The sequence below is a fragment of the Panthera onca genome, chromosome A2, assembly GCF_046562875.1.
Source record: "Panthera onca isolate mPanOnc1 chromosome A2, mPanOnc1 haplotype 2, whole genome shotgun sequence".
Classification (NCBI taxonomy): Eukaryota; Metazoa; Chordata; class Mammalia; order Carnivora; family Felidae; genus Panthera; species Panthera onca.
Genome location: NC_138340.1, coordinates 111,661,453 through 111,733,541, shown reverse-complemented (window position 1 = coordinate 111,733,541; position 72,089 = coordinate 111,661,453). Strand labels below are relative to the sequence as shown.

The following is a 72,089-nucleotide window of genomic DNA, read 5'->3' as shown; positions in this document are numbered from 1 at the left end:
TAGGCTTGGAAAGAGACACAGGTCACATTGTCATACTGTACCGATCAGAAAAGTCACCAAGCTCACTTAGATTCCAGAAGTGGGGATAAGACCCTAAACCTCAATGAAAAAAAAAGCTCAAGTAATTTGTGACGACTTTTAATCTATGATACTAAACTCTTGGCTTGAAATAAGGCCTTAACTTTATTATTATTATTGTTATTATTATTATTATTATTTCAAAATTAATCTTAAAAATCTTAAAATTGATTTCAAAGAATTTTAAGTTCCTAAATGTCTAAAAGGAGAAAAAGTATTTAAATTCAATATGTTTAATCATTGTTCATAGGAAGAAAGTGACTTATATTGTATCAGATATTTAAGTGTGAATTAGCCTAAAACTAGTACAAAACGTTGACCAGTAGTTCAAGTGTACATATTCATGTTAGCCACTAGTCTGAAAATTTGATGGATGGTGTTATTTGGGGATTATAACCTCGATTCAGTTCAGAAGAATTGGCAAAGATGCCAAGATTCAAGATTAGAGGGAAGAAAATGGCAATTCTTTCATAGTACTTAAAATTATTTGGAAAAGTCAGAATTTATGATAGACTGCATAGCAAATAATATGCTCCTTTTGAATGACTTTATAATGATAGCAACAATTTTCATACACTTCCATGGGAGAATTTTTCTTTCCATAAGTATTTTTTAATGACTATTTAAACAATACTTGATATTCACACAGAATTTAAACCACACTATAATGGCTTGATTCACTTCATTAGTAAGTCTGTGGGAAAATCAGTGCCCCTTAATTTGGGACTAAAAGGTTTCTTCCTCTGGCCTTTAATTTAAATTCCCAGGGAGAAGCATAGGATGTGAGTCTTTAAAGTTACATATATGAAGTTAGATTATCTCAAATCCAGTTTTAACAGCACTGTTTTATGCTAAATAAAATTTATGATCCAATCCACAAGAGAAGGTATGCAAAGACTGTTCGCAACGATAAGGAATAGGAGATCTGTGAGTCCACCACTGGGAAGAGGACAGATAAAGTGTACATATGCCTATTATAAACCACTGTCTGGCAACAGGGGAAATATTGAATAGGCATTTAAAAAGTAACATAGATCTTAAAATGTAATGCTAAATAGAAGAAAATAAGAAAATTAGACATATATAATGATACAATTTATGTAAGCTAAAAATCCCCACAACAATACACATAATTTTTAAAAGAATAAATAAAAACAGTAGGATGTTCTCAAACAGGGTGAGAACATAGGATGGAAATTGAAGATAAAATGGGGTAAATGATTTTTTTAAACAGAGGAAATTTTCCCTGACCAATGACATGATTTGCTACAAAGTGAGAAGTTATGCTTGATTTAGACCTTGTCACCAAATAAGCAAATTATGAACCAATTACTATCATCTATTTTTAGGTTTAAATGACTAGATATTATAGATTCTATTCTGCAGATTGATAAATACAACTACTTATTGGTTAAATGTCATATCGGACAAAGGAAACTATTATAACATCATTACACATAAAAGTCAGCCATATCAAAATAATTTTTAATATCGAACCAAAAGGGAACTTGCTAAAATCTCCCAAGATCTATTCACACTTTTCTAGCCCATGTTAACAGTCTCTGTTAACATGCATATTTTAAGGTTGGCCTATGTCCAAACAACTGCTTTAGGAGATTGATCATAAAGGCATATTAATTCCAAGAGGATTCTGGGAGTATAGTGGAATAGGAAGCACCAGGAACCTGTGTCCCCACCTAGACTACAATAGCACTAGCAAAATATGTCTGATGCAACTATTTTGGGACCCTAGAGACCAGGAGGGTTTGCAATCTACAAAAAGGCTTAGAAGGTCAACTGTGGTTAATTTTGGTCAATTTCAGCTCTTGGCACAATAACAGGAACCTGGTGCCTATTCCCCAGCCACATAACAGGCACCCATGCAGGCATTCCAGGAACAGCTAATACACAGTTTCCAAAAACCACAGTGGGTAAAAAGGCCCCTGTCTTCCAAATATCAGGGATCTGTGCTCTGATTGCTGACTGCGGCTTCTAATCACAAAGATGTAGACAAAGAGGCAGGTGGCCATTTTTGCTGTACCACCCCCCTGTTGCAAGCCCTTGCCCTATAAAACTCTTAGAAGAAAACACAGGGGAAAAACTTCACAGCATTGGATTTGGCAATGATTTCTTGAATATGACACCAAAGGTACAGGCAACAAAATAAAAAACAGAAAATTAGACTTCATGAAAATTTAAAAATTATGTACATTTAAAGACACTATCAGCAGATTACAAAAGAAGCCCACAGAATGGGATATAATATTTGCAAACCATATATCTGATAATTTATTAATATCCAGAATATATAGATAACTCCCAAAACTCAACAACAACAAAAACCCAATTTGGAAACAGGCAAAGAACTTGAATAGACATTTCTCTAAAGAAAATACACAAAGAACTATAAGACATGAAAAGATGATTAACATCGCTAATCATTAGGGAAATACAAATGAAAATTACAATGAGATACTACCACCTCATACACTTTAGCATAGGTACTATTAAAAACAAACAAAAAAAAACTCAAAAAAATAACAAGTGTTGACAAGGATGTAGAGAAACTGGTCTTGTGCACTGTTGGTGAAAATGTATAGCTGCTGTGGAAAACAGTATGATGGTTCCTCAAAAAGTTTAAAATAGAATTACTATATGATCTAGTAATTCCACTTCCAAGTATATACCAAAAAGAATACAAAGCAAGGTCTTTAAGAGATATGTGTACATCCATGTTCATAGCAGCATTAGTTACAGTAGCTTAAACATGAAAGCAACTCAGGTACTCATCAATGGATGAATAGAGAAAATATAATATATAAATACAATGGAATATTATTTAGACTCAAACAGGAAGGAGATTCTGACATGCTACAACATGGATGAACCTTGAGAACACTGTACTAAGTGAAATATGCCAGTTACAAAAGACAAATATTTTATTCTTCCAATTAAGTGAAGTACTCAGAATAGTCAAAAATCATAGAGACACAAAGTAGAATGGAGGCTGCCATGCGCTGAGGGAAGGGAGATTAAAGAGTTATTGTTTAATGGGTATAGTGTTTCAGTTTTACAAGACGAGACAAGTTCTAAAGCTGGATGGTGGTGATAGTTGCACAATATGAATGTATTTAATACCGTTAAACTGTACAGTTAAAATGGGTGAGATGGTAAATTTTATGTGAGGTATATTTTACCTCTAAAAAAAGGGAGAAAAGGGAAGGAAGGGGTAAGGAAGGCTCATAGCAATCGAGGATCTATTACAACTCAGAAATACAGCTAAACACTCATCAATTCCTTGATTAAAGCCAGATCAGTTGCCTGAGAGTGATTTACCATGGCTATTGGCTTTGCCTTCTGGCCTGTGTTTAGAGCTGAATAACTTTCTCTGTCTGCTTCATGTCTATGAAAGATAGAAGACCCAGAGATCTCTTATCATCATAAGATGACTCTCTGCTTGTTATGTTCAAGTTAGTATATTTTCTTTAAAAGCCAGGTGGGTTTCTTGCTTATCAAATTATAATCCATACCACCCTGCATATGAATGAAGTAAAGCTGACTCAACAAGGAAAGGAAAAACTTATTTATGACGTTAGACAGTTGTGAGAATTTATGTTAAAATTCAAACTTCATAATATAGTCAACAATAATGCTTTTATATATTTTTCTAGCATGGATTTATACGCAGAACATTTTAATTGTTTTTGATAGCATTATGTAAATTGGCTGTAAATGTCTAAGAAATTTTGAATAACATTTGTTGATATTGATAAATTCAGAGTTAATTTTAAATTTTATAATTCTTGAATTCAATATTATCACAAGAGTTAGAGAATTTAATTAACTTAAACACAAGTTTAAATCTGATGTTCTTCCAGGGCGTCTTGGTAGCTCAGTCAGTTAAGCATTCAATTCTTGATTTCAGCTCAGGTTATGATCTCATGGTTCATGGATCAAGCCCTGACAGTGCAGAGCCTGCTTGGGATTCTCTCTCTCCCTCTCTCTCTCTCTCTCTCTCTGCCCCTTCCCCAGTCATGTTCTTTCCCTTTCAGAATAAACATTTTTTTAAAACTGATGTTTTTCCCTTAAGTTCATATCAATTTCTCTAAAAAATATGAATCAGTTTTGTCAAAATGAATGTAAATGCTAAAGGAAAATGATTTGTGGTTCTTAATTACATTTTTTGAAAACTTTTAAGTATATTTCAAACAATTTGGGTATATAAATCTTCTTTTTCAATTGTAAGTTTTATGAAATTTAAATATAGATCAAGTATACCCAATGAAAATTTAGTGTCCAATTTGAGATGTGCTGTAAGTACAAAATATACTTTGGATTTTAAATAGTACTAAAAGATTGGAACATATCTCATTAATAATGCTTATTTTAATTAACTGTTAAAATGATATTATTTTGACATACTGCATTAAATACAATATATTATTAAAATTAATTTCACGCATTTTATATATGGTTATGTGTCAATTATCAATTTATTGCCTCTGAGCTCAAAATTCACTCTCCAGTACTTGTTCTTAACAATGGATGGGATTCTTTTTTTTTTTTTTTAACGTTTTATTTTATTTTTTAAAAGATAGACAGGGACAGAGCATGAGCAAGGGAGGGGCAGAGAGGGAGTCACAAAATCCAAAGCAGGCTCCAACACTCTGAGCTGTCAGCAAAGAGCCTGATGCAGGGCTCGAACCCACAAAAGCGAGATCATGACCTGAGTCAAAGTTGGATACTCAACCAACTGAGCCACCCAGGCACCCTGCAAGGGACTGAATTCTTAAAGCATTTGGCCTTTACAGTCCACATACTTTCAAACTTTGTCTGAGGGTGTTAGATGCTGCGGGATGAAGAGGACTCCTCTACTTGATTCCGAATGCTGAGCTCTTGGTTTTTATCTTGCTCTTGCTGCACAGTCATCAGTAGTATGGATATTTAGGATATCTGGTGGTACTCTGCCCTAGCCAAATTTCTAGAGAACACAATCCCTCAGCAACCTCAACTTTGGACTAATGCCCCCTTTCCAAGATTATCCTTCCTTGAGTACTCTTCCTCAGGTCTAGGGTATCTTCTACAGTTTTCCTTATATCTTCATAGTTACTCTTCTTTCTCAGTAATTCTTCATATTAAACTATATGTGATTTATGTCTCTTGATTAGACTCAAATTGTTATAGGGTACAGGTACAGAAAATTTGTAATAACCTATGTGGCTTGCATTGTGTTTATTTCAGGTAGTGTTGCTGTCAAGCATTTAATTAGAGAAGGCAGAGAGATGGGAAGAAGCAGAAAGTGTTGAAAACAGTAATTTAAAATTTTTAATTATAGGAGTGCCTGGGTGGCTCAGTCAGTTAAGCATCCAACTTCAGCTCAGGTCATGATCTCACAGTTCATGGGTTCAAGATCCATGGGTGGGCTGACAGCTCAGAGCCTGGAACCTGCTTTGGATTCTGTGTCTCCCTCTCTCTATGCCTCTTCCTCTATCATGCTCTATTTCTCTGTCTCTGTCTCTGTCTCTCTCTCTCTCTCAAAAATAAACATTTTTTAATTAAAAATTTTAATTATATTTAAATAAAATTAAGAACTGAAAAATCATTTCAGACTTCAAGAGACAAATGAACTGTTTCAACTGAAACTTCAAAATGATATGGAAATAAGACTCTACCTATTAAGATTCAAAGATTTTGATGGAGAAAGTCTGGAAGTCTTACCTGAGAGGTCACGGTATTTATTCCACTGAAAGGTAGTTTAAGCCACACCTCAACTGAAGAAAATAGAGAAGATGCAGAAATGATTTTTTTAAAAAAAGGTAAATCTTTATACAAAATAGCTATGTTTGGAAAAGGTCAATGCAATATCAAAAATGACAGTTTGTACAATTAAGCCATGATCAAAATATGAATATCTGAAAAAAATAGTCTGTTTACTCCTTACAAACTACTAGTCCAAGCCTCAATTAGCGTAAGTGAGCACAAATTAAACCATAAAATAAAACCACATCTTAACCTTATAATGTGAATTGAGATGAGCAACAAACATTCAGATATAAACAATCCACTTAGAAATGTATGATACTCCTTAGAAAAAGGACTAATCGTTATTGTCTATTCAGAATGGCCCCACCAAATCATTTAAAGTTAGGTGAATCTCATTGATTAAGAAGACAATAACTAATACTGTCTATATGAGCAATGTTATAATCATATTGATTTCATGTTTATGGGAGACATATTTAATACTACTCCTTGGTCCAAAAATTCTAATTAATTTTTCTCTATGTGGTCTAAAAATGCATTTGGATATTTTAACATAATAACTAAATGTCTTCCTAACATGAGATATAGACCATCATATTAATCAATAACAACAGTCAGCAAAAGAAGGGAGGGGAATTTTACAGCAATGTAAATTCCAGTGCACTCTAACTATAATTTCAGTCATGCAAGGGCCAGAATATTAAGCCATCAAAAAAATAATCCATGAGAAAACTGCTGATTCCATGTTTTCTTGTACTGAGTATAGCCCTAAAAATATGTTTCAGAAAGTTTGTTTAGTATTATATAACTACTGGGGTTATGTGGTTTTCATATTTTGTAGTCTATTTACCAAAACCATTGGTCCTACATTTAATTGCTCATCACACAGAAAGGCTTCCTAAGCTTCCAATAATAGAATCGCACTAAATTTCATCAAAGTTTAAGATGAGAATTGCATCAGGTTACATAGAGATGATAAATATAATCAAGACATTTTTACAAGCATGCTCAGTACATGCGATCCATTAAAAAATACTAATTTAAAATTATGATATGAAGGCCTTGTCCAGAGTTACCAAAATCAATTAAAGCAATTACAAATTCGACTTCACAATACTCTACCCACCTTAAATGTTATATACATAATCTGAACAACAGGGTACAGAGCAATCTCACTGAATTGCTGGCGGCACAAAACCAGGAGACTGATTTCAAGAAATGCGTAACTGGACACCATGGGCTAGAATCCTAAGCCGATAAAACAACTTTTAAGGTTTTGGGAATTCCCAGTTTACACCTCAAGAACCCATATCTATTCCCAAGCCACTGGCACCCACATTCTTCACACCCACTGGTTTGTGACTCTCACTTTTTTTGGTGTGTACCACTCAGTCTGCTGAGTAATCGCACCTCTCATCAACTCTGGAAAGCTAAAAAGGAGCTCAAGGGAAGTTCTATTAGGGATACTCTATTTTGTGTATATGTGTGGGTTTTTGTTTTGGGGTTTTTGTTTGTTTGGTTTTGGGGTGTTTTTGGTAAAAGCAACCTTATTAAAGTGTAACTGATATATAGTAAATGTCACCTATTTAAACACAAGTTGGTAAGTTTTCACATGGGTATACGTCTGTAAAATTACCACTGCAATCAAAATAATAAGCATATCCATCACCACCAAGTTTCATGTCCTTTTCTAAGTCCTCCCTCCCAACCATATACCCTCATTCACTGGCCAACACTGATTTGCTTGCAGTTATTATAGGTCAGTTCACATTTTCTAAAAATTTACATAAGTGGAATCATAACATGTACTCTCTTCTGTCTTCACTAACTCAGCATAATTATTTTAAGATCCATCTGTGTTGTAGTATGTATCAATAATGCATCCCTTTTTATTACTGAGTAGTATTCCAATTGTTTAGATATACCATTGTTTGTTTACCCATTTATCTGTTGATGTGGACTGTTCCCAGTTTGAGGCTATTAAAGTAAAGCTGTTATGAATATTCATGTGCAATACCTATGCTTTCATTTCTCTTGGATAAATACCTAAGACTGAATAGTTGGACCATATGGTAAGTGTATGTTTAAATTTCTAAGAAACTGCTAAATTGTCTTACAAAGTAGTCATATCATTTTACATTACAACTAGCAGAATATAAGAGTTCTAGTTTCTCCAAACTTTAGTCTTTTTAATTTATCCTTTCTGATAGGTATACAGTGGTATCTTATTGTGGTTTTAATTTGTATTTATTGACTAATAACGTTGAACCTCTTTTTTTGTGCTTCTCATCATGAATATATTTGCTTCATTAAAGTGTCCAAAATTTTCCCTAGTTTTTTGTGTAGCTTGTTTTCTTATAACTGAGTTCTTTAAGTATTTTTAATATATTCTAAATATACTTCCTATGTATTCAAATATACAAATTTGTAAATAGTTTCTCCTAGCTTGTGGCTGGTCTTTTCTGTCTCTTAAGAATATCACTTGAAAATCAAAAGTTTTAATTTTGATGAAGTTCAAGTCATCAATTTAGTATTTTTATGAATCATGTTTTTGGAGTCAAATCTCAGAAATTTTTGCCTAACTCAAGATCACAAGGATTTTCTCCTGTTTTTTTCTGAAGTCTTGTAGTTTTAGGCTTTACATAAGCCCAAGATCCATTTTGAAAATTTGATTTATCTCAATATACAAAAAATGAAATTTATTGATGTGGTATCACTGAAGAAATACATGTAGATAGTTAGGTGGCCAAAGTTACAATCATAAGTTTTGTGATAGAGATTTTTAGGATTGTTTGAAAATCCTACCACCTGAGATGTTTTATTTTGTCTATTTTTTTTCTGTTTTAAGCAGCAGAGTAAATTCAGTTCCTATTTTTCCACCTTGCCCAAAGGTCCTCTATTCTTTTTTTTTTTTCATGTTTATTTATTTTGAGACAGAGGGAGAGGGAGAAAGAGAGAGAGAGAGAGAGAGAGAGAGAGAGAACGAACACATGCAGAAGGGGCAGGGAAAGGGAGAAAGAGAATCCCAAGCAGGCCCCATGCTCAGCATGGAGCCCAATGTGGGGTTTGATCCCACAACCATGAGATTATGATCTGAGTCAAAATCAAAAGTTGGACACTCAGCCAACTGAGCCTCCCAGGTGCCCCTCTGTTATTTATTTTTTAAAAGCACTAACTATACAATCTCTGTAATTACTTCCTACCTGGAGAAATGGAAGCAAAACAAAACAAAACAAAAAACCAGAAGGATGTGGTACCAAGGGTGTGGAGAAAATACCAGGCCAAAGGAGTTGGAGAATAACCATGTCCTATCACAGGAATTCAAAGAGGCCAAAAATGTGTAGAATAAAGTAAAAAGGTAAGAGATGAGTCTAGAGAGGATGAGAGAAATGAGATTACTGAAGACCTTCTAAGGCATATAATGGATTTCTAATTATATCCTAAGAATAACTGAAGTCACTGAGAGGCTGTAAACAGGATAGTTGTGATTAGATTTGCAATTTTTAAAGAGTTACTTTTAGTGACAGAGTAAAAAAAAAAAAACAAAAACATTATAGTGGGGTAAGATATTCAGAAACCAGTAAGGAAATGTGAAACATTTTGAACAGATATATGAATAAAGTCAGGGCTGTGGATGAGAGGTTAAGAGTGTACTGTAACCAAAGGCAAATAATCAGGAACAAAGGAAGCATATTTCTGACATGGTTAAGAGAGAGCATGTGAGATTTAGTGGTACATTAGAAAACAGAGAGTCTGGGGAGTCTTTAATGATAATGAATGGAGTTCATATTATATGAATCACAAAATTAAATATTGAGCAAATTTAAGGTTTTTTGTGGAGGAGTGTCAGAGAAGTTCTTTAGGTTGGTAATAAGACAGCCCATGTATTAAAAGAGATGAGGATGAATTTCAAGGACATTTGAAGACAGCTACAGATATTGAATCAAACCAATATAGGATTTAGATTGATTTGCTAAAATGGGAATGAAATCAGAACAAAAATCTCTTTAGTCTTAAAGCCTCACAATTTATTCACAGTCACTCATTAAAGCAATCTCATTTCTCAATTCTGCCATATTTATAAATGATTATCTTATACACCTAAAATACTGCTTAGCCCCCAAAATGTTTTATGTATTTTAAGTATCTTTACCATACCACTTTGTAATATTTTCTATATTATGCAAAGCATTTCTGACTATATTTAGCATTATTTCCAACCACATAATTCTGATTAAGCTTAGCATCTTAATTATAAAAATCCTATCCATCCATTGATTTATACCCTAATCTGCTTTAGCATTTATAGATTAATGGTAATAAAATGATTAATAGTCAAATAAAACAAATTAACATCTTAATGACTCTCATTATTTATCAATGAAGGCAAACGATAATAGACTGATGCATGTCCATTTCCCCTTTCCTTTGGGGCAAATATCCTTAAGAAACCGATCTCTTTTGTGAAGAAAATATGTTGTGTACTAAAATTTGAGGTTTGGGGACCACCCAGGAGGCTCAGTCATTTAAGTGTCCAACTCTTGATTTTGACTCAGGTGGTGGTCTCATGGGTTCATGAGTTCAAGCCCCACATCTGGCTCTGGGCTGACAGTGAGGAGCCTGCTTGGGACTCTCTCCCTCTCTCTCTATCTTTCTGTCTCTCCCTCTCTCCCTGCCCCTCCCCTACTTGTGTTCTCTCTCTCTCTCAAAATAAATAAGCTTAAAAAAATAAAATAAAATTTGAGATTTGACTATTTGATTCAAAAATCGCCATTATAAAACAACTACTGATTTTTTTCCCTCAGTCTAAATTATAATTACTATTTTCAAAACCAAAATACTACATCACATCAATGAAACAAATGCTCAGGTTCAATAAAATTATTATCACCACAGACTTCAAATTAAAAATGACAATTCAGTAACTGTACAGGTAAATATACATCCTTTATCACACTATGTCTGATGGTTGAGCTAGATTCCATTAATATATGACTCACCATACCCCAGGAAGTCATTTAGGAGATGTCCTGATACACAAACAGCACATTAATCTGAGTTTTGAGTATGTCTTAGCAATATAAAAGTGATAACACTCAGCATCAGGTGTGGTAACCAGGCCTTTAAGCATCAGATTTCCATCACTTTCAAAATAGATAAGATGGATGTAAAGAATTTTTCTTTTCAATTTAAGTGCTACTTTTATCATGATCTTTCAAAACTCAGGGGATTTTTGATGTTCACAGACAGATAAATGGATAAAGAAGATGTGGTAAATATATACAATGGAATGTTACTCAGGCATAAAAAATAACGGTATCTTGCCACTTGTGACAATATGAATGAACCAGAGGGTACTATGCTAAGTGAATAAGTCAGACAGAGAAAGATAGATACCATATGATTTCTTACATATGGAATCTAAAACACAAAGCAAACAAAAACAGAAATGGAATCATAATTACAAAAAACAAACTGGTGATTGCCAGAGGGAAGGGGTTGAGGGAATGGGCAAAATAGGTGAAGGGTATTAAGAGGTACAAACTCCGTTATAAAATAAGTCACATGGAATGAAAAATACAGCATAGGGAATACAGACAATAATATTGTGATAAAATTGTATGGTGATGGATGGTAACTACACTCATCATGGTGAGCAAAGCTTAATGTATAGAATTGTCAAAGAATTATGTTGTACACCTGAAACTAATACAACATTGTATTTCAACTATACTTCAATTGAAAAATAAAAAATATTAAATGTTAGTTGTTGTTACTACTAAAAAACCTATTCCATTTTTTAGTACAAAATTTAACTTGACTTCAAGATGATCACATTTTTATTCATAGGCTAATAACACAACACAAATATTCCAGTTGTTATTATTGATTCTAAATGCATCTCATCTTCCTTCTTGTTGGAAGTGCTGACTGAACTGAGTCTATAGGAATCTAACTCTGATTAAGCCCACATAACATGAGGTCAGAAAGAAGACAAAATCAACGTAAGACTTCACTATTTAGGCAATATTGCTTTCCCAACCCATGAATTCAACTGTAAGTGCTTTAGAGTCACTTGGGGAATTCACTTTAAGTGCTCATTTCTCTTGAATATTATCACACTATCAATAGTTTTCAATTCATAGCAATTCCAATATGCAGACAGGATTGAGAACAGCTATTAGACTTAACCCAGGAATGAAAATCTTTAGCATACATAGCAATATGCTGGGTGGGGAAACCTCTGTCTACCACCAGATACTGTGATTCCGTAACTCAAGAGTGGGTCCAGAAATCTGTCTTTTAGCAAGCAGGTCACTTTGAGATAGGAGGTGTATAGATCCAGCAAGAATCATTGTCCTTAACACAAAACAAGCTTTGTATTTTTCTGATCTCTGTTTATTAAGGCCTGTCTAAAGTACACATCCCCAGTTTCAGAGGAAAATAAGACCCAGAGAGTCAGAAAGGAGAGTGAAATCAGAGGCAGGGTGACATGTGAGCACTCCAGCACTTTCACCACATCCACACAATGTAATGAAGAGCAGTTAAACAAAGAATAAAATACCCAGATGAGAAGTTCCTTCTGTGCAAGCCCTAACCACTATGACTATGATCCAATAAAATGTCCTAGAATCTGCACCGGAAATTACTTCTCCTTGTGAGGTAAGATGAGGACTAGAGAGAGGCCTTGTGCTAAATGCTAGTGTTTTCTTTGTAATTACTGTTACTATAAAGAGTCTCAGTTGATTTCTTCAAGACTCTAATAGCACTCTATGAACTTTAATTTTTCATAACTTTAAATAAATTAAGAACCCGAAGATGGCATATTTTAGCATGTAAATGTACAACTTCATGCCACGATGATTCCAACATTCATCAAAACCAACTTTCTCTCCTTAGAAAACCCTGAATTGTAACATTCCAGGCCAATATTTTACTGAGGTAAAATAACTAATCCACTGTTTTACTTGGGTATTATTCATTGCCATATCCTATCAGAAAAAGAACTGCTCCCCCTGGGTATTCATGATGAAAACTAAAACTGATTGTTTAAATGCAACAAAATGTCTTAGGAGACACACGAAGAGAAATACTTAATCTGGAATGAATTCATACCTTGGATGAGGAGAAACGACAAGAGGTAAACAGCACATGCACAGAGCCTGAGATATAGTTAAGTGCTCAACAGCCCTGTATCATAGGGTGACCACTCCCTCACTGCCCGCCCAGGCGGGCTACCCAGACTCCACCGAGGTGGACAAGTCCTTGTCCAATTCCTTTCGGGAGGTGCTGCCGCCACCACCCACCACCATGCCTAAGGCCGGCGGATTCTCCTGTTACCCGGCCCTAGGCTGGGGCGGCGCTCAGCCCCTTTCGCCCAGCGAGTTTGATCACAGCAAGCAAGGCCCTGCCCTTGAGGCTAGCACCTGCGTCTCCCGGAAGCTCCACCGCCTAGTCCCTGGAGCGAGGCCCCGGACCGATGCCCCAGGACCGAGGAAGCACCGCCCACGCCCATCAGCGAGTCCCCGCCCACCCGGCTCCTCTCTGGCCCCCTGCCCGCTGCCCCCGGCGCCGCAGACTCGGCCGACCACACGGAGGGCTTTGGGGTCCCTCGCCGCGACCCGCTGACAACTCAAGTTTCCCCCCCACCCCACTGCCCACCCCTCCCCCATTTGTTGGGTGGACCCCCAGGTGATGATGGCGGCGCTGCCGCCGTCACCGCCGCCGGAGCAGGCTCGGCTAACAGAAGGCCTCAGTCGTAACCGGAAGTCCCTGGCCCGCCTCAACCCCGGCACTTCCGCCCCCAGTGCCAAAATCAAGGGGCTGGCGGGTACCTACCGAGCCAGTAGACCGCTCAGCGTCCGAAGCAAGCACAATGACAAGGGAGGTCGGGCACCCCTGTCCAGAAAGTCCTCAGTCCCAGAACGGCCACTCGAAACCCAAGTGGGTCGGCAGCCCTGCCCAGCTTCCCATCTGCCTCAACTTGGCCTACCTACGCAGTGCGAACAGCGCTTTCCTGGTGGACGAGGAGCTCTTCCCACCCGCGCGCGCTCTGCTCCTTTCCGCTAGCAGCGCCAAGACCAGAGCAAGAAAGAGGGCATGCGCGGGCGTCCTGGCCGTGCTGCCCACGGGCAAGTGGGATCGCGACTTCCAAAGATTTAAAGTGGGCCCTTTTTAATTTAATATTATAGTGTCAGTGATGATAGAGCCTATGGCCTAATGGAAAAGCATGAGATCTAAAAGTCAGTTAGTAGAAATACGGCAAGAAGACCAGAGCAACATGAGTAGAAAGAAAAAGGCACAATATGGAACCCTGAAAAAGTCTAAGGCCCCGTCCATTGTAATACTGTGTGTGTTTGTGATGTTTCTTCTCGGATAAGAAAAAACGAATCGACAGTGGCTAACAACATATGGTATTGCTTGCTATGTCGTTTTCTTTATTCCAAGGGCAACACTGAACCAGCTCATATTTTCCATACTACCCATAGCATGCCAAGTTCAAACCTGATACCCAAACAAGGTCAAAGTCACCACACTGTGAACTACAGTTGGAACAAAACAAATCATGCGAATTTTTTTTACCTATAAAGTACAGATAAATTGTCAGAAACTTTAAAAACCACTTGATCTTTTTTCTCTAACATCTTAATTTAACCATAGTATCTGATCTTCCCTGCGATTTTCAATTGTCTCCCATATTATAACTGTACCTTGTAATGAATTGAAAGAAGTGTATCATCTACTTCCTGGTGGATTCCAACTGAAGATAACCAATCTGGAGATAATAGTCCCAAGAGCCACTTCAAAGTCAACTGCCCACGGAGAAAAATAACAGATCAAATCATGGTGCATAATCATAAATCCAAGTAGGAGTAACAGAGACTAAATTTTAAAGCCTTGAGAAATAGATAAACTGGGACTGCATACATTTGTGAGATAAATTTTAAGGAGACTTGAGAATAGAGCTATCCATATGGCCACAGGTGTGGCAACTTAATTTTTAACGTCCTTTACGTTAGGGCACCTGGGTAGCTCAGTCCATTAAGCCTCCCACTTTGGTTCAGATCATGATCTCCCAGTTGGTAAATTCCAGCCCTGTGATGTGCTGACAGCTCCGAGCCTGGACCCTACTTTGGATTCTGGTTCTCCCTTTCTCTACTCTTTACCCATTCATTTTCTCTCTCTCTCTCTCTCTCTCTCTCTCTCTCTCTCTCTCTCTCTCTCTCTCTCTCTCCCCGCCCCCCTCGCACGCACACTCTCTCTCTCAAAAGGAAAAACCATTAAAAAAATTTAAAACTAACAAAGTTATTTGCATTAATAGTATGTGAGTGAGCCCGTGTGGCTCTAAAAGACAGAGGTGGGATAGACTCAAATTTGGATCTGAGAACTGTGTGAAATCCTGAGGGAATGTATTCAAAGAGGTCTAGAAAGTGGGTAACAAAAGTGTGTAACAAGCCATTTTGCCAAATAAGATGACTGATGTGATATTATTGCCACTGGGATAGGATTAAAGATAAATTTGTTTTAAAAGGATTTTTCTCTTGACATAGAGCAACACTTGTAAGACTGCTCTGGAGGCTCATCATTTTTCAGGACCCACAGAGATAATCACAGTAATGGCTTCCACCATGATGATGGTTTTCTCCATCCATGATACTAACCAATATGGAGATTCCATAATCCTCAAATGATAGCTATAAGAAGCCACAAAGAGGCTAAAGACAGTGGCAGGAGAACCAGAAAACCCTGCCCAAGGAAGGCTGGTGAGTCAAGAAGCAGAAAGATGGCTAGGAACCATTTCACTTCAAAGTTCCACTTTGTTTGTTTTGAAACAGCCAGCATGTTAAAGCTTAAGTAAATCACTTAAATTTAGAAGAGACAATATGGGACAGAAATAAATCTAAATGATACTCTTGGTATCTTTGCTTAAACAAAGTTATTTAATAAAAAAATATCTAGTTAACCTAATGCAATATTCTTCATTGAAGAAAAAAAAAAGGTGATAAAAGGCTTCCAAACTCCATGCAAATAAAATTGAATATTCAAATTCCATAGACTGAAAATTATTGAAGAAATATTACGTTAGACTCTGACAGGTGCTGTTTTCAGAAAGATGAAGACATGAGTTAGTGGGAAGCATTGTAACTTGGTAATCAAACCCCCTGGGTTCCGACTTTGAATCCCAACAGGAGCATTTACACATTTGTGAACTCTTTCATTTTGAGATTCCTTTTAAAAATGGAAAGTAAGAGAATCTACTGCATAAGATTGTTTATTAAATGAAATAATACATGCACAGCACTTAATATATAGTAAGTATTCAATAACTATTATTCTTATTGCAAAACGGTAGGGTTTTTATGGTTGTTTTCTAGTTTCTTGGGAGGAGTAACTCCCCTCCATTACTCATAGGTAACTCCTGTGAAAGATAAAGGAGGAGAAAACAGAATTGAGCTGGGAAAAGCTTGAGACTAGAATACTAATCTGACATCTGTGAAAGAAAAAAGAAAGAGGAGGAATGAAGACTACACAGGAAAACCTCATACTATGATGCAAAGCTGAGAAAAAAATCAGCAAACGTAATAGGGAATTCTGGAGCAAATATGATCTACTTAAAAGTCTCATGTTAGGCACAAATGGCCAACCTCTGGTACTCCTTTTGTGCTGAGGCTGACAGAAAGAGTACATGCTGAATATATTTGAATGCTGCAGTGACTCCTAAGGCACCGAGGATGAAGCCGGTTGGCTCATTGCAATCTTTGCACTTGAAAGAGAAATCCAATCAGTGTACTTCCATGGTCACCATTTGATTTCAAATTCTAATAAGGGAAACCAAAATTACACACGTGAAGAAACAAATATATACCGTGCCAGATGTTTTGTGTGTGCTTTGGAGAAAGATAAAGCAAGTTAGGGAGTGCAAGGCAGAGGGAGCACTAGTTTATATAGGATGGTCAGGGGGTGCTTCCCTGATAAGCCAGCATCATCCAGGACCTGAAGGAAGAAAGGGAGTGAGCGAGGTGGATATCTAAGAGATGAATATTGCAGCCATAGGCAATAGAAATGCAAAGACACTAGGATAGATATTGTGCCTACATGTTTGAGGAATAGCAAAGAGACCAGCATAGCCAAAGCCGAGTGAGGAAGGAGGAAAATAAGAGATGAGTTCTCATGGGTAGGGGATGGGAAAATAGTGTATCATGTAAAATGGTGCCTTTTAAGACATAGTGATAACGTTTACCCCAAGAGAGATAGAAAGAAGCTTACTCAGTGTCCCCACTTGACTGTTAATAAATATATTAAGATGTTCAGAGCTGAACTCCTGATCTTCACCCTCCCCCACATCTGCTCTTCCTGGGATCTTTCTCCTTTCAGTTGATCACACACTTTCTTTCCAGTTGCTCAGGCCAAAACCTTGGGATTGCCCTTGACTCCTTTTTCAAATGCCACATACAAGCATAAGCAAATCTTGTTGAATACTCCTCAAAATATATCCCAGATATAACCACTGTATGTCACAGCAACTGCTACCAACAGGTTACCAAAAGACCTGACCTCTGGTCAGGTCCCCCTATCTCTCTCTTGTTCCCCATCAAATTTATTCTGAACACATTAGCCAAAGGGATGATTTTAAACAGTAAGTAAATCTTCAGAAGGCTCCAGTGGATCCTCATCATATTCAAAGTAAAAACCAAGGTGGAAAAGGCCCTACATAATACAACCTTGCCCCATACTACCTTACTGACTCATCTCCTAGTATTCTTCCTTCAGTTCTTTCGGTCTAGTGGCCTCTGTGATGTTCCTCCAGTATCTCAGTCATTCTTCCACTTTATCATGTCTGAAATGTTCTCTAAAATGACTCTGAAACACTCTCACTTGATATGCAACTAACTACCTCCCTGCTACCTTCAAGCATTTATTCAAATTAGACTTTCCAATTAGACTGTTACATGATAACTATTTAAAATAGCAACTTTCAGTATTCATGATCGTAATATACTAACAAACTTTTTTCCATATTACTTACCACTCTCAATACCATAACATTTTTTTGTGCATTTCCTACCTTATTTACTGATACACACCAAATTCCTAGATCAACCCCACAAGGATCAGGCACATTATAGGCATTCAATAAAAATTGGTTGAAAAAACTTGTATTGTGTATTTTTTAATTTACTGTGCAATGCATTTGCTGTACAATAGAATAACAGGTTATAATTTAAATATATTGATGCACGTAGTACATACATGTATAATATTATTTTAAATATAATTCCATTTCCTTATTAAGTAGGAGTGTTTTTGAATATGTTAAGTTAAACCAATTAAGTTGCCCAATTTTTAGGTCAAAAATGGTTAGATTTTTGGAAGTTACATATGTCTCAACTTAATACTAATATTTTCCCCATATTGTAAATGAATAGTATAATGGAAAAAAACTTTTGAAAAATTATTAAATTGCAAAGTCACACATATACTGTTCAATATCCAAGTCTACAAGGAATTTATGGACTTGAGGATGACTGTCAAACCTACAATGTTTATTACAAAAGAAAGTCACATTTAAAAATAATGTGCCAAAATATAGGAAATGAGATTAAAAAGGAAATTATTTGGGGGTAGGTTTATAACATCCTGAGGGATCTTTTTTCTTCATACCACTTTAGTTTTCCACATGTTTTTCAAAAAGAAAGACTTTGGAGACGGTTCAAACAACAACCAATGTAATAACTAGTATAAGTGAAATTTGTAAAATAGATTTATTCCAAAAGATAATTTAAATGGAACTATTTCGTGTGAAAAAGAAAAACCTGAGACAAAAAAAAAAAGGATTTAATATCTAACTGTAAGCCAGTTTTATAAGTGACACTGTAAAAACAGATCTAAAGTAGCGTTCTGTATCTATCTGTTTAATCCTTCAAATCATTGACTGTTTTTTTTTTTTTTTTTTCAGGTACCAGTAGAAAAGACACCACAAAGTAAAGAGATCTGAGATACACTGGAAGAATATTTTTTCTCATATATTAATCTGAATTTGAGAGGTACAGCTCTACTCCATTATATCATTCCAAGTCCCAACTTTCTGTTGTTCTGCCATCACATAGGGCAGGATTCAATAAACTACAGCCTGAGAATCAAATTCTGCCTACCACCTTCTTTTTAAGTAACATTCTATTGGAACTCTGCTATACCCATTCATTTATATGTTTTCTGTAGCTGTTTTCATCTTTTTAAAAATGTTTTTATTTATTTTTGAAGGAGAGACAGAGCATGAGCAGGGAGGAGCAGAGAGAGAGGGAGACAGAATTTGAAGCAGGCTCCAGGCTCTGAGCTTTCAGCACAGAGCCTGAGGCGGGGCTCAAACTCACGAACTGTGAGATCATGACCCGAGCAGAAGTCGGACGCCTAACCGACTGAGCCACCCAGGCACCCCATGTTTTCATCTTACAATGGTAGAGTTTAGTAGTTATGACAGAGATTGTACAAACCTGAAACAGGTACTATCTGGCGCTATATAGAAAAAGTCTTTCAGTCCCTGCCATAGTGTGCTGTCCTTGTCTACATGGTCAGCGCTAACTCGCTGCCAAAGCACCCAAGCCAGAAGAGAGCAAAGGGCCAAGTGGGAGGCAAGCAATTTCATTTCCAAAGACCAACTTGAACTTGCACATATTATGTCTCATTGACTCCACTGTCGTGGGCTAGACATATGCCCAGCTAAAATGCAGTGGGTCAGAAATGGGCCCAACTAACATATGTGTGGGTAGGTCTGTTACTAAAAGGAAAAAGGGTAAGTAGATGCCAGGGAATGCTGAGCAGTTTCTGCCACAATGATGAGGGGGAAAGAGTGGTTTAGGTGGAAATAAGAGGGAAATGATAAATAAGCCTCTTGAAGCAGCTGCCTTCATTGAATGGATTTTGACAATTAGAAGCACTTCACAAAGTAAAAGACTGCTTTCCGGGAATTCTGCCTTTTCTTTACTTATTTCTACTTAAGTGTAATTCACCCAAAACCTAGTAATACTAATATTTTAAAGAGCATATCATCATATTTGGTATTTGTTTTCAGTGACTATAAATAAGCCTTGAGTCTCTGCAATGGTAATGTTAGCTTGGTGTATGCCTCCCATGCAGAGCCTCTCCTTGTTACTCTAACACCTCAGTGTAATTTCAAAGACAGTACCTACAGATTCAGTTGCTTCACTTCAGGAGCATTTTTCCATTCCTTGTCCATCACACATATGTGTGATGTGTCCAACACACATATACACATGTAAACAAGATACATGCTCAACAACTTAATATTCGCTTACATGTTTGAGTGTCTTATCTTAGCAAGTCCCCCTAATAAGTATCCCAAGGAATGTGAAGATAGGCTTATTAAATAGGGCAGGGTCAGCAAACTACAGTTCAAGGGTGAAATCCTGCCCACTGCCTGATGTTGGAAATAAAGTTTTAGAGAACGCAGCCATTCTTTTTCATTTACATATGGTCTATGGCTACTTTTATACTACAAAATCAAAACTGAGTAGTTCAGCAGAGATTCTATGACTTGCAAAAAGCCTAAATTACTATTTTGCCAATTAAAGAAAGTTTGCCAATCCCTGAACTACAGCATCCTGAGGAGCCCTTACTTTCATTTGAACTCAGGATTATAAGTAGAATAGCAAGCAGTTAGTTTGAATGTAAGCAAGAATTTCTTAACTCTAAATATAAACAAACCCTAGAATTTATTTCCTTTTACATTTCCTGAAAATTTTCCTGGAGCTTCCAAATGGCAGAAAAGGCAGTTATTCCATTTGTAAATATTTTAATAAAATGAATAAGTTTCTTGAGGTTTAATGGTTCCTTCCAAAGGGATGAAATGTTTTAAATCATTTTTATAAATTTATTACATTTACTGTGTATATTTACTGTGAAACCAAATATCCACAAAAGCATTTTAAAAAGAGTAGATGTTTCAAAATAAACAGAGAAAAACAATTTCACTTATTTCTATTCTATCATTATACTTATAAACAAAAAATAGAGTCAGTCATTATAATTTAGATTTTAACATTTGTGTCACCATGATTAGAACCTTAAAGGATAAACTCAGATTATTGTGGTATAAACAGAAGTGTTTTCTTGGGATGTTATGATTAAAATTAAGAGAGAGGTATTTTTAAACTACTGCTACAGACATACCTATTAAGATATTTTTATGTTTCCTAATATTTTAATATTAATATTTCAACCCCATCCTGTGTAGTGTTCCATTAATTCTGCTACAGTACCTAATTTCATTAATTTTCTTTTGTGATAAGATTGTTGAAATATTCATCCCCTTTCATAAAATCCAAAAAATCCAAGAGAAGTGCCTCTTTAGATTCCCATGATAGCTTTTTACACCTATGGTATTAAATTTTACTTCTAAATATCTGTCATGTTTCCCTTCAGTAAGTGTCCTAATGTATTTTATTGCCAAACTAGATTCTCACAAGATGAGGTATTTAATCCACTTATGTTGGCATTTAAAACAGAAATGTTATGGGGCACCTAGGTGGCTCAGTTGGTTAAACTTTCGACTTTGGCTCAGGTCATGATCTCATGGCATGAGTTTGAGCCCCATGTAGGGCTCTATCCTGACAACTCAGAGCCTGAAGACTGCTTTGGAAAGAGTCTCTGCCCCTCCCCAGCTGGCACTCTCTCTTTCTCTCAAAAATAAATAAACATTTAAAAAAATTTTTAAGAGAAAAGTTATGAGAAACATTTAACAACTACAAATCAAATTAATCCTCCCATTTACTTATTCTTTAGCCACTGTTGAAATTTCAATTCATTTTTTCTTATTTTTCAGTCTGCTCTTTGAAAGAGGTTGGGTAAAAATCAACAGGCAATCATAATCAAGAATCTCATTTTCATTAACATCTTTCAAGAACATAAATTTCAATTCTTCTCTGCCTGAGTTATCACAATGCACACTGGAGCATGAAAAATAAATGCAAGAGAAAAGAAAATCAACTAAAGGACAAAAGAACAAGAGAGAACACAGAGACGAATGTATTAAAAAATGAATGAAAGAAAAAGAAGAATTCATAACGATACTGCTTTAATAGTATCTGGAAGCACAAACTGGGAGGTTAGGAAGAAAAGGAATTGTGCTGACCTGTTAGAAATAGGCGGTTTCTGGGAGCTGTCCAATGTACTAACTGAACGGTCATACAACTCCCTCCTTAATAGGAATTGATGTCTTCAGGAATTTTTTCTTGAACCAAGGCGCCTCTTTACTCGTCTTTTTAGGCTCTTTTAACCTATCTTTAAAACAATTTTCTAACATGTTTTTCTGCTCTTCTGTGTCTTCTTAAAAATCCCTACGCCGAATAATTAAATAAATATAGCTACTGGCAAAGAAGGAAAAATGAACACTTCTTTGTTAAAATATTAGCGATAATATGAAATTAGTAAAATTTTGTCTTCGTCACACCAAATTTCAAATATCTTTACGTCTCAAAAATATGATATAAAGATAACTTTAAAATCTCCCTTAAATAGAATTCAATACAGCATAGTTTCCACTGGTAAGTCCTGTAGGGCAGTACAAATCAATGAGGAAAATGACCCAGATGGAAGTCAAGATTTATCTTTGTTCACAAATACCGAGCGGCAATTTAAACATTGCAAGACTTCTCAACAGAAAGTGAGCGGATCGACTTATTGCTTTATCAAAGGGTAAATCGCATTTTTGAGAGGAGATTGAAGTTGTTTTGTTTTGGGGCGCGAGTGTTTGCTTTTGCTTTGCCCCCCGACCCCACCCCCCCCCCCCCCCCGCCACGCTGGGGTTACACAATTAAGCACACTCGGGAGAAAAATATTATGAGCTTCCTTCCCCCCCACCCCATTATCATTTTGCCCTGAATTAAAATCTTCCACTTTACATGAGGAAGATATAAGTAGGGAAAGGAAAGTCAAGTATCTCAGTCGTTAGGCTGATTACAACAAAACAGACTTTGGAAGTCAGGGTTTGTAACGCGGCAGGAGAGCCGTTTAGATGCCCTGGAAGGAGAAAGCCGGTTCCAACAGCGACTCTGGGGAATGCGCTCTCGGCCCCCCCTACCGTGCTTACTTAAGCTAATGGAAGATCTTGCCTTTCAGTAGCCGCTGCACTGGGATACCAGACAAACAGCTCTCCTCGACCCCTGGCAGACAGGGCCCCTCTTCAGGACATCATTAAAAGCACATGCACTTGTTTCAGACCCATTGGCAGCCTCGGGTGGCAAGATTCGGGACTTCTACTCTGAAGCCAAGGAGAAGCCAGAGCTGTGGAAAACATCCTCGCTTTGAAAATCCAAAGCTAAATTAAAGAGCTACATGAGATAAGGAGCCTGAAGAATATTAGTTGGCTGCGGGGGTGAGGAGAGACACAAAAAGCACAGCAGGTAAGAGCCGGGGGTTGTTGCCAAAAAGGAACTGTCCCAGGTGGCGAGAGAAAAGGATCTCAGCGTTGGAGGCCTATCCGTTTGAGATTTCCTAGCACGCTCAAGCTTGCTTGTCTTTTTCCATCAGTTTCCAGAGGACGGACATTGTCAGAGCCTTCCCTATCGGTGCCACTAATCCTGTTATCAGCTTGGTTATAAATGTTAATTCCCCTGGCCCTTAGGTGATGGTGCCGCATCAGACTGGGAGCTGTTAGGAAGCCCCTCACCAGAATCTCGCCCCTCCCTGCGAGAAACCGATGAGAGGCAGGGCCAAGGCAACGCGATGGCGGCCTATCCAGAGAGGTGCGTGGACGCCACCGTGCTGGACTTCGTCGCAGACCTGTCCCTGGCCTCCCCGGGGCACCCACTCCTCTGCGACTTCGCACCTGGTGTTCCCTTTGGGGACCGAGACCTTGTGCTCCGAGAGGGAAGACGCAGGAGGCTGGCACGCTTTGAGGAGGAGGATCCCGAAGAGGAGGGCGAAGTAGACGAGGGGGAGGAGGAGGAGGAGGAAGAGGAGCATGGGAGAGGCGCGTCCCCGCTGGGCCGTCCCAAGAGGAAAAGGGTGATCACCTATGCCCAGCGCCAGGCAGCCAACATCCGCGAGAGGAAGCGGATGTTCAACCTCAACGAGGCCTTCGACCAGCTGCGAAGGAAGGTGCCCACTTTTGCTTACGAGAAGAGGCTGTCCCGGATCGAGACCCTACGCCTGGCCATCGTCTACATTTCCTTCATGACCGAGCTCTTGGAGAGCTTCGAAAAGAAGGAAACCGGCTGAGTCCGGGTGGGATGGAGGTGTCTGTCCCCTCCTCTCGTGGGCGTGCGCGGGCTTGGGGGTGCATCAGGACCCAGCAGGGTGCGGCCGAGAGACCTGGAGGGACTCTTTAAGACAGAAAGTCTGGCCTTCTGGAGCTTGGTCCGGACTTGAGAAATCCCCACAGCTATGGAGAAGAGTGGCAGCCGGAGAGTTAACATACACGCGATTGCTTTCTAAGGAGCCTGGGGCGCCTTAGGAGGTAGAATTCGCTGGGCCTGTTGAGGCGACAGCCCAGAAGCGGTTTCTGCCGGCCTGGTGGGTGGGGAGCTAATCTTCTCCCCAAACTGTAGACTTCGGGGCCTTCTACGGAGTCCAAACTCTTCTCTTTACCTTAAAAAAAAAAAAAAAAAAAAATAGAATAAAATAGACATTCCTACTGGTTTTTTGTTTTTTTGTGTTTTTTTTTTGTTTTGTTTTTTGTTTTTTGTTTTTTTGCCTCAACAGTCTGTGCTGTCCAATTCTGTGCAGGCGCTCCGCTCAGCTCCCCGTCCGAGCGCTTAGGTAGGTCCTGGAACAGACACAGGGGCGCAGGGTGGAGGGTCTCCTGGGAGGCCGAGGGACTCCGGACCTCTTGTTCAATCCTCTTAGGCTTGTCGAGAGACGGAAGGAAGGAAGGAAGTGAAGAAGGAACGGAAGTCCAGGGGACAAGCGACCTCTTAGAAGGGACATCATTCTCCCCTCTCTTCGCCTTAAGGCGCAAAACCAGAAACCTTGTTGGTGTTCCTCCCGGAGACTGATGCTCGAACTCAGAGGAGGACGGAGAGAGCTCCAGTCCTACAGGCGGGGACGCTCCTGGGCTTGCCAGGATCTTGGGCTACAAGCTTTGGCCGCGGAGCTGGACTTTCCCCTGCGCTTCCGGGAAAAGGACCTGGTCTTCCCAGGCTCGGCGCAGCTTCAGCGCGCACTTTTACATTTTTATCTGTAGGTAGAGAAGACAGCTTCCTTTCTAGTCACAACTAGGAACAAGAAAATCAAAACTCAGAGGAGGAGATGCATGCTTCCACTTCGCAAATATGTGTGTGATGGAGAGGAGGTTGAAGCAGGACCAAGTTGAGGACCCATCTTCAGTTTGGATCCTCTGCCATTCCACGGTTCTTCCTTCTGGGCGACCTGCTAACACCTGAACTGGGGTTCTTCAGATAGGAGTAGGTAAGTGAGGAGAGGAATCCGAATGAACAAGGCCCACCCAACTGCAAATTCCGTATTTCTTTATTTTGCCACTTCACCTCACACACCTTTGTGCACCCAAACACACACACACACACACACACACACACACACACACACATTCTCCCTATCATACCTTTAGAAATATTTTTATTAATAACTAATATATACTTATCCTAGAAAGTTTGGAAAACAAAAGCTAAAAAAGTAAATAAAATTTAAATCATTCCACATCACCACATAGTTAGCATTTTTATTTCCTTCTAGTCTTTTTTTTTTCTGTATAGATATGAATTAAATATGCTTAACAGATTTGAGGTACTTTTGGATATTGATCTTTCCCCACACTCATCAGTATAGAAAGAGCCCTTTCCCCCTGACTTTAAATATTATTCAAACATAATTTGATTACTGTATTTTATTGTCATAACGATGTATCACAGCTTAATGCCAGTCCTTTACAGGTACATAGCTAAGATACTTCCTTTTTAAAAAATAAATGGCAATGCAAAGAGCATTCTTCTAGATGTCTTGTCTGCCTGTGATAACTTCCTGATGTTAGAGAATAAGAAATAAAATTTCTTCATCAAATGAACATTTCAGTTTGTGGCTACAAATGGCCAGATTGCCTTCCAGGTAGGTTCTGCCAGTCCACACTCTTTCCCACCAGCACTGCCAGGATTTACTAGTCTCTCAAGTGTCTGCATTTAAAACTCTTCTAGTTCTCCTATCTGTAGGAACCGAATTAGTTCCGAAATTTTGTCATTTCAGAACTAATTCTAATTGTCTTCCAGAGACAATTTCTTATTTTGACTGTGTCTTTTCACTAGGATTTTTTCCACCTCTACCATAGGAACGTCAGGATAAATAGGTAAAAGAAAAAAATGTAACCAGGTAAGACCAAAAAAAAAAAAAAAAACAGCAAAATTAGGGAGTATATTTTTATTCTCTTGTCACTGTACAAAATAAACTGAAACTTAGACAATGACCTCTGTATCAGTTTTATAAAATAAAATTACTCATTTCCACTTCTTTTTCTAGACAACTTTTTGGCTACTGAGGCCAGTACATCTGTATTTTTAAAGATAAATTTAAAGTTACTCATTTCAATATGTTGACAAAAATAATTATTTCTGAACTTTTCATTAAACAGAATTCTGTTCCCTATCTTCTTATGGAGTGCTAGTGTCTCCATCAATACCTCATGTTTATTCAGTTATTTTTTAACCACTTTTTTAAAAAATGTGTCAACATTTTACATATAGTGTGAATGAGTTCAAAACTAAAAGAACTTGCAGAAGCTTCCTTATTTCTCCCCCTTACAGTCCCCCTGAGAATTAAACATCATGTAAAAAAAAATCTACAAGTGTTAAGTTTTTTAAAAATGGCTCAAATCCAGGAATCATCATTTTTTTTAAACCAGAAATTAAAGAAAGAAATGTGTGTAGACAAAGGACCTCTAAACCACTGGGTCCTAAAGAGTAAATACAAGCATCCATCATGCTTAATCCTCTCCCTCATGTTACAGACCATTTTGTTACGTTCTTAGTAAGCACATAATATCTTACAGTGAATAGTTCTTCAGCACATAAATAAAATCTAAAGAGCCTCCAAATAAAAAGTGATTTCCCCATTATTACCAGAAGAATTATGTCCACAATCCTTCAGTCTGTTAAATCGCATGAATGTTTTGTTCTCTGTAAATTTTTTGTATGTTTAGAAGCTGCTCTAAAATGCAAAGTCACTTAAGGCATTTTCTTAATCATTGTACTGATAGAATACTTTGAAGCCAAACAAGGATTGTAAACACAGAGAAATGGGTTGACTTATTTCTTACACCAAGTTATCCACAGAGATAAGTCATCTGCATTTTGAACATGAATCCACTACACCTCCAAATCTCAACACTCAACTTTTCTAAGCAATGCGACCGTTTTAGTTCTTTTCATGTTAGATCCATAAATTCAGCATACTTTTAATTTTTTTAATTCTTTTTTTTTTTTTTTACCTTAGTTGACACACATATTACATTAGTTTCAGGTGTACAACAGAATGACTCAACAACTCTATACATTATGCTATGTTCACCACAAGTGCAGCTATCATCTGTCAGTGTACTTTGTATTTTTTTTTTAAATGTTGATTTATTTATTTTGAGAGAGAGAGAGTACAGGGAGGGGCAGAGAGAGAGAGAGAGGGAGAGAGAGAATCTCAAGCAGGCTCTGTGTCATCAGTGCAGGGCCTGACTCAGGGCTCCATCACAAGAACCATGAGATCATGACCTGAGCCAAAATCAAGAGCTGGATGCTTAACCAACTGAGCCACCCAGGTGCCCCTGTCGGTGTATGTTTTAACACAACTGTTTTTAGTATAACGTAACCTATGTTAACATTGTTTTATTCTTTATCTTTTAAACTAACACCAATAAAATATCAGTAGATACTGGTTTTTTAATACTTTCCACCAGTTTTTAAAAATCCTAATGTCAATTACTTCTGGAAATTCTTAATAATGTTTTTGAAACCTAAAAGTTATTTGGACATTTGGTATCTAAATACCATTTTAGACGTTGCATAGAGGTGATTTATTTATATACAATTTACTGACTGAAACCTGCCTTTTGGTCTCAAACTAAATTCCCCATAATTTTCAGGTTACTAGTAGTATTTAGACATTTATACCAAAGAAAAAAAGATCTAAATGAAATCATATTTGAAAGACATAATCAGACTTTCCAAGAAAAGTAAAAATCAGAAGCCTTTGCCATCAACAGGCAGCCATTCAGGATGATCATCTTTTACAGCTGCCCAACGTGAAAGCCGATTTTGGCAAAAGTAGCAGTGAAAACTGAATCAAATATTATGTTAGTATTTATGCATAATTTCTGCATGAACATACAATTAAGATCCTAGGATTTTTATTGCTATTTATTATTGCATTTGTCAGCATTTCCATTATAAAAAACAATGTGGTGGAAGGTTTATAACAAAACTATAAAAATTCTGAGATGAAATTTGATAAGCACCGTTTAGCATAACTGTTATTCTTAACTACAAATCTTCAAAGAAAATTTCAAAGGTAATGAAAACACTTGAGTACATTTCACATGTAGGCTTTCAAAATGGACCTGCAATTTGAAAAACTAAGAGACTGTACTTAATACAAAATGCAAATTATTTTATTTTGATCAAAAATAACTGGCAGATTAATGTTGAATTTTTAAGTACTAAATCTCCTTTTTATAGGGTGACATTTCATTAAATTTTCTTTAATGTAAAATAGAAAAGTGTTAAAGGTTTGGTACATATCTATATCTTGGTGCAAGTTCACTCAAAGGTTTCTGAACTTTGCCAACATTTTGGGTGAAGTTAGTCCCAGTTTCTGGTCAGCGCCCTCTCTTCCTGTGAATGCTGAACTAAAAAAGGTTACAAAACAAAAGTCAGCAGTTCTGACCATTTTGTTTTGACTTTGGGGTTTCTTTGAATCCAAAGCTCAAAACCAAACCTGGCGGAGGAGGAGAAGGAAGGGAAAAAAACCCATGCAGGCTGAAATGAATAAAATACCAGAAAGATGGAAAAAGACTTCAAGTATCTATAAACCAAAGCCTATAAAATTCCACAATCTTCCCTGTGACCCCAAATTTTTAGTTCTGTACCTGAAACATATTCCATAAAGAAATATAAATAATTGCAAAAAATAGTATGAACACATTTTAAAACACTCTTTATGGTTAATATTTGGCAGAATTCCACCTTCAATTCTTGCAGAAAGCATAGAACTTTTAATATTCAGTGAAACCAAGAATTTAATAAATATGATGGAAATTATCAGAATAAAATGACTTATGGTTACTTAGCGCTTTATGGTTTTCAAAGCACCATTCACATACTTCCTCTCATTTGATCCTCCCAAATTGGATTTTAACACGATCTAGAGTCCCTCTATTAAATTGAGTCATCAGCGTACCATCTTAAAAATTCACTCACTCATTAAAATCAGCATGATACCAAGATAACCTAAACAGGACCAATGGTCACATATAAGCAACACATTGTTTTCAAAGATATTGTTTCCAAAGATCAAAAGCACCTTAACACACTTTGTGGATGATAAATTATACAAAAGGCTAGTAGAGTCTGGCTCCCTCAAAGGCCAAATTTTACCACCTTCTATTTAGAGTTCTGTGAAAGAGATTTCCACCTGCAGTCAGCAAACATAGATGACCTCAAAGCAGCTGTTATAGACAGCTTTTTATAATTTCCAGTCTTCAAAAGGGAGGAAAATATCTATAAGAATTTGGAAATAGATCAAACAGTTGGTGAACAATAAAAGGCAACAACATCACATACATGTGTTTGAATGAACGAATGAATGGATATGATTACACAATTTGTTTTTACTGCAGATAATTTTGTGACTTCTCCAAAACTTAGTAAAATCACAAGCTGTCTTTGTTACTCATCATATCTTGAACTAATTGACTACATTTAGTCCTACAGTTTAGTGAAATGTTGGCTATATTTAATCCCATAGTTTAGTGAAATATTGGAGAAGCTAGAAACGGTTTCGAGGAGAAAAACCAAATAATTGAATTCTTAGGTCTGGACGAAGTAATAATATGTATAATAATAAGTAGTAATATATGTAACCATATATTTATTGTATTGCTTACTTATATTGAGTTGCGTTCTTTACATAGTTCGAATAATAACTTTAGGATATAGACATTATGATCACCTAGTAATGATGAAGACACGATGGAATAGAGAAGTTAAATAACTTTCCCAGGTTCAATCAAGATTTACACCCCATCAAGGATTTGAGACCAAATTCTTAGGGGCTGAGGTTATTTGTCAATGAATATATGATTATTATTCTTAAGTAGAAATGATATGGTAAAAATAAAAAAACTATTTTTATCTTTACTGAGGATCAGAAACGTGGACATGGGTTTACCATGTACCAGAGGGATACAGTCTCCGCAATGAAACTGGAAAGGTGAACTACTGGTGTAAGTTTTTGAAGAGGCCTTGAAATAATCTTCCATGGATATTCTAAAGCCACAACTTTCCTCTAGTGGCTTCAGTGCATTCCTGCCAGAAAAGAAGAGACAAAACTCTTTTGATGAACATAATGATTATAAACACAAGCTTTGGAATTTGACAGAAGTGGGTTTGAATTTCAAGTACATCACATCATGTTCTAGAAGCTAGTAAAACTTACTTAAATTTGTTGACCCTCAATTTATTCATCGTTAAACTAGGAATAATAATATTCAGCAAACAGGGCTCTTATGAGGATTGACTGAATTATGTATGCAGAGTAAATGCTTTACAAGCACTCACTAAATGGTAACTACTATTAAAATATCATCATCATCATCATCATCACCATTATCATCATAACCATCCCAGTTCTATGGCAACAAAGAACTGTTCTATGAACAAAGCATCACCTTTACCACCAATGGTAATACATGAGCGTATAATATAGAAAAAAGCAGAACTCATTATATAATACTTTTAAATGAATTGAAAAAAAAATCAGATTTTTTTTAATTATCCAATATTTCCTTATTCCTGGAATACTTGAGTGCCAGCATTTAGTCCTGGTCCATGTATCTTTCTAAGTAAAACAATACACACCCAACAAATGAACAGAGAGTTCAAAACCCTCTCCTTTAATGTGCTACTGCAATAACATGTATATTAAAAAGAAAGCATAAGTAAGTCACTTTAAATCTGAGAAAAAGTGATCAGAATTCATTCACAGAAGTTTTATTTTACCAGCAGCCTAGATATTACAGTTTAGTATATATTTTCCACAACAGTGTGCATTTATTCAAATCAGATAATTTCTGATCGAATAGTTCTATATCTTAATTGCAAGAGTGGTTGCACTAACCCACATTTGTGACAGAATGACATAAAACTGCCTTTTTACACTAATGTTAATTTCCTGGCTTTGCTATTGTACTATAGTTATGTAAGATGTAACCTATGGAGAAAACTGAGTGAAGGGTACATGGAACCTCTCTGTACCACCTTTGTAAGATCCTATAAATCTATAATTATTTCAAAACAAAAAATGAAAAAATCAGATAATTACTATGGCATTTCTTTGAACCTATAGAGCACCTTAGAAATGTAAATTATCATTAATTTTAGGGAGACATTCACATATACTTGACTCATGTCCTGTTCTATAATTTTTCTTCAAGGGTCTCATGAAAGTGAAAACAAGTTTTGTGCATGGTATTATGTGTATCCTAGAACGAAAATCAGGACTCTACCTGTAGAGGTCATAGCCAAGAATTGAGTATCTGATTCTGGATTCCTTGACCAAATACATTCCCAAGTATGGATTTGAGTGGTGGAGGATCCACTTACAAAATTAGATAACTCACTTAAAATGTCTGGGCTTCAATACCTACCCTGGTCTGTAAAGTACAAGTAATAAATACAGAACTCTTTAAAGTATCAGAGGAGTTAAATCAAGTACTTAGTACAGTGCCCCACACAAAGTAAATATTTAGGGAATGCTGTTATTATTATTGTTTATGTTATTTCAATGTTCAATGTGTATACAGAGAAAAATGACAATTCAGCCTTTTAGAAGGACTCAAGAGAACACACACAGAAACAATAATAAATTGCCTTGCTTCTCCTAAACAGAATCAGTCTTTTAAATAGCATGGCATTTGTGGCAAATTTAATCTGCCATCAGAATAGTGTGTTTTTGTTTAATTTTGTTTTTAAGGCATAGAAATTTATTTTTTAAAATTTTTTTTAACGTTTATTTATTTTTGAGACAGAGAGAGACAGAGCATGAACAGGTGAGGGTCAGAGAGAGGGAGACACAGAATCGGAAACAGGCTTCAGGCTCTGAGCTGTCAGCACAGAGCCCGACTCAGGGCTCGAACTCACGGACCGCGAGATCATGACCTGAGCCGAAGTTGGCCGCCCAACCGACTGAGCCACCCAGGCGCCCCAAGGCATAGAAATTTAAAGGCAAAGTTTCTGGTTCATGACATGTAATCACAATCTTTGATCTGCCAGGAAAGCCACTGTAAACCCTACATTTCTAAATAACCTCTAAAATTTGCATATAAAGCTTTTTATATGAAAAGTTGATACTTCTATTGGTATATCCTCTGGGATTTATTTTTGAGCAAATTCAACTTGAAAGCTGTGGTGTTGTGTAGGACTGCTTCAATTACCAAGCATTTATGCATACCTGATCAGATCTAGACAAACAGGAAGTATGAAAATCTGGAACTCAGCGTAATCAATGGAATGGAGTACATGGTCATGCCTTGTTTTAGGTTCCCCGAGGGACATAGGAGTCCCTGTGCACCTAAGAAGGTTAAATGACCACCACCTGCTTTCCACTGAGGACAGTCAGGGAGGAAAAGAGAAAAGGCCCCTCTTGGGAGCAGCAGCAGAGAGGGAAGCTGGATCTAGAAGTGCACTCTGGGACATCATCCTGTGCTATTTCTGCCATTTACACTTTTTGAAAATTTGGTGCCTGGCTTTATCCTCTTTACTCGCATAATTTTTTTCACTCTGATGCTAGTAGATTTATACAAAATCTTTGAAAACTTTTGAATATTCTGGCCTAAACTTACCGGCAATTTAAATAGGAGGTTTTGAAAAGATAAAGTTGACCTGAACTTACACATAATTTCTCAACATTTAAAAATGGGTAACTCTAGGAGCAGCTGGGTGGCTCAGTCAGCTGAGTGTCTGACTCTTGATTTTAGCTCAGGTCATGATCCCAGGGTCATGGGATCAAGGCCCACATTAGGCTCCACGCTGAGCGGGGAGCCTACTTAAGAATGTCTGCCTCTCTCCCTCTGCCCCTCTCCCCTGATTGAGCTCTCTCTCTCTCTCTCTCTCTAAAATAAAATAATAAAAAATTTAAAGCAAGATGGGTAACTCTAAAAAAATAAAATAAAATAATAAAAATGGGTAACCTTTTTTACATCTATTTTAATAATTTTTCTTCCTTGCATAGAAAGACAAAAGGATAATTATATCTTGTTCCTTTCAAAAGCTTTGATTCAGCTTCAAATGGTTTATTTGAGGGTTGATGGTAAAGGGCCTCCTGAAACTTACTAAAATTCTTCTGACTTGGGAAACATACCCAGTTTCAGATATTCTCACCATGGGTTCATATTGTTTACTAAAAAATGTGGTAACTGTAGTTAACAAGCATTTGACAAGTAGTGGTTTTGTTAATTGTAGATCTTATTGAACATACCATACCATTTCTTTCATCACTATTCATTTGTTTAATCTCATCGAAGTTTATTAAAATTAGAGCAGATGAGCTCAGTTAAAATATACATATTGGACGCCACTTTTTTTCAAGATGACACAACCACAAATTAAATTTCATACCCTTATTTGTATATTGTATTTCATCAAATTCAATCAACTGCTTCTAAAGTTAACATGAAAAAGGCTGAAAAATACCCAGAACTCAAGTGTATTACACAACAAAACACAACAAAAATTTTCCCAAATTACATCCAAATATCTCAGTCCAAACCTCATGGTCTTTAACCACGACATCCTCAGAGCTTCTCTATGGTTATAACCCCTCTCCCGTTGTATGAGCCACATGCATGCAAACATGCACACATGTGAAAGGATTTTTATTAGAATGCCTTCACATGTATTTTAGAATGGATGGTACATATGTAAATTTTTTTCACTACTAGCTCAAATCTTAAAAATGGTTTCATTTGTCTTCCTTCTCCATACTTTGGTAGTTTTACTGTTTTTTACTAATAGCCATCTCTTTCCTTAATATTTCATATGGTCATAATATTAATGATTGTTGAACTTTTCTAACCTTTGTCAGAATTCAAGTGGGCATCTTTGTCTTTACATATATTGAAAACAAGCCCCAAAATTACTCCAATTATCAACTGAACATTAGCTCCACATTAGTATATCAGACCTGCATATAATTACTAAGACCAGCAGCCAGTAAATTGTAGAAAAGAAAGTGTCTGGAATTGCCATTCAGGAAACCTACAGAACACTCACTGATTAGATGAGGGTCATTTACTCAATGAGAAAAACAGAATTTTCCCTGGGAGCAGAGCTACTTCCTCTTGGAGAGATTCAAGACTATCTGAAGTTCAGGTAATTTACCATATCAAGAAAGGCATTATAAAGGATTCAAGAATGCTCTCTGAACTTTGGCTCTAGTTGGGAAGATCTAAGCCAGATTTTATAACATTAGGGACATTCTGTGGATTCTTACAGCTTGCTCATGGAAATTTCACTGGTGCCTAAGGAAATAATCAATACTATGTACAAAGAGTAGATTACAAAAGATGTATCTGGGTATTGTTTATAACATCAAAATTGAGAAAATAACCTAGATACCTTTAATATAAGTCCTGGTTTTAAACTGTTATGGGTGATGTACAAAAGAGACTGTGCTATGGGAAGATGAATCCAATAAATGATACGTGAAAAAGTATTCATATGGAAATGTGTGTAAATATAGGTGTGCATGCATGCATATCTTTATATATATAAATGTTCATTTTATATATGCTATAGGAAAACTGGTCATTTTTGTACTTGCTTGTATTTTTTCCAGTTTTCTAGCAATCTTTTGTAGTCTAACGTTATTTTAAAACAAGTGGGACTACATCAAACAAAAAAGCTTTGCACAGCAAAAGAAACCATCATAAAATTAAAAGACAACCTATGGAGTAAGAGAAAATATTTGCAAACCATCTATCTGACAAGCCGTTAATATCCAAAATATACAAATACACAATATACACAACTCAACAGCAAAAACACAAATAATCCAATTAAAAATGGGCAAAGGACATGAATGCACATTTTTCCAAAGAAAATCTGCAAATGACCAACAGGTACATAAAAAGGTGCTCAACATCATGAATCATCATTAAATTGTAAACCAAAACCACAATGAGATAGCACCTCACACCCGATCAGAATGGCAATTATCAAAAAGATAAGAGATAATGATCATTGGTAAGGATGTGGAGAAAGGGAAACCCTTGTGCACTGTTGGTGAGAATCTAAATTAGTACAGCAACTGTGGATAACAGCTTGGAGGGCCCTCAAAAAATTTAAATAAAACTATGATATGACCCAGCAATCCCACTTCTGGGTATCTATCTGAAGGAAATGAAACCACTATCTGGAAGAGATATCTGCACCCTTCGTGTTCACTGCAGCGTTATTCACAATAACCAAGACATGGAAACAACCTAGTGTCCACTGACAAATGAGTGGATAAAGAAACTGTGGGATATTCATACAATGAAATACTATTCAGTCACAAAAAAGAAGGAAATTCTGTCTTGCAACAAAGTGATGGATTTTGAGGACATGATGCTAAGTGAAATAAGTCATAGAAAGACAAATACTGTATGTTCTTACTTATATGTGGAATCTAAAAATGCCAAAATCATAGAAATAGAGTAGAATGGTGGCTGCCAGGAGTTGCAGAGCAGAGGAAATGGGGAGATGTTGGTCAAAGGGTACAAACTTCCAGTTATAAGTTCTGAGGGTCTAATATACAGCATGACAACTATAGTTAACAATACTGTATTACAGGATTGAAAGTTCTTAAGAGAACTATTAAATGTCATCAAAACAAAAAAATAAAAATAATGAAATCATTTTATGTTAAAAATAGCCACACAGTAAAATTTGTGAGTTCTGCTAGTTGTATGTCAGGACGGTGTTACTTAAGTGAGAACTATTGCCTTCTTAGCACTAAAACATTTAAAACTAGATATTTAACATACTTAGACATGATATTCTGTAATATTTTTCTTTGGATACCACAGAGCATAACATTATCAGCATATAAGAGGCCCCTCTTATGCTTCCCTCCACTTACTACCCTTCTCTCCCTACAAGGATATCCAGTAACCTGATCTCTTAACAGCCTTGATTCGCTTCCCAGTTATTGTTTTGTTTTATATAAATGCAATCATTGGGTTTTGGGAAAAGAGGGCTTTTCTATTATAAATCTGTATTCAATAAAACAAGTATTCTGACATTGACCCTCAACATGCAAGAGAAGTTGAAATTAATTAGAAAGATAGGGATTAAATTTACCTTTAAATACACAGAGTTAACAACTAAAAGGAAAAGTACTTCACAAATATGCACTTCAATTTTATTGACACTGAAATGGAAAATGCAAATGGAAATTTTAACAGTGTTGTGAGCCTTCTCAAAAACAGCTGAGTTCACCCACAATTCACACACATACACACAAACGCACTCCTAATGAAAATAACTACAGTAAACTATACTTATTTCTAATGATATTCCTGGTTTTTAAACAATTAGTACCAAATTTTGCTTCCTATTTAGCCCCATGGGAATTACAATGCATATATGAGTGTGTGTGCATGTGTGTGTGAAGGCTCATATTGTATTGACATTTGATGTTTACTTCATTTTTTAAAAGGATTAATATTAGAACCAAGTGAGTGTGATCCCCAAAACTTTACATATTCATATGCATATTCATTTTCATGGACTTTTCGTATTCACGTTTGAAAACTGTCATACACTAAAAGAAAAAAAGTACATTTCTAACAAGTAATTTCAAAATATTTCAAACTTGCACTGCTTTTAATAACTTTTATTGTTTTTAACATGTGACATTTTATCCCCATTAGCAATAACAGATGTCTAATGCATTAAAAAGGAAAATCCTGCACACATGTTGAAACAGAGGATTTTACTGAAAGGAAAGCATGTGCTTTGATTTATATTAGTCAAAATTTAGATACTGTACTTGGTGCTATTTCAGGAAATGAAAAGGTGAGGAAATAGTTATATACCAGTAAACCAGAGCAAAAGTCTCCATAGAAACCAAAACAGTTTCAGTGGGAGCCACATAAGCTAAATTAATACCTAGAATATGGTCATATTAGCCCCTAGAGAGCTAATTCGAACAAAATAAAACACCGTTCGTTGGTTCATGCATGTTACACCATATTTACAATTCTTCTTTGTTCACAGTTAATTGTCAAAACCTAATCAGTCATCAAGACTATGAAAATTTGGGTGAACGCTAAGGAGAAAAGATCACAAAAACAACAGTGTTTACTTACTCTTCCCCAACTCCATGATCTTCACCACTAGTCAAAAGAAACACAAAGGGCAAATTGAAAAATAATGAACGATAAATCCCATTTTATTTGTTTAGCTAGTGTTTGGCCTCAGTTTTCACAGGCACTCCTGTAGACTCCTCACCTGACTTAGTGCTCCCCCACCCCACTGCAGACAGTACTGAGTGAGGAACCACAAGCCAGTAGGGGCAGCAATTAATTTACTGAACAACTACTATGCACTGGCTGCCTACATATACTATGCCATCCAATCCTTACAAAATACTATGATGAATATTAATATATGCTTTACAAATAAAAAAATTAAGTTCAAATTAAATGAAATATCCTGTCCAAGCTTAGACAGTGGTGGAGCCAGATTTTGACCCAGTTGTCTCCTTCTCTGGAGGTAATGGTGACAAACGTTGCCATTATATAGCTCTATGCCTCTGTCAATTAGCTGAAGAATAGCATATACTCCTTGCAAAGGTGACCCAGCATTCATTGTGTGTCCAGCTGGTTACAGCATAGACCGAAGAATTAAGAATTACTATCAGTTCCTAATGGTTTCAATTTATACCATCTTTCAAATGGCGTATTTGTTGCTAGTGGGATAATTTCTATTCCATGCAATTTGTATTTTATTCCTTTACACTCATTTTCTATGTTATTATTGTTTTGTGTTCATAGAGTGTGATAGAAATAGCTTCTTCCATCTAACCTGGGCTGTTTTCTTAAATGCTTCAGAAATACATCCGTGGGTGTATGTGACATAAAGGTATAGCTTCCAACTGCCTGATCCTATCACAAAAGGGCTACCACCTAGAGATCACATAATCCTTGATATTTCCTTCACACGATTCATTTCATTACAAACTGATTCATAATTAACCATAAGGTATACCGTCAGCTAAAGTATCCTATATATATTTATCATCTTTATGATGTTTGGAACAGCAAAAAGGGAAGTGCATTAGATATAAGCATAGATATAAGCATAATATATAAGCATGAGATACATCTATCCCGTGTTTTGGCAGGTCTGTCCCACTAGTCAAACTGGGTATCACTACACTTGTCCTACTGGACAGAGTTACTTTCAGGTTTTTCTCTTTTTGTTCACTTCATTTTCTTGCTCCCCAGCAAAACTAAAATTAAATTGAGAGGATCTTCTTAAGTGTGAGATTTTAACCTTAAAACAGAGAAAATTTGCTCATAAAGGTACTTATTTCATCATCTCCACAAAAGAAAAACACGACTTCTGGGTTGAAATTAAGGCTGGTTTGTATCTCTACAATTCTGGTATAAAATATAATTTGCCAACTTATGATGTAATAGCCAAGAAACCCAAAACAATGTCAAGAGCATTACCAAGGTCAGAAATGCTGAGTCCTAGCTGCAATAGGACAGTGTGGACAAGTCCCAAAGAAGAATCTTTTAAAAGGAAAGGGTACTACTCAGACTAACCTGAACTATGAATTTGAGGGTGGCTGGAAACTTCATGGAGGCTGACCACAAATTTACTACCGAACGGATCAAGTGGCAAAAGTGAATACAATTCTCAGATTTATGACATTTAATTCAGAAACAGAGGTTCTGTTGAAATAAAATTCCAACCATTGGGAGAATTTCCATGTCAGAAGATACAATTTATAATACTTTCTTCATCAGTTTAAAGTTTAAGGCCATTATTATGTCTCTGATTTTGTGGATGTTCTTTAGGCGATACTATTTTATAAATCTGCTTTTCCTTCAAACTCTGGCTGATTTGCTACAAGTTAGTTGTGTTGCTTTTTAGAGTTCCTATATCATTAGTAATTGGCTCTCAATGTATTACTCTGTATTACAGTTCTAGTTATTCATCCCTCATTGTCACAAAGGTAAGTGGCTATGTATGACAAAGAAAAAATTACACAAAATCATTATAGATCTCTCTTGCTTCCCTTCTCTTCTCTTTCTCCCCACAGTTTTTTTTTCTCCTGTCCATGCCATCATTCTGTTGGATTCACTGACTAAATTTTATATAGTAGCATAGAAAATTAAGTTTCTTTTCTAGATTCTCTCCTTCTGTGAACATGTATGCAAATGTTTTCTACAGAAATTATAGAGAAATAAAACACCAAGATATATTTTATTCAGTCTAGTGAAGTTAGTGGGCTACATAAATATCTCCCTTGGGAGAAAGAAGTTGACAAAATGATCAAGAAGGTGAACAATTTCCTGACTCCCCTTTCCTAAGTCAATGTTCATGGTCATTCTTCTGTGTAGCCCTAAACTAAACAAGCGCATAAATGTCATAGTGAGGAGAGAGTGAAAAGTAGCAATAATGTAGGCTCAGTTTACATTTAAATTGGGCTGGATCGAATTGAGTTTTCTTGCTCCGTTCAGTACCCAGTTCCTGTGCTAACTTTCACTACCAATTTAACAAAAATCTATCAAATTATTTATTGGATGTTTACTTGTACTTGGCTTTGTTCTCAACATAATTTTTTTTCATTCAGTTAAGGTATCTTGTCTAAAATGAGCTCATAGTAGAATGAGAGACATACACTTAACCAGCTTGTGTAGACACTGGATGGAATATGTAGAAACAGTAGTTGTTGGGATATAATAGAAGAAAGGTAGTTAATATATTGTAAGTTCCATAGTAACCTATACCTAAATGCCCTTAGGTTGAGGCTTCTGGGAGGAGGAGTGTTGGCAGGTGGAGTGAAAGGGCTATATACCCAGCATGCACACTATGACTAGGTCTAAAGGAGTAATTCTAAGCTAAAAGCCAAGTTGAAGCCAAAGTTCATGATCATTTTGTTCACTACTTGGTAAATAGCCTGCTAGTTACCTAACAATATCCATTCTCTCTTTCTTCCTTTAACAATATAGCCTGTAAAGGTTATACTTCACATGGCTATCCAGCTAATGACTACCTTTCACAGCCTCCCTTGTAGTTAGTCGTGGCTATGTGACTAGAATCTAGTAATGGGATATGAGCACTAGCCACATGTAATTTCTAGATAGGGCCCCTAAAAGAGGGACATGTCTTCCCTTGGCTTTTCTCCCTTCCCAATGGCTAGAATGCAAAATTGAAATGAGTTTGGGGTGGCCATTTGGTCCATGAAATGGAAGTCCTATTTTGAGGACAAAAGAATAAGACATTAAATCTCCACCATGGTTCAGCCAGCGAGCCAAGACTGTAACACCTATCCAAATTTCTCATAAGATAAATAAACTTTGTTGTTTAATCCACTATATTTTTTGATCTCTTTATTATAGTGCCATATCCTACTTAATGTGTCTCTTCCTCCCAGGTACCTAGGACAGTGCCTGACATATAACAGGGTCTCATTAATATTGTGGACCTGTTAAGGGGCAGAATGATCTCACACTACATAGGTTTTTAAGCCTAAGGCCAGAGTACAAATACGCAAGGACTACATTGCAATTCTTCTGAACAAGCTGATATAAGAGAGGGAGAAGTACACACTATGCCTTTTCCCTACCCCAGTATGTAACACACCTCAGCTCCTCATACCCTAACATCACCTCACAAGGTACCATTGTGATGTCTCAGAAGGGAAAAAACAGTCTAGCTCTACAAAATGAAAGAAAGCATGAAATGTGAAAGAGGAAAATCAGCTTCTATGCTGTATAATACACAGCTGAAAGCTAGTGTCATTCTATGACAGTATAAACAATATAAATTTGAATGCAATAAAATTTTTCAAAAAACAATTAAAATGTATCTAAATTCAAATTTTTATATTATAAGAAATTTAGCAGACTTTTAGTTTATCTGTCTTTTGTTGTGACTTTCTCTTTGACAATGCACATTTGGGCTAAAAGTACCAAACTATAGAAGATGGTAACTGTTAATTGTTATACCCTTGCCTCCAAATAGGGGCAACAGAGCATTCAAATTCAGCATGTCTTCCATTTCAGATACTGCTGGACTCAAGGGTTTTCCCAACCTAGACTAATGCATTTTACTATCAAATTTCAGGGAGCATAATCTCAAAATCACCTCTCAATAACTTTCAATATCTCTGCTAAGAAAGACAACATTTACTGAAGATAGCCAGAAGTATATTATTCAAGATACTCAAATATCTGTTAGAATTAGGCGCTCCTGGGTGGCTTAGTCGGTTAAAAGTCCGACTCTTGGTTTTGGCTCAGGTCACGATCTCAATGCTCTTGAGTTCAAGCCCTGCATTGGGCGCTGCACTGGCAATCAGAACCTGTTTGGTATTTTCTCTCTCTCTCCTTCTCTTTCTCCCTCTCTCTCTGCCTCTCCCCTGCTCATGCTCTTTGTCTCTCAAAATAAATAAATAAACTTAAAGCACATTTTTAAAAATTCTGTGACAGGATTAAACCCCATAATCAGAAAGAAATTAGCAAATTAGTAAATCATTTTTGCCACCATATCACAAACCTATATTAAATAACATTATTTTTAAAAAAGGAACAGCCCTGTGAAATTTATTGGATATTTTATATATATTGTCATGAATACTGTCTTTTATTAACCTTAAGGCTTCCTTTCCCAATTAAGTTAAAAAAAAAATTCTTTCAGGCAAGTCACAGTATCGGAAATAGTCGGACTTCTGGATTCCGTGTGTGTGTGTGTGTGTGTGTGTGTGTCTGTGTGTTTCCTTCACAGACCCTATAGATGTTACAAATTGTTTGTGATACCTATTCATGTTGTATACTAGACTTCTTAGAGCCAAGTTTCTGATAATTAAAAAATATATAGAACAAGAAAGACAACTAGTTTACTAGAATCCCTGGCATCTGAAATATAAGCTGCAAGTCCTCAAAAAATACATAGGACATTCTTCTGCTAACTTGAGTTTTACTTTATACAGTTTCTTTTTTTTTTTATTCATGTATCTTCCTTATGTTTAACGTATGTCTTCCTTCTGGCTTTTTTCTATTCATGTTATCTACCTTAAATCTTCCTCTGGAAGTGTTATTTATTAATACATGAATATTTTTATAAGATGTTCTCCTTCAAGAATTTTTTGCTTAGGGGTGCCTGGGTGTCTCAGTCAGTTAAGTGCCCTACTTCAGCTCAAGTCATGATTCATGGTTGGTGGGTTCGAGGCCGACGTCAGTCTCTGTGCTGACAGCTCAGAGCCTGGAGCCTGCTTCAGAGTGTGTCTCCCTCTCTCTCTGCCCTTCCCCTGCTTGTGCTCTACCTCTAAAATAAATGAATATAAAAAAAAATTTTTTTTAATAAGTTTTTGTTTAGAGGGGCGCCTGGGTGGCTCAGTTGGTTGGGCATCCGACTTCAGCTCAGGTCACGATCTCACAGTTTGTGAGTTCAAGCCCCGTGTCGGGTTCTGTGTTGACAGCTCAGAGCTTGGAGCCTGCTTCGGATTCTATGTCTCCCTCTCTCTCTGCCCCTCCCCTGCCCATGCTCTGCCTCTCTCTGTCTCAAAAATAAATAAAACATTAAAATTTTTTTTTAAAAAAAGAGTTTGTTTAGTTTCACACTTACTCTTCTTGTTTTTATAACAACTGATTAGACTTCGGTTGCTGTATTTCCTTGTATCATTGCTCATCTCATTCTTGTGTCATTCTCAGTAAGCTAAGAGTAAACTTGACCTTTTGTTGTTGTTAAGAGGACAAAATGGTATTTTCTGAGTCTTCCACACTTGTTCACACGTGTAAATGTGACTTTGGTTGGTTATATGAACTTCGTGGACTATAATATCCTTTTGGCCTGTGTTCTTTTGGAAAAGACCTAAGTAGCCAGATTTTCATTTTTTTTTTTAAATAAATAACCTATGTTCTCTATCTGGATGCCTATAGGATGGCTTATCTTCAACATTCAATATTTTTCTGACAATATTAATGGGTATGGATCTGTTTTCACTCACTTTGCTTGGAATACAGTGTGCCATTCCATTTTATGAACTGTGTTAGTTTTTTTTTTTTTTTCCTACTCTGGAGAATTATGTCTTTTATTAATGATTATTGCTTCTCAATTTGTCCTAGTTTCTTCTTGGAAAAATGAATTATCTCTAATTTCACAAATATCACCCTACTTAAAATTGTACTCTCCTCATTAATCCCTATATCCCTTCTCTGATTGTTTTCTCTATAGAGTGATAACCATCTTTTTGTTTTTCACTCAACTCTTCCTCACATATACTCCCATAGTGATCACCTCCAGTTAAATAGCTCCAAAGGCCATGGCTATGCTGATATATTCCAAGTTTTACCTTCAGTCCAGACCTCTCTCACCAACTCCAGACTCACAAGTCCAACTGCCACCCAGCAATTCCACTTGGATTTCTAACTGACATCTCAAACTCAACATGTTTGAAATGAACTCTCCGCCCTGAAATGTGTTCCACCACAACCTTCTCCATCTCAGGGGTTGCCAATGCCCCCCCCCCCCCGCCTCACTTTTTCTCAAATAAAAAGCCCTAAAGTCATTCTTGATGCCTCCTCCACACACCTCATATCTTATCTTTAGTGAATCCTATTAGTTCTACCTTCAAAATATATCTAGAATCTAGTCACTTCTTTCCAACTCCAACTCCACGGTTAACATCTAGTTTAGGTCATAAACACCTCTCATCTACATTACTGCAGTGGCCTGCTAACTAGTCTCTGTTCCCTTGAAGAAAAGCCCATACATGCCAGAGACCTTGGCACAATTCTGGGTCGATACCATTTCTTCTTCTACACAGGAATATCATCAAGTGAATACTCTTGAGTTCTGACACTTGTGGTGGAGTGAGATCTTCATATGACTGAATGGACCACTTAAATGGTTGGATCATTCCGAGGAATCAGAAAAGGAACAGGATAGACATTTCAGCAGTCAAAGGACTGACCATCCTTCCCATTTGAATTGCTACAGCCTTAGATTGGACATTCCCTTAGTATTTTCTTCCAACTATTTTATTACACAAACCTCCAGCTCTTTGAAACAATTAGGCTGAAAAGTCTTCCTTGTCTTCCAGGTCAGGGTCAACTGCTTTAGCTTCTTCTTTGCAAAGAAAATAAAACAGAGAATTTACAGACACTTTTTGCTTTATTGTAGTCTTTTCCCTCCTCACCAATATTTGTGCTGGTGCTGCTATACAGAAAAAAACCTGCTAAATATATATATATATGTGTGTGTGTGTGTGTGTGTGTGTGTGTGTATGTATATATATGCGTGTATATATATGTATATATACATATATATACATATATGTACATATCCTATATGTGTATATGTATATGTATATATCCTATATATATATACATATATATATATAGGATATATATAGGAAAAAACTGCTAAATATATATATATGTACATATCCTATATATGTATATGTGTGTGTGTGTGTGTGTGTGTGTGTGTATGGCATATATAGCTATAACAATACTAGATATGTTTATTGAATAATTTAAGAATCCAGTTAGTGGTAATATTTGATTGAATATCTGTGGAAGGAAACAGTCTCCAAATTATTTTTTTAAGTTTATTTGTTTAGTTTGAGAGAGAGAAAGAGAGAACACAAGCAGGGGAGGGACAGAGAGAGAGGGAGAAAGAATCGGGCTATCAGCACAAAGCCCAATGCAAGGGCTTGATCCCAGGAACTGTGAGATCATGACCTGAGCTGAAATCAAGAGTTAGATGTTTAACTGACTGAGCAACACAGGCACCCTTTCAAATTAGTATTTTTAAAGAAAGTGTTTTTAATCTCTGACTTTTAAGGAATAGATATTACTCTATCTTATTGTTGTTTGAGTACACTGGCTAAAATGTAAGTTTAAGATAAGACTGAGGTAAATTAAGGTATATTTAACTTGTGATTGTACTTGCACTTTTTGTACATTTCTAAAGAGAAAAATAATCAATAAATGAGTATTTATAGAGTACCCATTGTGCACACTATGGAGCCCATGTGGAATATGAGAAAAGTCTGGTTTCCTACAGCAAGTAGCCTTGCTGGGAATAAAATACTAACACAAATGAAACAGACTCCAATATAAGCCACTTAACACTAAGTTATCCTACAGTGAGTCTCAATGGTGTGGACCCTGGAAATGCCACCTCTGTTGGAGTTCAACAAACACTAAATAGTACTTCCTACCATTGGGTGAATACTCAGTCTGTGTGTCTTGGTGGGAAACTGCACTCCTTGTGATCACCTGGATGCAGGAAAGGGTGGGCTGAGGGAAAGAGACACATTAATGATGGCTTCTAGGTTTTTAGGCTAAGCAATTAGACAAACGACTTACTGAAATTGTGGGAGGAACAAATTACGACTAACAGTAAGTTCAAGATGTCTGTGAGAAACCTGCATTGTAGTATCAAGTGGACAGTTGAATATGAGAGTCTTTAGCTCAGACAAGATACCGCCTACTATGGAAAATGGAGGTCATACGCCTCCTGTTACCATTTTTTGGTAGCTAGGGCATGGATAAATTATTGAACCTCCTCCAATTAGTGTCCTCATCCTAAACTTTGAGTCCTCAGGGACTGAAATAAGGATATAGGAAGTGATGCTCTTCAAACAGAACTCAATCATCAATTAATTTCCTCATTTACCCTTTAAGCCCTTCCTTTATACTTGGAATTGAATACAAATGCTACATCTCAGTCTACAAGGTACTGCATAACTCAGTCCTCATTTAAAGTAATAATATCAAACACATATCGAGTGCCAGGCACCATTTTAAGCACTTATGACTCTATTTCATCATGACAACTAATGATGCACTTTATTCCCTCTTTTTCCCAGGAAGCATGGAGGGGCAAGTAACCTATATAAGATTACACACAGGTAGTGAGAAGTTGAGTCATATTTGAACCTAGGTTGACTGGCTCCAGGATCTGGGTTGTCAGGTACTACACTGTTCTCTATGGCCATTCTATGTTGCCAGAAAGGAAGAATCACTCTGGACTTCTAAATCGTCTTCTTGCTCTAGCAGTGTATGACTTTACTGAAGTGCTTTTTTTTTTTTTTTTTTTTTGAAAATATAAGCAGTTTCTCCAGTTATGCAATTGTAATGTTTTAAGAATTTTATAATAAATTAAATGAAAATGATCATCTTATTTAATTTAACTAGGGAAATTATGCAGATTGTTATTTTTAATCTGCTTTCATTATTTTTCATTCTGTTCTATCCTATTCTGTTCTCCAATAATGTGATCTTCTGCCATACCTATTACCTCAAGTAAATGACAAAAGCCACAGCGCCTTGTGATTGCAGCTTTCATTGCTGATAGATTCACAAATAAAAACCAATAGTCTTTCTGTCTTAACCAAAGTTTGCCATGAAATTCTCTCTCTCCCATTTAAAATGCATACTAAACAAAGTACTTTAAAGTGTTTTGATGAACCTCTATAAAATATCAGGGTGCCTAGTTTTTCATGTAAGAATCAATATAATGAACACAATAGTGAATAAATGTTACATAAGCCTAGAAGTGGAGTTGATTTTTCCGAATAATTGCATCAGACTGTAGTCTATTTTGGAGAATAGCTCTGTTAAAGAAGAAATATAACTCACTTGCAGTATTGGTTCTTCAGACATTTCAAGCCTGCCGATATTCTTCAAATTTAACATCTGTGTCTTCCTCTTTAGAGTATTTTTAACAATTATTTATCCCCAGCCCAAAAATTTGGCTGTGAAATTAAAATTGCTGTTAAAGTTGCTTTATGACCACCAATGGCTATTTCTGTTTTTCTCAGTCATTGTATGTACTTCATGCTCCCTAGAAACAGCTCTACCCATGAATATAATAAGTACATCTAAATAGGTCAGTTATGATTAAAGCAAAGAGATTGTGATTGTTTGTTCTTAACACACATCTGATAGTGAGACAGAAGAGTATGCTCTATTTGATAGCCACTTTTCAAGGTTCTAAGACCTTGGCAGAAATCGAGATGATGAGACAGGGGCAGTGGGTTCCGGTTTCCTCACTAGCTCATTGTGTTCTGCCTAGAATTGAATCCAAAAGACAGAACTGGATGACATCAGTCACACTGAAGGCATGGAAGGCTCAGACAGGCCAGGATGTTAGTCCAACACCCACCTAGAAAAAGTGCAAAGGTACTAGTACTACAACCATTTCTTTCTTCACAACTTTCCTTGACTTTCAGTCAGGGCTCTTCAATTTGTCCCAGTATCCTTCGGCTAGCCTAGGCCCCTCCTTTCCTGAGAAAAATGTCATACAATCAAATTCACTCAAAGGTGTCAGTGAGCTAATGTGTTACCTCACCTTGGGGACTTTACCATCTAAAAGACGAGCCTGGAGAAGACAACGGCAGGCTCCAACTTAATGAGTTGTCAGTGATAGATTTCAAGCATGGCTATGGGAAGTATTAATTGGTTTTGGAGAAAGCCCCTTCAAACCACTTCACTACCTATTTTACTCATTTTTGGCATAAAAGTTTAGGACCACAGTTGGCCACAAGCAGTTTCCAGAACTAGAAGGAAATTCATTCTCATTACTTAGGAAAATGCTTTCAGGTTCTAGATATTGCCAAATCATAGAGTTAGAAGCAGTCATAGAGAAAACTTTTTCATCCATAAAACTAAGAGGCTAGATAATTTCTAAAATCTTTCAAGTTTACACATTTTTTTAACTTTTTCATATTATCTACCCAACTACTTCATTTTACAGATGAGGAAACTGATACCTCCAAATTTCCCTGAATCCATTGTCCCTCAGCTTTATATTATACTGTCCACATACCCCATAACTACTGCAATGGTATAAGTTCTCATAAGTAAACTGATGCATTTATAGGACATATATTGTGGGCTGACACAAGAACTTCCTAAATATAATCACATAACTGTCTAACCCATCCCCTGCACCGTCCACAGGCTCGTATGTCTAAAATATAAATCTGATTGTGTCTTTTCCCTGTTTAACATTCTTCAGTTTCCCCAACTCCATTTAGAGCTAAACCCAAATTCTCTAGCATGTCACACAGTTAGTGATCTAAACTTTGTATCATTTCTAGCTGTTCCCACACCCATTCCATCTCCAGCCATGCAAGATTCCTTACAGCACCCCCAGCAGGTCATACACGCTCCTGCCTCCCTGCCTTTATCCATGCCACTCCCAGTGTCTTTCCTTCCTCCTCCCCTTTCTACTCCTCATCTGGTTCACCCCAAACATCCTTGAAGACTAAAGCTGAGATAAAGGGTACTTTAGGAAGACTGCAATGTATGCTTCCTGTTAGATTTATGAATATTCCGTTCTGCTGAAGAGAATAAGAGAAACAAAGAAAATAGACGACATTAAGAATGGAAGTAAGTAACCTATAAGACATCTTAGACATCACTAAAGTAAGTAGGAATGGACAGAAAGGCTATGTAAGCATCAGATAGTCATGGACTCTCAGGGAATCCCATATTCATGAGGTCTTCAGCTCCCTGTTGGTGACATTCAACTTGGCCCACTTGTCCTCTGGCCAAGACTGAAAGATAAAACCCACAGCTGCTCAGAGGCAAATATCAAGCCCACCTGTGGACAAGAGTATTTACCTTCTCTAACAGAGCAAGTTAATTTAGCTCCAGGAACCCTACATCATTGTTAACCCTCACTTTGGACCTCTTAACTACACCATCAGCAAGGAAAGCTGCTGGAGGGCAGAGTCACCGGGAACCTGTGTACTCCAGGATTTGGGTAGCATGGCCCTTCCTGCCTGTTTGCAACCTATTCTAGTATATTAACCTACTGTAATTCCCTTTCTTACTGTATGTTTCTAATCAACTTAATAAACCAGGTTGATATGTACATCTTCACTTGGTCTGTGGGCCTTTCTGTGTGTGTCTCTGGCTGGGACAAGCTTCCTGGAAATATATTTAGAGGCTATCATTGCAGTGAGGTAATCTCCCCATGCACCAAGGCATCCTGTCACCTCAGACCAGGTCCAGGGTCCTTGGCACTCTTTGAAACATCCATCACAGTAGTTAGCTCTCCATGCCACAAAACTGTTTTCAGATTTTATTTCTCAATAGACTGTGACATCCTTGATGTCAGGGGCTAAATATTCTTACTCCAAGTACCTAACATAATTAGAGGTGGACACATTTTTGTTAAATTATGAAAGAATCAATAGACGTGTTATAACTAATTAGTGCCAGTTGAAACCAGAATTCAGGTCTCCTGAATGCACCATTAGGCAGAACCAGAACCTCACGATCTCTCAAGGTCTTGAGTAGGAGTGAGTGAGAATAAAATGTATCACTACAACTATGTCTTTCCTGAGGTATCTGAGGTGGGGAAGACACAGGCATTGATGCTGGCTAACCACAGGCAAAAAACACCAAGTTTGATCTCCATTGTGGAGGTCAAATAGAAAACAATGAGCCAGGATTTCTAAAATCCTATCATAATTCAAAGCATTTTTCACACAGTAATGGCATCAAGTGTCCCCCCAGACGTCTTCCCCTCTACCATCTTGAGAGGCAAGAACGACAACATGTAATACCTTTACTCTAATTCCAGATAGACCATATCTATTCAAGGAACATTACCCTCATTAAAAGTTTCCCAGCCCTCCACAAAGTTCCTTACTTTTTGTTAGCACTTCAGCGAGAATGACAGGGATTTTTAAAATCAAATGCCTACACCAAGGGACAGGTAGCTACTTACAACAATCTCTGTGAGCAGAAACTGAGGCAAATAATCCAGGTGCTTTTCTATTTCCCACTAAATGCATTTCTTTCTTTCTTTTCAGATGTAAGCCTTTTCTCTTGTCACTGACCCCTCCATATTAAGCCTTATTCTTTTTCTCTTTCGGTCTCCCACCAGTTGTCCCAGCGCCCTCTTATACTCTCTTCACATTCTTCTCTGTCTTGTTCTCATTTTTGCTCTGGTTTTTCCTTCTTGTCCTTTTCTCTTCTTCTCTTTCCAGCATCTCTGGTCCACAGCTCAGTTCCTCCAGCAGGGTCTCAGAGAGTGTGATTAGGAATGTATCTGCAAGAAGACACATATGCAAAACAAAAAAAGCATTGAGTTCCAAATGAAGCAGCGATTCCCCAGTTTGACTGTCACCAGCATTCTACCAGAACTATAAAATTCATCTAAAAAAATATCAAGACATAATTCATTTTAATTTAATTTACAAAGTAATCAGATGCTCTGAAATCTTTTTTGAGAAAAAGTAATAGGAAAGAGGACAGTGACCTTAAATTAAAGAGTGTGTATCATAATTTGGGGGAAGTGTTGGGAATCTGTATCTTAATATCCTATTTTTCCATATCTTTGAAAAATAATTTAGTTCTTATGACATGCGTTAAAATAGAACTGGCAAATCATAAAACATAATTTCCATGCATTTGTTCACATAAAGACAACCCAAATGCTGAAACTAAAAATTCAAACTTTCAAAGGTATTCTGGAATAGTAACATATTTTTAAAAAAAGATTGTTTTTCATTGCCAAACATGGCTCTAAAATTGAGCAAGTAAAATTCCAGATCACTCACAGTTTTGTCCAAACCTCTACTAATGCAAAATAAATGTTTTCCCTTAAAATGGTAGCATTTTAGTACATTTTCATTCATGTTTTTCTTTTATTTTCTACAATAAAGAGAAAAGATAAAATCTTCCAAGACATCCCAGGTTTGAATGCCAACTTATGTGTATATATGGTTTTTTCATTTATTTTTAAAATGATTTTTATTTTTTAAGTTTTAATTTTTTTAGTTTACATCAAAGTTACTTAATTAAGAAAAGTGACATAAATGAAATAGGCATCCCCAAAATGACATTCACTGTACAATATTTTTTGCTATTTTGTAAGCCTTCTACAAGTGTCTTTTTAAACAAAGTTCTCTAGGAAATTGTGTCCTCTTGTGGTCACTGGCAAAAACAACATGTTTTGTGCAGGAAGAATCAATCAAAACAATGGAAATAGGATTTAAGGCTTCAGGAAAAGCCATTTGTGAAAAAAGGAAATCCCTTGAAGTGTAGAGAGATGAAAGTTAGGAGTAATCAGAGTAGGAACTTTTTCTGGAAAAAACACAGAATATAAACCATTAGATTTATATTTAAATTGCTTGATGATTAGACAGAAAAGATAAAAACGCTTACTAGGTAGGAAGACTATGGTCATGATAAAAGCCGCTATGAATAAGTACATATTTCTTACATTATTTCTTCAGTTACTCCAGCAGCTCTCTGAAATAGGCGAGTATGTATGTCACCAAGATTAACTGGCAGCAAAGACAGGACACAGTCTCTCTAGCCTGCACACCCAACAAGCTAATAAAAGCTGGGTGGGGAGGAGGCTCTTCAAGACACCATACTTTTCCACACTCTGATTCCTCTTTATGTACAAGTTCAGCATATGCTGTTTCTTTATCTTACCTTCATTTTGAATGCACAATGTCAGATATTGTAAAGATTAATTTATTTGAAATTTGATTTGCTTGTTTAAGGTGCTCCTGGCAACTCAATTTCTTATGCTTTATCCTTTTTCATTTTACTTCCAGACTGAAAGCTTCACATTTGATAATTTTAGTTCCTGATCCTTAAAGAAGTTTGGAAAGAGAAATATAGAATCAGTTAGATTCATGAATTAAACTACCATGAAAAGAGAAAGAGAATGACCTCTTCTTTAGGGTAAGGTATTCAAACACGAAGGCTGCCTGTGTCACCAATCCAAGTCACTTGTGCTGACACAGACTTCATACTCCGCTTTGAAAAAATTCTCTTACTTAACTATCAAACTAGGCAATCCCCCATGGAGTGTTCAAAACAAGATGAAATCTAAGATGTCCATTCAACTGCAGCCTTCTCCAATTTGCGCCCCCTTCTGTGTGAACACTCCTGTGCCACGTTCATGCAATTCAGAGAAATTATTTCATAGAACTCTAAGCCAGCCTTCAGGTGGTAGGTCATCCAAAGAATAAGGAGAAAGAGTAGGAAGAGAGAGTCTCAAGCACTCACCTTTTGTGCAATCCCAGCTCCCAAATTTACCACCTTGCTAACAATTCTATAGTATATACATGTTTCTTTTCCTTCTCTGAAAGTATTTATAAATGAATGTTGCTAAGAGAATGCCAGTGGGTACACATTCAGATGTAAAAATACAGATAGATACATACTTACTGCTTCTGCTCAGTAGGAGATTCCTAACTCTGTTTCTTCTAACAGTTTTTTTTTTTTTTTTTTTTTCACTTTTTAACACAGCACACATTCCTCAGGAAGGACTGCTAACATGCCAAGTTTGCAGTTTTGAAAACAAAGCTCGTTTTGAATTATCCAAGTGCAAAAGAAAAACTTTTTTGTTTTCAGTTCTTTTTTTTTTCAGGGAATTTGTTTTAGAAGTAGACAAAATGATTTAATTTCAATTAATCCAGTATTCCCAAAGAAGGCAGTTCTCCACTAACGTTCTTCAAGTCAGGCTGAGTTCAGCCCCAAGGGGAAATTTCCAAAACCGTTTTTTAAGAGCCTGAAATTAGGATTTTAGAACTAGGGATGCTTTCCCCCAGCAAGTGTGGACAAGAAAATTGTTAGATAAAATGTTACGTAGGATATAGCTGCAGATGAACAGGGTGGGACCAGGAAATATTACAGTTTGCAAAGCAGGGAGTATTGAGCCCCAGACATTTTGAGAGGTAATTCATTTGGCAAGCCACAGCCTTCTGCTCAAAAAGTAACATGTAGGCACTGAAAACCCCTCTCATTCTCTTCGTCCATTTCTTCAAAGAGCTCAAGAGAAATTTCTTCTCAGAACTAAAGTCATTGATTATGACTCTGTCAGGAAGATTCCATGCCGAGATGGTTCTAGTTAGGTCATTCATTTTCAGCCCTCCAGTAAGCATTCTGGCATCCAGAGCGCAGCCTCAGCTCCCGGGGATCCCTGGTGCCCAACAGCCAGGAGCTCTTCATTCCCTAGAAGTTTAGTTGCTCAGAACAGGGCTGGGTTAATTTGTTTAAGAACTAGTCTTAGAGATTGATGACTCTGCAAGTCTGGCTGGCTAAGGATCCTTGGCTGCTAGCTGCTGAGGACTCCGTTTCTCCTCCAGCTTCTCTGCCCTCATTTCCATCCCGCAACCCCAATTCCCCACCCCAATTCCCCTTGGTCAGGTAAGGTTTCCCTTTACACTTTGCCCACACTTTCCTGTCTTGCTTGTCCATAGCCACAAAGGAAAAAGTCCAATTATTCAATCTCTTTAGTTTTAAGACTTCAACCAAAGGGAAAAGAAAAACAAAATTAAGATTTGAGATTGATCTTTTAAAAAGAAAGGTAAAGGTGGAAACTTTTCAAGATTTCTGCAGCCACCTTCAAATAAGAATTGCGGAATAATCTGCAATTCAGATTTATAAGAGAGAACACTGGGTAGAGTGGGGCAGAATTTCTGCCTTATTCTCTGCTTCCAAGAGATAAAATCCTACAGGCAGAAGATGAAAACAAAAGGTGTGACTTATCATAATGAGTTTTGCTTTAAGGATACCTGCCTGCACACTATTAAGTGGAGGTCAAGTAGAATCCACTTTCCAGACGGGCTCTCATTTTAAAATGCCGCGGGAGCTCTCCAAGCAGGCCAGTCAGCATGCTGTGGGCATTGTTTCTGAATATTTGTAAAAATGGTGATAGACAGACCCTGCAAGTCACACCTCCCATGAAAGCACTGCCTTGTTCACCCCCACGGGAGGGATGCCTCTTGCCCTCACTTCCCCCAGAAGTCTGAGCCCTTCAGCCAGCTCCAGGCGCTCCAGACCCCAGGGTTTCCGGACTGAATCTGTGAGCCTCAGCGGGGCAGAGCCACATGGCCTGCCCTCGTGTTGCCTGGGCTCCCTCCTCCTCTTCCTCCTCCTCCTGACACCCGGGACAACGACCCTCCATCAGGCCCAGAATGGGGTCCTTCGCTAAGTTAATTCTCCCCTGACAGTCCAGTCTGGGGATAGCGTGAGAGGACCTTGGCCTGTGCAGGGCACACAAGCTCAGCACCCCCAAATCTACCCCCTGAATATCGACTAATGCTTTGCTTTGCAACTAACGGATGAACACAAAAAGCTTATTCTATCCCAACTCGTTCCAATAGAGAGAAACAAGTCTGGAACTGCAAAGATGGGTTTCTCTTCCATGAGGCTTTCCTTCCAGCCCACCAACTTTTGTTGCCTCCGATCTGACAGAAGCTGCATTAACACCCTCTTTGGGGCTCTTTGTTGTTAATGTATCAGACAGAATTGCTTAAAATATAAAAGCGTCCAAGTAACTGGACCACGTCTGGGTAGCACGAAGCATAACTGCCCACTCCACCTCCTAGGAACAAGGAGTGGAGAAGGTGCCTCTCACAACTGGCTTGGGCAAGCCGCGTTGTGTTCAGGGGCTTTGGGACCTCATCTCACTTTCTTACGAGCCTACCTTTAGAGGTCACAATGCGGGGCCTTATTGGGAAGTAGGGTAGGGATGAAATGGCCACAGGGTCCTCCACCTTGGGCTGGCAGCTCAGGAGATCAGGGCCGCAGCGAAAACGCTGCGCTGTCCCTCTCTGGCCCCGCTGCCTTCTCCAAGAACAAAACTGACTTCCGAGAAAGAATGAATTTCTGTCTCTTTCCAGTACCGTCGGAGGTGTAGCCTTTTGAGTGGTAGGAAGCGTTAGACTGGGTCAGTGTAGAGGGAAAAGGAAGGCCCAGATGCTTCTCAGGGAGGGGTGAGAGCAGGCCGGGGCGCAGATCCACACTCCCCGTGTCGCAGCCACGTCTTCAGAAACGCCCACGACTTCAGGGCCCGCCGCAGCGGTTTGGCCTTTGGGGCTCTAGGGGCCCGTCTACCTGACTATTGGGGGAGCTCCGCGGCTGCCAGTTTTGCCATTGCCCCCACCCCAGCAATCCCAAAGGCGGCCCCACGGACCTAGAGGGTACTGGGGAGAGTTGAGACATCACGCACTGCGTAGAAGCTGTTGCTGCCGCTGCTGTCACAGCCACTCCGGGAGGGACTGACACCGCGGCCGAGAGGTCCCCTCCGGCCGCTTTCCGGGGCTGCGCTCGGGTGCGGGGGCGCGGCCCGCGCGCAACGGCGCGGAAGGAAATCGCCCCGCGCCCGCCTGCGGAGGGCGGCGGGGAGGGAAGAGGGAGGGCAGCAAAGAGGCGGGCAGAGGGGCCGGCCGCCGGAGCCAGGTCGTTTTTGAATGGTTTGGGAGAACGAATTGTTAGACCCTGAGCAAGTGGGGGGTGGGGACGGGGAAAGGAGGGGGGGGGGGCTGGAAAGCGGAAACTTTCCTATAAAACTTCGAAAAGTCCCTCCTCCCCACGTCAGGCCAATGACACTGCTGCCCCCAAACTTTCCGGCTGCACGGAGGTATAAGAGCCTCCAAGTCTGCAGCTTTCGTCCAACTCCCAGACACCTCGCGGGCTCGCCGGCACCGGCAGCGTTTCCAGGAGGCCGAGCAGGGTGTGCGTGCGGCCGTTGGGCGCCTTCTTTTTGGACCTCGGGGCCATCCACACCGTCCCCTCCCCCTCCCGCCTCCCTCCCCGCCTCCCCCGCGCGCCCTCCCCGCGGAGATCCACCCCGTCCCTCCTCCCGCTCCCTCCTCGGCGGGCCGCACCGCCCCGGCCGGCGCCGCGCGCGGGGGAAGCTGGCGGGCTGAGGCGCCCCGCTCTCCTCCTTTTCCCGGGCCGCCCCTCTGCCCCGGGCCTGCGAGGCCGCACGCTGCCACCTGAGAGATGATGCAGGACGTGTCTAGCTCGCCAGTCTCGCCGGCCGACGACAGCCTGAGCAACAGCGAGGAAGAGCCGGACCGGCAGCAGCCGCCGAGCGGCAAGCGCGGGGGGCGCAAGCGGCGCAGCAGCCGGCGCAGCGCGGGCGGCGGCGCGGGGCCCGGCGGGGCCGCGGGCGGGGGCGTCGGAGGCGGCGACGAGCCGGGCAGCCCGGCCCAGGGCAAGCGCGGCAAGAAATCTGCGGGTGGCGGCGGCGGCGGCGGCGCCGGCGGCGGCGGCAGCAGCAGCGGCGGCGGGAGCCCGCAGTCCTACGAGGAGCTGCAGACGCAGCGGGTCATGGCCAACGTGCGGGAGCGCCAGCGCACGCAATCGCTGAACGAGGCGTTCGCCGCGCTGCGGAAGATCATCCCCACGCTGCCTTCGGACAAGCTGAGCAAGATCCAGACCCTCAAGTTGGCGGCCAGGTACATCGACTTCCTCTACCAGGTTCTCCAGAGCGACGAGCTGGACTCCAAGATGGCAAGCTGCAGCTATGTGGCCCATGAGCGGCTCAGCTACGCCTTCTCGGTCTGGAGGATGGAGGGGGCCTGGTCCATGTCCGCGTCCCACTAGCAGGCGGAGCTCCCCACCCCCTCGGCAGGGCCGGAGACCTAGGTAAGGACCGACACCTCTGCGCCCCTTCGCCGCTCAGGTGGCGGACGAACTGACGGCCGGGCCGCGGCTGCCTGCCCCTTCCTCAGCCCCCTCTCCCACTCCGCTCTCAGCCTTCGCCACCTCATCCCCTGAACGTCCCCGAAAGGCTGGTCCGTCCCCGCTAGGGAGAGAGGGGGGATGCGCCCCGGTTAGGAGCGTGCGTGTGCGTGAGTGTGCGTGCCAGACAGGAGGGAAGTCTGAGAAAGACTCCAGGGTCATGGGTAAGGACAGTTTTCTTGCCAGCGCCTCCCTTTCTTTTTGGCTTTAAGTTTTCCTTCTCCTTAAAACAAATGTTTCCAAATTCCACCTCCTCCTTCTTTCCGCCCACCCACTTCCTCTTGCCCTTGGGCTGAAATCCTTCCAGGTTGTTCAGCGCAATTTCTCAGTAGTGGTGATAAGAACAGAGCTCACTAGTCTTAGAAAACAGCCACGAAGACCTAAACAATAACCAACTTTCCCCTCTCTGGGTTTTTGCAGATGTCATTGTTTCCAGAGAAGGAGCAAATGGACAGTCTAGAGACTCTGGAGCTGGATAACTAAAAATAAATATATATGCCAAAGATTTTCTTGGAAATTAGAAGAGCAGAACCCAAATTCAAAGAAACAGGGCGTGGGGCGCACTTTTAAAAGAGAAAGCGAGACAGGCCCGTGGACAGTGATTCCCAGACGGGCAGCGGCACCATCCTCACACCTCTGCATTCTGATAGAAGTCTGAACAGTTGTTTGTGTTCTTTTTTTTTTTTTTTTTTGACGAAGAATGTTTTTATTTTTATTTTTTCATGCATGCATTCTCAAGAGGTCGTGCCAATCAGCCACTGAAAGGAAAGGCATCATTATGGACTTTCTCCATTTTAAAATGGTAACAACCAGAGGAATTTTAAGAACATCGTTAGAAATAAAAATACGGGGATCAAACTGACTTGCAAAATCACAGTCAGTTCATTCCTTTTTACCTTCTTCCTCTGAGGGAAAAAAAAAAAAACTTAAAATACAAAAAACAACATTCTATTTATTTATTGATGACCCATGGTAAAATGCAAATAGATCCGGTGTCTAAATGCATTCATATTTTTATGATTGTTTTGTAAATATCTTTGTATATTATTTTTCTGCAATAAATAAATATGATTGAAAATTTTAAGAACCTCAAAGTTTGGTCTATATTTTTAAAGCTCAGGATTAAGTTGGTGGTAAATACTTGCTTGTTTAACTCTGGAGGCACCCAGGAGGGAGGGGGCACTAATATAAACAAAGCAGTGAAAAACGCAAATAAACTAGCTACTGACAGGCACAGGCATGTTATTTAGAAAGACAGCTTTATTATTATTCCAATTTGGTGTTCAGTGGGCTTTGTGGCATCTATCCTTCATCTCTTACCAGTTCTCTAAACAGCGAAAACTTAAATTTGTTACTCACCTCTCTTGCTTATATTTTGAGGAGGCAGTCGTAGAACAGTTCAACGCATATAAGCAATATGAAGCCAGCAGTCTTTTCTCTTGTTAACTCTGTATTTTTGTCATGAGCTCCACTGTTTGTGAGGATTTTTAAATAAGGTTCATTTCAGTGAACGGGTGTATAAAGTGTTCTTAAAATGACCTATCTGTACACGTATAAATCAATACAAATGCACTGAAAATAGTAAAGTTTAATTCAGCAGGAAAGATAATTCCAGTTGTAATTTACCTCTCTCTTTCATGAATGAAAATGATAATTAATGTCATGTTTGCTTAAAAGAAAAGCCAAAGTTAAGAATATTTTTCCATGTTGATGTTACCTATTTGGGAAGCATGCTCCTTTTTTGTATGTATAAAGAACATACAACTATGGAGTCAAATACAATAAGCAAAAAACCTGAACTTCCAGTATCTTCAGTAACAATTGGAACAATTACAATTTTAAATGCAACAGCTATTCATTTTCTGGTCAGTTCATTAGCAAGTAGATTTTATCCAAAATTACACGGAATTTTTCCTTGGTTACTTATAGGTATACAAAATCTGATGAAGTTAAGTTAAATGGGCAAATGGGGCTTGATTTTTATTTCATTATGGTTATTTCTGAACCAGGAAAATATTGGCTCATAACTAATATCATTAGGAGCAATACATTTGTATCACTCAGTGCTTAACTTTTACATCTAGTTTACTGCATTCAGGTGTAATCTGGCAAGCTTTCAAACTGGAAAATAATTTTGTTGTCTATTTCAAACAAAGGCTATGGCAGATAAGTGTATATGAATCCAAACAGGTTGTGTTTGTTCAACTCAGATTGAGGCTCTTATTACCTGAAGGTTTTTCATTCCCTCCCACACAACATCAGGGAATGCTGACATAACAATATTGTAAATTTACTATTCTGAATATTTGAGACCGTATTTTAGGATAAGGACCCTGTAGCATTTACTTACACTGAAAGGTTAGTGAAGGCTTGGGGAATTTGTTTGGATTTTGGTATTCCTTTACCAAATAACTACATGAGCCGGGAAAGTGATTATGTGTGCATGTATTTGTAGGGTGTGGGTGTATTGGCAGAGTGGAGAGAGAGAGGGAGTGCGTGTGTATAGGGTAGAAATGTAAGGGTACCCTAGAAGAATGAGGGAGGGCACATCAAGATGGTAATTCTCTCTTTTGTGTGTATCATCCTACACCTCCATTTTCTAAACTGTTCATGGAGGAATCTCCTTGTTCACTAGCTTGGTCTGACTATTTGATATTTCAGATTTCTTGACGTACATCAGGATGGAGCTGACTGTCACTGCTGAGAAGGTAATCTCTTATCTTATCTCTGATGATTTAAAACCCAGAGGTTTCACAAAAGGTAGCTTTTCATTTGCCTTTTTAATTTTTTTCTTTTTTTCTTTTTTTTCTTTTTCTTTAGTATTTTGTTCTCTTTTCTCATAAGAGAACCCTGTGGAGAAAAATACCATATTTGTGTTGCTAAACTGAAGGTAATATTTTCCCCTAGATTTTCAGAGAAATGAATGAATGAATGAAAGGCGATGAATAGCTTTACTTTGAATGAGAATAATTCATGGAAAATATTAACTATTATACAATTTTCAGGTTGCAGACTGATTTTGTATTATTGCCAATCTCCTCCCCCTTGCACATAACAATGCTAATTCTTTTTTAGAATAGAAATAAAGCCACCTGTATTTCTTTTGCTCTACTATTTTTTTCCTGTTTTAATTCTTTTTGCTACCTATTCTTATTTAAAGGACACTTAAAATGAATTACCTCTGCTTCAGAAGTGAGAATTTAATGTGATGGCTGGACTGGGGGACTCTACCCTTTAGCCAGAATGCATTCACTGGAGGGAAAAATGCTGTATAAAATAGCCTTGGGTGAATTCTATAAACCACTGAGTAAAAATGGTTCCTTTACTGTGCACATAGTTTTTTTTTTTTTTTTTAATTTTGCTTTTAATTTCGTTGGATTGATAGCCTTCAGTCATAAGAAAGTAAATTTTTGTTCTTATACACACATTTATGTTCCTTCTTTGTGCACACACTTGCTAAGCACATGCACAGATGATAATTCATGCACAGTTGCAGGTATCCTCTCTAAAGTGGTACAAATTATTAATAAAATAATGTTAAATAGCAAAAACTCACATACTGTGTGTACTTTTTTCCCACACTCAACAACGGCACAAGCTTCTTGCTCCTGCAGTCTTCAGGCTCATATTCATAATGGAGCTTTTTAAGGGACACTTGGCCTCTTGCAAAAAAGTCGAGCATTTTGCACATTCCACGGTTTGGCAAACTCAGAACTGGTTATTTTCTCTAGACCGGTATCAAGTTCTTCTCAGGCATATGATTTCACTTGAAGTCCTGCCCAGGAATCCTTCAAAGTGAGCGTTTGTCCCGCTCTCATGATGTCAGGCGGTTTTCCCTGCATCTGTAATTTGAAGAAAAACAAACAAACCTGCGGGGAACAAACGCCACGGAAACCCAAACAGAACTCCGTGGGGAGCGGGAGTCTCACCTGCGGCGGGCGCGGGCGGGGGGCGCAGGCCCAGACTCCCCTGCGTGGGTGGCGGTCCGGTGCCGCACGGTGGAGAGAAAGACAATGTCGGTGCCCTCCTCCGACTGCGTAGACCGCTCCGGGCCCCGCGTCTGGCCGCTGCGCGGAGGCGGCGGTTCCAAGTGTCAGCGGTAGCAAAGGCGGCAGCAGCAACAGAGTCAGGCAAAGGCCCAGCCTCAAATTTCCAGAGACAGGCCTGTATTAGCGACAAACAGGGGTCGGGCGGGGGATCCCCGGGGGCCACTTTTGCAGAATTTTCTGCCTGTTGCGTCGTAAGCTGTGCCCCACCCCCAGCACCAGCGAAAGTGGAAGGAAAGTGCACCGTCAAAGTGGAAGGAGAAATCGGTTTCCTCGTAATTTCTCAAAGCCGGCAACCCCACTCTTTCCCGGAAACCTCGAAACCGAGACCTCAAAAATGCCACAGGATTATTAATTATCCTTATTTACTGAACAGCAAAAGACAGACGCAGTAAACCGGGCATGGGATACATTTGCCATTTGCTTTTGTCCCAAGGCCCCAGGACGTGAGCCCACTTAATGTTCTTAGCAAATCAAAGCACGTGTCCTTTGAAGAAGGTGTGTAATTGGAGTTTAAGGCATGTATGGAATTCCCAGATGTCTATAAAGTAAGAAGGAGCATGTGGCAGGTCACTGGAAGGTGGGGCAGGTTAAAATCACTGGCACAAAGTCCCCCCCCCCCCTTTATATTCGCCTTCTTTGTAAGAGCCAGGGAGGTAAACCTTGGGGAAAGGATGGGACGGGATCGTAATGAATGTCCAGCTTCTCCTATCAGAGTCATAGTAACCATGGTAAAAAGCACATGGTCAGAAAACCTCAAAGAAAACACTCAATTATAGCCGGGATTTCGTGGGCGCCCTGCAATGAGATCGTTTGGGGTTTGCTTCAGCGAAGGCCTCCAACGGCTGTCCTTCTTGTTTACGTGGACTGTTTTCTTTTCCTTCCATTCCCCCGCCTCCCCCCTCCCCCACTAAGTTTGTGGATGTGTCTTCGTACTTATGCGTGAACAAAATTCCGGGTTAGGAAAAGAAAAAAAAAAATGTCTAAAAACATTCATTCCTAAAGGCAGCCTTCTTGGGGGAGGGGAGATTGAAGATTACGAGCAAGTGAAATTAAGTTTCTGTAAAACATGCAGTTTAAACATGGACCAGAAATGAGCGAATGTTCAATGAAAAGACAACCATCAGAATCAGCAGCACTCTTTTCTCATTTCACTGAGGAATATGTAGATGCATATGAGACTGTGGAATCCAAGCGCGAGTCTGAATATTGTTGAGTAGGCAGTTTTGTTTTGTTTTGTTTTGTTTTTGGTTTGAAGCCGGAATCGAAGGCAATATGACTTTTCTCCTTGGGTTCAAGATGGTGCGCTCACTTACCTGCACAGTGGAGCCAGAGGCGGACACGTAAGGATGGGGGTCTGCCAGAGAAGTTGGCCCTGGCAAAGGTTGGCCTTGGGAGGGTGTCGGTGTGGGGTCATCTGAGACTGGGGCCCAGAGCGTGGGGGCTGGAACAAAACGCGCCACAGACCCCGCCACTGAAGCAGGCGGGAGGGCTAAAAGGACGCGTGGGGGGAGGGGGGGGACAAGAGTGTGACAAGTGAAAAGTTAAGCAGGTACCTGAAGGAAGTTTATCTTGCCCAGATGTTAGGGCTTTTATGAAATGTCACGTGAAGAGAACAGATGTACAATTTGCAAATGGGGCCACGCCTGTAAATACAAGGAGGCAAATGCTTGGAGGAAAATCCAGGCATAAATCATCAACCTCCTTTTCTAGTTATCTATTCTCTCGTTTAAATATTTGCCACCAGAAAGGGAAGACACATCTTAAATCGTCAAGTGCCTCTTGGAGCAGAAGTCGCAATCCTATCCCCTCCCAGCACTCCCCATCCCCTAGGTGTCTTGGGTGCAGAGGGGTGGGGTGGCTGGCAAATTATCTTCTCCTTTTGCGTTTTCCTTCTTCAGGTTCCCCATCCCCCACGTTTCTGTCTTGGCCTCTCAGAGACTTTTGATCCTGAGAAACGTATCGGATCTCGGTTAGGAAAAGCTGAAACTAATCAATTGCCTTTTTGAAGGGGTAGAGAGTGATAAGAAGAGAGAAGGAATGCCCGGCCTGACAGACCCTAAACCCCCAAGATGGTTGGATGGGCTGAAAGATGAGCAGATGAACCGGTGATCCCTCACTCCTGGGGCGGGACCCAGGCTCTGGGGATCCTTGCTACACATGGGGTAGGGATTTTAGGAAGTTAAATTATCGGTTTGATTGAGAAGGATTTTTAAAAATCACTTATACAAATAAGAGGCTTTTTTCTTCTTCCAGGCAAGAAGGAAGCTCAGTTCATAAACAAAACTAAAATGAATTAGTAGTTGCCCAGTTGTGTGGAAGACAGTTCAATTCCTTTCTCTGTTCTTAAGAGAGATGTTTTAGAAGCTATTGTGACTATTAATGCGTGGCTCAGGCCAGGATCTCTGTGCAATTAAGGCTTTAAATATTTGTTGACAATACTTTTAAGACTGTACATTAAATGAACGAGCTGTTCCATGGCTCTTCGCTTAAATGCCAGAGTATTCCTAGTCTCTGTAAAATTGACATGGCACCTGGCTTATAATTATTATATAGCTGCCCATACAGCTCTGTATTTTTTTAAAAATTTAAAAGTTGGGGAACTTTCTTCCACAATATTAAATCTAAACTTACTGTCAGAGTTTATGTTAATCCTCTTTGGATTTCCAAAGAATTGAAATAAATTCAAAATGATCAACTTTAAGGGTGACAGTTTTAAAAACGACAAGAGCAGATAAACAGACATATCTTTTCTCTCTATGGCATTTAATCTAAATACTCATCCAGCTGTCCCTGGAGGAACTTAACCTTGAGTTATTACCTTTGGGTACATATCATATCTGGTTATGGCCCCCAAAGCGTCCTGGAGGAAGACCTCAGATCCCGCCCCTCTGGGTTTGCCCAGCCTGGATGAGCCCCCACACCCTGACTCTGATACCGGTTGCTTCCCTTAGGGATTTCCAGACTTCCATTTCTAAACATAGTACTGGACCAAACAGTCTAAATTTCTTTTCTTTTGTTTATGAAACTTAACACCAATCAAAAAATTGTTACTATTGTTGAAAACCAACATGCAGCAAAAAGACACCATGCCAAGACGGCAAGTTTAGCAGTGATAATGAATCCTTCAGAGAGGTCTGCTGATGCCACCCCTGCAACAGTGTGCTCCATTCCTGGGCAGAACGCTACCTTGCAGAGCAGCCTTCTTTAAAATGTTCTTATAAATCCTTCTTTCATTATGACTGAAGGAAATTTCTGTTAGCATCTTGTTAAGGTTGCCTCTCTCCTCATTGCACCCTTCGCTTCTCTTGCTACGCCCTCCCCCCTACCCCCCATCAACACACACCTTTTAAAACTTTTAACTTTGTAACATAAAAAAGAGACCTGGAGCAGAGAATCCTTCTTCCTCTTCCTTCTCTCCAGGCCTCGACTGAGTGAAACTTAAAACACATCTCATAGATCAGTTTTCCTTCTCTGAAGTTAGGCACAGTCCACGACCCGGATTTTCAAATAGCCCAGGCTGGAGTCTGCAATATTTAATCCAGTCAGCTATTAAATGTCCTCCGGCTAAATCAAGAGTATAAGAATCCGTAGTAGGATAATGATACCAAGAGCAGTTTGGTAAAGGAAAGGGGGGCTGGGAGGGGACACGGACTCCAGGGATTCTTTGATTTGGAAAATCCTGTTTTTAGAACTCCTGTCAGAGTAATAACAAAGCAAAGAAACATGAAAGAACAACTCTTTGTTCCAGGATATGGTTTTAATGAAATACTACTAACACACACACACACACACACACACACACACACACACACACACACACTCACGAAAAGAAAAAGAAACAAGAAAGATCTATTAACAACGGCTTCTGAGACTCCACTTCTCCTTTACCTATTAGGGACTAGCACGCTCCGCAACGTGAACCCCTCTCCCCCTTTTCTGCCGCCTCATTACCTCCCTAATTAAGCCAAAATGATAGTTCAGAGGAGTCCCCGCGCACCTAACCACAGCGACACTGCCCTCCGCTACTCGTCCCTTCTCAGAGCACAGGCAGCGCCCTCTCCCACCCCTACCCCTACCCCCGCTCCCGCCTCCGCCCCGGGAACTTGACTGCTGGGGCTTTGCCTTCTCCCTTCCGAATGTGGGCATCCGCGCTTTGGGAGCTAGTTCTCCCGGTCCCTGGCGGGAGGCCTTCTTAGGACCCCAACACATGTGACACCAAGGGGATGGCGTGCCCCAAATCTGCCCGCCTTGGCTCCCAGCTGACCCTGCCCAGCGCTTTTTTGTTGACTTAAAACATCCGGAGGGACTGCAACTAATATAGCGGACGGGGCTGGGGGTAGGGGAGGAGAACGAAGAGGCAGGGGGTGGGGATCACCAAGAGAAAAAGCAACAGCATTGGGAAAGAGGGGGAGCAACCTTTTAGGCAGCGGGAACCAGAGATTTGAGCAGCCGCGTCTGTCATCTGTAACAGCGGACAGATAAAAACCGTCCCAGATCAAAGAGGTTCGTTCATAAATCACCCATAAGAAACGGATTGTAAGGAGTAAAAGACACGTGTCGAATAATCTCAACGCTGGGGTCAGCTAGCTGCCAGCGCCGTTCCTAACGCCCCCTCTCGCGGTACCCGCGCAGCGAACGCGTCTTCCCGCAGGGAATGTATGTGGGGGGAGGTCTCTCCGTGCAAGTAACCCCCCCCCCCCCACCGCGCCCCGGCCCCCGTCAACCTCCTACCCTCAACCCAGCCGCCCCCTAGCTTCCGCCGTAGACGCCCGGCTGGGCCATCCCTGCTCCAGGCTTGAGATTCAGTACAATCGTTTGACTCTGGATTGACCAAGGAAGTCGTGGTAAAAATTGGAGTCTTTTCATTTCTGAGGCCAGAACGTTGCTCTTTCGGAATCGCAGACATCTCCCACTCTAGATCCCCTCTTAGTGTCCTTGTCCCTCTGAGGATCCCTCTGGGGAGAACTTGGACATTTGCAGCGTTAGGGTGCAAATGTAACTCAGCCCATAGAGGCAGTTCGGCAAGAGCACAAATTGCCTGGGCGGGTGTTTTCTGTTCCGAGTTTTCTAAGTTTCGGGTGAACAGTGCTTTGCACTGACGTTTGCCGCACCAGTGTAATCTGTGAGGAGCACTTGCTGTCTCTAAACTCAGACCAAGCGAATTCCCTTTCTCCGCCTCCCATCTCCCAAGCCCCAGACTCTCTCGCACCTGCTTCTCTTGGTTGAAAAAACAAGCGAAAGCGAATGTCCAGTACCGCGTTCTAAACTCTCCAGCCAGCTGTTCGGAGGACCCTCGCAACGCGTATTGGGCGAGTTTAGAAATGCTGTGGTTGGCCATCCCCAAGAAAGCAGTTGACAAATCTAAGAAAAGATAGAGCTTGTGAATTTGTGCGAGGGATTTCCAGCGACAAATGCCTCTTACTCCTTCTCTCTCAGTTTTAGCATCCTCCAGATAAGTAGGATTTTGCTTATAATAGGTGTTTATGGTTCCAGGAATTGCACTTTGATCTAGGATTTTGGGGGTGGAGTGTCTAAGGGGTCTCTAGACGCTTGTCTGATTTGAATGCTTTTCAGGATGATTTATGGCAAAAGGCTCCTTTCTGACACTTCCAGATGCCAAAGCTCTTACCTTCCTGGAAGGGGTGAGGGAAACCTGCTTCCAATAGCCGCGAGGATGGGAGCCAGCGCGCCTACCGCGCCACCCTGCGGGTCACCTTAAATTGACAGCACACACCACCAGCCTTGATGAGCAGCTGATAACCTTTCCCCTCCTTCCAACTTGAGGAGGGAGAAACCTTTTCTTGAGAACCAAGCTGGGGAGAGAAACCAAGTCAGCGCTGTCAAGTTAGTCTCTAGCAGTTAACTCTAGTTTATGCAATTAACGAACCACCTGCTCCCGCCCGTTGGTGGTTTGGTGTTAATGCGACTTGACCCACCAATGTAAAGCGGGGAGGGAATAAGCCCTCCGTTGGGAGCCCTGGTGGTTTCACCCGCCGGCCTCAGTCTCTGGCCGAGGCCGCGTGGATCGCAATCCTGGTTACCGCGGGGCGGAGGCCGGGACCGAGCTCAGAAGCAGCCGGGGCGTCGGGGCAGGAGTGGGGGGTGGGGGTGGGGGTGGAAGCGATGTCTTTCCGAAAGCTCCCGCAGTCGTAGGACGGTGAGGCGAGGCCAGGAAAAATAACCCTCCCGACTCAATTACTGCGAGCTCCACCGTGAAGCTGAAAAGCTGAAATGTGCGGCGCTGCAGGGGGGCAGGTCAGACAGGGCGGACGCTAGTGCGATTTTAGGGGACCCCTAGGGCCCACAGAGCAGAGAGCGCGCTGAAGACATTTGTCAACCTGAAGCTAAAGGTGGGCCCGACCCACAGTAGCCTCTAGCGGACGCTTTTCCCAGAGGAAACGACGGTTTCTAGCCGTTTCTTCTCCAAAATGTAGCTGATTGGGCACTGGGAAGGAGGAACTTTGTTTTCTTTCTTCTTTCCCAAGGTGAAGGCAAATTAAGGAAGGAATTAGCGGAGCAGCCTCGAAGACCAGCGGTGAGGAGGGTCGAGGCCAGGGCACTGCTAGAAAATGTATGATTACAGAGGAAGGTTTAGCCCTGAGTGATATTCTGGTTATTTGCTTAGAATCCCACAAGGCTGGGAATCTGTGATATTTGGGAAAGAGTGTCTATTTCAGCCTTTCTCTGACGAGTCTCCACACTCCCTTCTCCCGTGTCCCTTCGAGGTTAGTAACTACAAAGTCAAAGGTTTGCTTTCTCAATTGAGAAGTAAGCCTGATTTCCTGGGTGAAAGAGAATGGATTAACTCAAGAACCTGAAAAAAAAAACAAAAAAACAAAAAAAAAAACACGTATTTTCCAAAGTACAAGCTTCCTTCATTCTTTATAACATTGCAAAACAAAGAACCAGATCAGAGTTTATTGGTTTATGCAGAAACGATCCTGATTTGATAAGCTTAATCATATGACAAAAGACAAACCGATTATTCCCCTCCTCTCTAAAGGCAGCCTGAGAGGTTTTGGAAGTCACTGCCTTTTTCCTAGAGTTCCAATCACTACATCAAAAGACTCAGGTCACCTCTTGTCTTTTCTGTATGTATACATTCAAGAGCATAAAAATATTAAATAAAAAACTTTTCCAACTTCAAACCTATCAAATGTTTAACAGCTGAAGGATATTCATCTTTAGGAGGCAGGCCAAAATGTCAATAAAAATTTAATTATTTCTGAAACATATGGGAGCACTTACAAGACCCAAAATGTGATACTAAGTATTGATATTGAGAGGAAACCAAACAATATACTTTCATATTTGCTGGTCAAGACCTTATACCCTGAAAAAAGTTCCACAAGCCGCAGAAATTTTTATTCTTCCTGACAGGGTTTCTAAAACTAGCATGAAAGACAGGTTGGTGGTCAAAGGGGTCATCTGTATTCTGTATAAGGAAAAATTAGTGTTGAACTCGTATGTGTTTGGCATTTGTTTTCTGGAGAAAACTGTGATGTCTATGATAGCAAATTACATTTCAGTAGGGGATGGAGGGAAGGTGTACATTGGTGTGGCCATTTTTGATTTTTAATACCTAACACAAACTGCTTTTCTGAAATGTTACATCCAAAATTTCTTTCCAGCTTATAATTCTGCTGTACTGAGAGATAGCCTTTTATGCTGGAAGGGACACTGGTGGTATTATTTCTGCAGTTGGCTGTGATAAGACTGGTGTGCAACTTGGAATAATGTCCAAAATCTAATTAGGGTCTCTTAGGTAGCTACTTTTTCCACTTAGAAGCATTAGCTTGTTTTCCATTTACAGCTTCCATAGGACTTTTGCTTTCTAAAAAATGACATCAAACTTTAACTGTTGAATTGTAGGTTAATTTGCTGGTCAGCTGCCACTTTTGGACCAGTCCTCTGATAAATCCTGATAGTTGGTTTGATTTCATTGTCATCATTTCCAGGTTTCATTGTGGTTCACTTCACAATGCCCTGAAGAGTGTCTTTGGTACCTCGTGTTCTGCTTCCCTAGACAAGAGGTTCTCAGTGTCAACGTTAGCCTGATGGTGATTTGCATACCTTCCTGGATTGATAACCCATTTAACTGACAGCGAAGGACTCTGGAGTACAAAGTGTTTAAGATATTTGCCCAAGACTAACTGGGCCTAATCTGGTGCTCTTTTCTCTACTTAGGAGCATGGTTTTAAAATTTTAAGCAGGTTTGTAAACTCCAGAATTGGCCTGAGTATGAGAACTACCCATTTTCTTCTAGCTGATCAACCATTCCCCAAGGCTCACTATTTTTCTCTTTTACTACAGTTTTGTATAAACAAAGCAGATAACACAAGGCCATGACTGTCTATTAACAAGTGAGGCGGGACACCATTCACTCTGTGTATGGATGTAACACCTGGCCAGCATCCTGTTTAGCTGTTTTATCCTTTCATTTCCCAAGAATGAAAATGAGTAGGGCTTTATTTATACTAAAAATTCTAATAGTAATATTATTTATATGTGTACCTTTCAGAGTACTTGTTATTTTATTTTGATTTTTACAATTACTGGTACAAAGCCTTGTTTGTGGAAAAATGCCCCAAGACCATTATTTTTGCCTTTTATAAGGATAATTACCACTAAGAATACTCTTACGAATTTAAGACTGATGGAAAAAGAAAGATAATTTAACTAGCATGTGCAGAAACTGTTTGTTGGGCAGAAAAACCAGGAGTGTAGTTTGCCCCATGGAGTGATTATGGAATGAAGCAGAACCAAAGGAGAGTGATCATAAGTGGGTTTTCCTACTCTGTGCAAATGATCCCAGAGGTCTTTTCAGTTGGTGATCTGTGATGCTGTTCTTATGTCTGACATGCTTTCCTAGTGGGGTTTGTTTTCATGAGTTACTGATGCAAAGAACAATTTGAAATCAAGTTGTTAGTAGTAGAATTAAGAAAAGTAACACCCAGGTAAAGAGTGTGTGAAATTATTCGAATGTATGGCCACAAGTGACTCTCATTTACTCCTGTGAAAGATCTATCCAATTGTCTGATTGTACAGCTAGAGTTAAATATCATGTAGATCTGCAGAGGCAGTTTCAAAATGTTCATTCTTCCCCAACCGCTTTTCCCCAAGTGACAGGCTGCGTGGGTGGCCACTGTGACACTGCCTTCAGTTAAACAAATGCATGATTATTCAATCAACAAACATTTCTTGGGGGTCTCTGTAAAGCCTAAAGGCTATGTAGAAGTGACTGTGTCATGTTCATCATAACAAACAAAGGAACCTCTAATTACAGAAGGTTGGTCTCACCTGTGGATATTTGCTGCACGTGTGCTGAAGGCCTCGCCAACTGTTTTTCTTTGATATTCTGGGGGGTGCAGAAAATTAGAGCCCCCTACCTGTGGAAGAATAGGAGTGGAGAGGTAAAAGTGATTCACTCTGCATTTAGTATTCTAAGAGTGGAAACTTTAGAACAGACAGTAAAAGTGACTGTAAGAACATTGTCTTTTGGCCTTTGCTACTTGTCTTTCTTTTCAATGGACACTTACCAATCTGTAGCAAAATCCTATATAGTTGCTTATTAGACTTTAAGATTTTTATGCCTATCCAGTTCACTACTATAATCTCAGCATCTTGCTTAGGACCTGTCACATGGCATTTTTGTTGATTTGAATATCACTCCTATACTATTAGGGAAACTGAGGCAGAGAGGCAGAATTCACATCTAAAGAACCAAAAAAAAAAAAAAAAAAAAAAAGACAATATGACAGTCCCATACTGTGGTGGTGGGGAAATTCATGTACTTGTATCTCAGGTTTAGAATGAAAACCCAAACAAGCACAAAAGAAAATATTATTAAAACTTTGAGATTCAGACATTAATTTTAACTTACGTGTTTTAGAGTGCTTTCTATATGGAGCCCATAGCTGCCATTTGCCTATATGATTTCTTTGTGTGAATAAGTAAAGGGATCCCTTTTTCCCAGGACTTATGTCTTGTCTGTCAGAGCAGGGCTGACATCAGGTCCCATTACCCCATGGACCAAATGCCTTTGTTCAGTAACATCCCTCACAACCGTGGGTAGCAGCCTTGGTACCTCAAGAGCAATAATTGTCAAATGTAATAAGAAATCTGGCTAGCTTGTTATCAGTATGTTTTCAAGTCTAAGAAATTGATTCCACTTGATTTCTGTCAAAGACCCAAATAGAGAGTCTCCACATGTGCTTCTAAACCAAACTGGGATAGTTTACCCAGGAGGGTCTCTTCTCCTGATCCAGCCAGTTCCATTTTCCTATATTCCTATGCTATAAAAAGCTCTATATTGTCCCATCACCTCCTAAAACAGTATGAACACTGGTAACTAAACAGTATATGTCAATCAGTATCTACTGAAAAACTGAAACTCCAAGTTACTTACTTATTGCATATATATGCATACATTATTCCAAACCCAAGAGTGGTGGTTTAGAGATTTAAATATAATTGATTGTGAATTGAAAAGAGGTATTCTAAAACTATTTTAAATTTGGTATGATTAGTATGAATGGAGAAAGCTGCTTCCCCACCCCCGTTCTTCTCCTGCCTTCCCCCCTCACTCCAGGGATGTGGTGAACTTGTGTAATTTAAGGCAGGTGGTCCACATAGTAGGCTGACCACAGAGGATGAGAGTGTGTGCATTTGATACCCTGACTGCTGCTCTTTAATAGACTTTAAATATACTATGACTATTATTTGGCTTTTGGCTATTACATTTATTTTCACTTTCTTTCAAAGGCTTCTCTCTTTCATTTCGTCATTTTCTGCACACTGAAATGCAACCCAGGTCCAGTGGCACCAACCAGAGAATTTATCTATGTTGTCATCAAACTGGATGCAAACGAAATATCAAAGGGGGGCAGAGGGCGCCACTATATAGGGCTCTTGAATGCTGACAGAAAATGCATGCATTTTTCTTTGCCTAGGTAATAACAATACTTTATTTTTATATAAAGCCTTTCATCTGAGAATCTCAAAGGCCTTCAAGATGTCGTTTGGGTCTGGCATTCTTCAATTGGCTGCCCTTTGTCTCTTTCAGTAAGGAAACATTCCTGCTGGATGTAGTTTCATAACTGATCTTGCACTTGAGTATGCACATTCAGGGGCCAAGGGCACTGAGTGTTTCTTGAATAGATCAAACAAATGGCCAGTTATGACATTCTCAAAACAACCCTGAGAGGAAGATGGGTGGCAAAGGTGATTAT

At 39.3% G+C, this 72,089-nt stretch overlaps 2 protein-coding genes and 1 long non-coding RNA gene across 3 annotated transcripts; 2 read left to right on the top strand and 1 right to left on the bottom strand.

Moving 5' to 3' along the window:
- The first annotated feature begins 23,238 nt into the window (after positions 1-23,238).
- Positions 23,239-24,406, top strand: FERD3L (Fer3 like bHLH transcription factor). The gene has a single exon (XM_060627254.3). The coding sequence runs from the start codon at positions 23,584-23,586 to the stop codon at positions 24,076-24,078; it is 495 nt and encodes a 164-aa protein (XP_060483237.1). The 5' UTR covers positions 23,239-23,583; the 3' UTR covers positions 24,079-24,406.
- Positions 24,407-44,782: 20,376 nt separating this feature from the next.
- LOC132679254 (uncharacterized) lies at positions 44,783-55,710 on the bottom strand. Its single transcript, XR_013553397.2, has 4 exons — positions 55,254-55,710; positions 51,758-51,920; positions 45,514-50,363; positions 44,783-45,036 (listed from the first exon to the last, which is right to left on the bottom strand). It is a non-coding gene; the product is annotated as an uncharacterized LOC132679254 (long non-coding RNA).
- A 244-nt stretch (positions 55,711-55,954) lies between these two features.
- TWIST1 (twist family bHLH transcription factor 1) lies at positions 55,955-57,896 on the top strand. The gene is made up of 2 exons (XM_060632663.3): positions 55,955-56,713; positions 57,230-57,896. The coding sequence occupies exon 1, from the start codon at positions 56,066-56,068 to the stop codon at positions 56,669-56,671; it is 606 nt and encodes a 201-aa protein (XP_060488646.1). The 5' UTR covers positions 55,955-56,065; the 3' UTR covers positions 56,672-56,713; positions 57,230-57,896.
- The last annotated feature ends 14,193 nt before the right edge of the window (positions 57,897-72,089 follow it).

Bases quoted from the DNA above. Each gene is read 5' to 3' on its own strand.
- TWIST1 (XM_060632663.3), top strand. From the start codon at position 56,066: ATGATGCAGGACGTGTCTAGCTCGCCAGTCTCGCCGGCCGACGACAGC.
- FERD3L (XM_060627254.3), top strand. From the start codon at position 23,584: ATGGCGGCCTATCCAGAGAGGTGCGTGGACGCCACCGTGCTGGACTTC.